The following is a 72,089-nucleotide window of genomic DNA, read 5'->3' as shown; positions in this document are numbered from 1 at the left end:
GGATGACATTTTGCCTATCCATTCATCTGTCGATGGACACTTGGGTCGTGACCAGCTTCTAGCCACTGGGAATAGTGCTGCTATGAATGTGGGTGTACTCAACCTGTCTGAACGGAAGGGTTCTGAGTAGGATACTGGTTGGACCAGAGTTTTCCTTTGGAAGGATCTCCCTGGTGGTGCAGAGACGACGATGATGATGACAGCAGTGACAATTAATGGGTGCTTTCTATGCGCCAGGTACCGTCCCAAGTACTGGACGTGTACTCACTCACGTACCCCCCGTTCCATCCTCACACCTGCTCCTGCGAGGAAGGTGTTCTGTCTCCACCGTACATGTGGGCAAATGGAGAGAAGTTGAAAACTCTGCCCAAAGTTATGCAGACAGCAAGAGACAGAGTCCGTAACCGCACCCGGGAAGCCTGCCTGCTCACACGGACCCCAGCGCCACTCAGGACGTGCGGGGAGGGGGGGCGCTGAAGGATGGTGGCCCTTTGCGGGGCATTTGGAATTATCCAGGCAGGGGCTGACAAGGGCTGTGGACTCAGGCAGCAGAGAAGGACGGTCGTGAGGGGAGAGGTTTCAGAGTCTCGGGGTGCGACGGACAAGCTCCCCGTGCATGAGTGACCATGGATGTGAGGAAGAGGAAGGGGGCTGAAGTGGTGGACAGCCTTTGAACTTGACTGCATACTGAAGAGAGGTGTCGTCACTAAGAGAACACGGGTAAACCTGAAGGGGGGGTAGGGCGGGGGCAATGGGCAATGATTCTATTCGGCACCTGCTGAATCTGAGATGTTATGGGCATTCAGACAGAGGCAGTTATATTAGAGACACACTCAAAGGACAGACCTCGCTGGGGGCACCTGTTAGCGTGGGAGGGTTAGAATCTTAGAAGCAGATGGGCTTGTTCATGGGTGTGTGTCTAGAATAAAAGGGAGAGACTGAAACCCAGGGACTGCGGAGCCTCAAAGCCGGGTAGAGGGCGCACTTGGGTTCGTAAATTTTAGAACCGACACGACAGCATGGAGAGAGGGGGTGAGGCCCCATTGCGTCGCCCCGTGAGCCATCTGTTCTATTCGGGGGACACCAAAGGTCAGGAGCTGGGTCAGCAAAGAGGAGAGAGAGGACACTTACAGAGAAGCGTCAGAGGGTAGGAGGAGGCGGGATACAAGGCGGTGAGAAAGCTTCCAGAGGGACAGGGTCCAGTGCCTCACAGAGACCAAAATGTAAGGGGCCTGAAAGATGGCCCTGACCTCTGCAGTTAACATTATTGGTGACCTTGGCGAGAGCTGATCGGTCAAGGTGGTGGATCCGCCCTGGGCTGGGCCTGGCGGAGTGGAGTGGATGTGGGGTATGGAAAGGTGTGGACAGGCGCCAGGATGAGGGGGAGAGGGCAGGGGCTGGTGAGGGGCCCTGGGGACGGCAGGCACATCCCCACCGAGGAAAGGAACTGTGCAGACATCCCAGGCCTGGGAAGCCGGAGGACAGGGTGACCAGACAAGACTCACCCCCAGCAGAGGGGGACACCTGATAACAGACAGGGGCAGTAGGAATGGCTGGGCGTCCACCGGGCAGAGACCCTGGAAAAGCTGGAGCTCTTGAAAAGGGAAATGCTCGGTGCTGATCTTGGCCGTGGGGCTGGCACACGCACCCCGGAAGTGGCAGAGGCTCTACGGAGTCACTGGCTACCGGTATAAAGTCAATTCGTGCCACTGACTTGATAAAGTTAGTTCTGGGAATTGACCCTAAGGACAAATGAAAGAAAAAGCAAATATGCTGGTGGTACATTATTTACGGTATTATTTTTTAAAAGCACGCATGGCTAACGGTATGGAAACTAGTTAAGTAAATTGGGAAACATATGCTTGATGGATGGAATATTCTGAAGTCATTAAAATGATGATTATGAAGCCCAAAGTGGTTATATGATAGTAAATGGAAATCAGTTTTAAAATGGTATGTATGTTCTAATTACCATGATGTAAAATATCCTTTCACGTGAAAATATACATGCTAGAATTCCTAAAAATGCTACTAGCTGTTGGTTGTGGATAATGGTAAGATTACGGGTGGGTTGTTCTTTTTCTGCATTTGGTAAACTCACTCTGAATGCTACAGCGCTAGTTAGAACAACAGAAAAGCAGCCTTGAATTTTCTTAGTTATCAGCCTATTGAAAAGAGAACACAGCTGAATATTTCCCCTCCATCCTCTGACAGTACGGAGGTCTATGAAGATGGAGTTGGGACGTCCCTGGTGGCGCAGTGGTTAAGAATCCACCTGCCAATGGAGGGGACACGGGTTTGATCTCTGGTCCAGGAAGATCCCACATGCCGCGGAGCAACTAAGCCCGTGAGCCACAACTACTGAGCCTGTGCTCTAGAGCCCGCGAGACACAACTACTGAAGCCCGCGCGCCTAGAGCCCGTGCTCCACAACAAGAGAAGCCACCGCAATCAGAAGCCCATGTACTGCAACTAGAGAGAGCCCGGCCACAGCAATGAAGACCCAATGCAGCCAAAAATAAATAAATAAAATAAATAAATTTATATGAAAAAAAAAGATGGAGTTTATGTGATACAGCGATTCCACTGGAACCCTTGCACTCCATGGCGTGGAGGCTGAGTGTTTACGACCAGGGTGGTCCCCCTGCCCCTGCGGCAGCCTGGGTCACCCCGCAGGCCACAGCGCACCTGGATGCTGTTGACAGAAACGTGCTGGCTAAACTCAGCCTGCATGTCCTGCCAGGGTGGGGAAGACGGGGAAGGGGAGAGAGGGCCGTCCTGGCCAAGTCCGTAGCCAGCACGTGGCCCACGCAGTGCCTGTGCCACCGGGCAGGTCCCTGGGGGCCACTCACACGCTCTCATCCGCTCCCACCCCCGGCACCTCAGTCTCAGGATGGTACGCCCCGTCCCAAACGCATTGGTTTTGCTTCTCAGTCTCTTAATAGTGGTCTTCCACTATTTTGAGTTAAATTCTCTCCACTTTTTTCCTTTTTTTGTAAACTAGCATTTAGAGAGTTTATTAATACTCAAAACACTGATGTAAATGTATGTTTTGAAATAGCAACTCGCAGTCAAAGGGGAGCCAGCCTATCCCAGGGGCAGCGGCTGGAGGAGGAAGCAGGGGTGTCCAGCCTACTGTCTGCAGGAATCTTCCTTCTCTCCCTGCAAGACACTGCTGCCAAGTCCTATGACTCGGCTTCTGGTCTTTTCCAGCAATCCACCTTTCATAAGAGGACTGAAGTTATCCTCATCACAAGAAAAATAATTTTTCTGGTAACTATGTACGGTGACAGGTGTGAACCAGACTTCTTATGGTGATCATTCTGCAATACACAGGCAGACCTCGGAGATACTGTGGGCTCGGTTCCAGACCACCGCAGTGCAGCGAATATTGCAATAAAGCGAGTCACTCAAAATTTTTGGTTTTCCAGTGCATATAAAAGTTATGTTTATGCTATACTTTACTAAGTGTAGCATTATGTCTAAAAAATGCACATACCTTAATTAGAAAATACTTTATTGCTAAAAATTGCTAACCATCACCTGAGCCTTCAGCGAGCCCGATCGTTTTGCTGCTGGAGGGTGTGGTCTCGGTGCTGATGGCTGCTTACTGGTCGGGGGGGGGGGGTGGCAGCAATAAGTCTGCCACATCGACTGATGACTCTTCCTTTCATGAACGATTTCTCTGCAGCCTTCAATGCTGTTTGATAGCATCTTCCCCCCAGTAGAACTTCTTTCAAAATTGGAGTCAATCCTCTCAAACCCTGCTGCTGTGTCATCAACTAAGTTTATGGAATATTCTAAATCCTTTGTTGTCACTTGAACAATCTTCATAGCATCTTCATCAGGAGTAGATTCCAACTCAGGAAACCACTTTCTCTGTTCATCCGTAAGCAGCAACTCCTCATCCGTTATTCTCATGAGATGGCAGCAATTCAGTCACATCTGCAGGCCCCACTTGTAATTCTAGCTCTCTTACTGTTTCCACCACATCTGCAGTTACTTTCTTCACTGAGGTCTCGAACTCCTCAAAGTCGTCCATGAGGGCTGGGATCAACTTCTTCCAAACTCCTGTTAATGTTGATATTTTCACCTCTTCCCATGAATCAGGAATGTTCTTAATGGCATCTGGAATGATGAATCCTTTCCAGAAGGCTTTCAGTTGACTTTGCCAGATCCATCAGAGGAATCCCTGTCTGTGGCATCTATAGGCTTATAAATGTATTTCTTAAATGATAAGACTCGAAAGTTAAAATTACTCCCTGAGTAATTTCATGGGCTGCAGAATGGATGCTGTGTTAGCAGCCTGAAGACAACATTAATCTCATTGTCCATCTCCATCAGAGCTCTGGGGTGACCAGGTGCATTGTCAACGAGCAGTAATATTTTGAAAGGAACCTTTTTTTTCTGAGCAGTAGTTCTCAACAGCGGGCTTAAAATATCCAGTAAAGCATGTTGTAAACAGATGTGTTGTCATACAGACTTTCTTGTTCCACTTATAGAGCACAGGCAGAGTAGATTTAGCATAATTCTTAAAGGCCCTAGGATTTTCAGAATGGTAAGTGAGCACTGGCTTCACCTGAAGGTCACCAGCTGCATTAGCCCCTAACAAGACAGTCGGCCTGCCCTTTGAAGCTTTGAATTCAGGAACTGAGTTCTCTTCTTTAGCTATGAAAGTCCTAGATGGCATCTTTTTCCAACAGAAGGCTGTTTCATCTACACTTAAAATCTGTTATTTACTGTAGCCACCTTTATTAGTTACTTAGCTAGATCTTCTGGATAACTTGCTGCAGCTTCTACATCAGCACTTGCTGCTTCACCTTGACCTTTTAATTTTTTATTATTTTTTAAGATCTTTTGGCCTCTCTGCGTGACATGTGGGATCTTATTTCCCCGACCAGGAATCAAACCGTGCCCCCTGAACTGGAAGCGTGGAGTCGTAACCACTGGACTGCCAGGGAAGTCCCCACCTTGTACTTTTATGTTATGGAGGCGGCTTCTTTCCTTAAACCTCATGAACTAATACCTGCTCGCTTCAAACTTCTCTTCTGCAGCTTCTTCACCTGTCCCAGCCTTCATAGAATTAAAGAGAGTTAGGGCCTTGCTCTGGAGTAGGCTTTGGCTTAAGGGACTGTTGTGACTGTTAAAATTTTCTAGCCAGACACTACAACTTTCTCCACATCAGCAACAGGGCTGCTTGCTTTCTTATGTCTGTGTGTGTTTACTGGGGCAGCACTTTTAATTTCCTTCAAGGACTTTTCCTCTGCATACACAACTTGGCTAACCATCTGGCACAAGAACCCTAGCTTTCAGCCTGCCTTGGCTTCAGACATGCCTTCTTCATTAAGCTTCATCATTTCAAGTTTTTGATTTAAAGTGAGAGATGCGTGAACCTCCTCTCACCTGAACACTAGAAGCCACTGTAGGGTATTAATCGGCTGAATTTCAATACTGTTGTGTGTCAGGGAGTAGGGAGGCCCGAGCAGAGGGAGAGAGACGGGGAACAGCTGGTCGGTGGACAGTCAGAACACACACACATTTATCGATTAAGCTCACCATCTTATATGGGTGTGACTCGTGGGCCGCCCAAACAATTACAATATAGTAACGTCAAAGATCACTGATCACAGATAACCCTAATGAATATAGTAATAATGAAAAAGTTTGAAATACTGCAACAATTACTAAAATGTGACAGAAATACACAGAGAACAAATGCTTTGGGAAAACGGCACCAACAGCCTTGCTCAATGCAGGGTTGCCACAAACCTTCAATTTGTATACATATATAAAAAATGCAATATCTGTGAAGCACAATAAAAGGAGGTATGCCTGGGTACAAATATCAAATCATTATGTTGTGCACCTGAAACTCATATAATAAAAGGGAATCAATTTAATAAGTGAGATCATTATAAACTCAAATGTAAGCATGTGAAAAATACATCAGAATTTAGAGATTCATCTGCAATAGATAGATTTAAAAATACAATTAATATGCCTGATGTTTCCAAGGGGCATTACAACGTACAGGAATCACCTGGATGAAGTTAGGGAAGAGGGCGGGAATCTCACCCCCTTCGCCTTTTCTGCATTGAGTAGCCTATTCGGTTGTAAACTACGCCACCTTGTGGTTAAACCAGGGTACTAATCGCTAGAAATCTGGACACTTCAAGGCGAAATTCACTATTTTCTGTTATAAAAGTTATGAATGAGCTTTAAAAAGTTCAAACCACACATGAAAGAAAGTAAAAAATAATAATTTCACTGCATAAAGATATCTAGACACAAACAGATTTTATAAGTCAAATACGGGCATAAAGATATCTAGACACAAATACATACTATAAGTCAAATACAGGCATGTAATACATGAATATTTCATAGAAGAGAAATAGTTACCTCTTGCTTTTTTCACTGCAAATGAATCAACGTCTCAACACAATTCAGGAATGAGAGCTAGTCCGTATCTGATCACGTTAGCAGGCTGGAATAAAAACTCGGAATCCTTTCACCCAGCAATTAGGGTAACCTCTATGGACCTCTGTTAGGGGGAGGGGTGTCAGAGGTTGCACACCAATGGGACACTGACCCCTGGGGCCCATGGTCTCTCACTGTCCAGCACGCGTGCGCGGCCTCCCTGTGGAAGCCTCTGGCTGGTGACAGCTGCGCGGAAAGAGCCCTAAGCTCCCCTCTGCTCGAGCCGCGTGATGATGCCGCCCCTTCCGGCGGACACTTCACACCTGGAGCAGGGCTTCCCTGTGTGTGGTCCCCGGACCGGCTGCAGCCGCATCGCCTGGAACTAGCTGGAAATGCAAACTCAGCTAGAAATGCCTGCTCTAGGCCTCCTGCAGAAACTTGGGGGGCGGGGGCGGGCCCGGATCGTGTCTTAAGTCCTCCAGACGACTCTGATGCCCGTCTGAGAACCATGGTCTAGAACACTGATGAAACATCCCATTCTTTCTTATTCACTTGTCTCTCACCTCATTATTAACCTTCGAAATGTTCCCTCCACACGGGATTGGGCTACTACAGTTCAACTGATCGCCACAGGGGTTACACTATTCACTGACCTGGTAGTTACGGGTCACCTTGACAAAGTAACGGGATGGGATGACATACAGTTTACATACATCACGAGTGACTTGATCTTGGACTTAAGCTTTCAAAACCCAGGGTCTGAGCCCTCTCCAGCTCTGCTGCTTGCACTCTGGTCCCAGCCATCAGCTACGGTCACCTGACTCGGTGCACCACCTCCTGCCTGAATCCCCTGCTTCACCCGAGGCCCCCTGAACACGAGGATGGTCGGGTGCACACACAGGGCGCGCCAGCCTCCGCTCAGAACGTGCGGTGATTCCTGTCTGCCGCCAGGGAAACCATGGCCTTCAAGCCCTCCCGGTCACCCCGCCCGGCTCTGCCCTGTCCTCTCACTACCCTCCTCCCTCTGCTCCGGCCACACCTGCCAGCTCCCGGGGTTTGGCTTTAGGCCAGCCCCTCGACCGGGGCCCTCTGGTGCCAAGTGTAAGATGCTTGCTCCTTGCTGCCTTCACGGCTCCCTGCAACAGCTGCCCCCCGCCCGCTGTGCCAGTCCCAACCCCCCTTCCCTGCTCCAGGGCACCCTCCACCACGCGCAAGGCCAGCCACGTAACACTTTATCGTCCCCCCAGCCGGTACGCAAGCTTTTGTTTCTGCTCCCTAAACCTCTTCAGCACTCACCGTGGGGCTGCATATATCAGCATCTGTTGGGAAAATGGAAGAGCGCAGGGGTCTGCGAGGGACCCCGCGCCTTCGCTCTGGAAGGCGTCAGCCCGCTTTGCACCTGGAAGCTAGGCTGGAAGTGCTACCAAGGCCCCAGGCAGGGCACATCCTGAAACCCAGCCGGCTCCAGGCAGCCACGCCCAGTCCAGCCGTCCAGGAGAGAGGCGCATAGAGTAACGTGTGTGGGAAAAGAAACTTTCATTTTTTGGTTTAAAATTCGCACATCCCAGAACACGTTTCCCAAAATAAGCAAGTCTTCCCTGGCAGAGCCATTAGACGGTGTAAAATTGCCCGCACAGGTCTTCCCTCCAGCACTGGCTACAGAAACGTCCTAAGAGAAGGCTGTCCCCTGAGCTCCATCGGGGATTCAGTGCACAGATCTCTTCCAGAAGCCCTGCCTCCCGTGACTCGCTCGGGGACCTCTGAGTTCCTGCGCCAGCCTCATCTCCGACAATAACCTATGCTCACACCTGTTCTTTCTTTCTTCCTTTTGGCCGTGCCACGCAGCACGTGGGATCTTAGTTCCCCAACCAACCAGGGATCCATGCCCCCTGCATTGCAAGTGCAGTCCTAACCACTGGACCGCCAGGGAAGTCCCCTATATTAGTTTTCTATGGCTGCTGTAACCAACCACAAGCATAATGGCTGAAAAACAGCACGAATTTACTGCCTTACGGTTCCGTGGGTTAGAGGTCCAACCCCGAGGGTTTACCTCACTGGGTTAAAACCAGGGTACGGGCAGGCAGCGCTCCTTTCTGGCGGCCCACAGCACCTTAACATTAAGGCTAGGGTTCACTCGCCTGATTAGATTAAAAGTATAGACTATTCAATGTTTAAATTTTTAAATTTCTCTAATTTAAAGGAAATAGATTTCCTAAGCCACAAGCAAGTTGTTACTCTGTTGAGCTCTGAAGTAAATCATTGAATATTCTGAAAGACTTGGTACTACGATGAAATGAGTAGTAACAGCCACACACTAGATGTCTTAGAAATACCCATCCATTCCCTCCGAGCCACTCCTGTCATCTCTCAAACCACCCTGTGTCATGCACTCTGCCCAGCAGGACATCTCACTTCTCATCCGCGTGACCCACGAGTGGGTTCCACTCTGTGGGGACAGCTAAGTTTGTAACTTAAAGATCCGCTTTGGAGTTTGGGTGGCTTATTGCAGGTCTCCAAATTCTCCCCACAAACCCTTTGAGATAAAAAAGATCCTTTGAGATCCAAAAAGATCTCTCCCAACATGACGGGGAGTCTCTGAGGCAGTATGTGGACATGAGGGCAAGATGACTGTGGTGAGCTGGCCCCTTGCCCTATGGACCCCGCAGATCCCAGTGCAGGGGGTGGACAGGGAGGGAGGAGGGGGAGGGCAGGAGGGTGGTCGGCAGGGGAGACCTCAGAGGGCGATGCCGCACAGGCAGTCAGAAACGCCCACCCCATCCCACACGATGATACTGGAGCTTATGTTTAGGAAGCCTATATATAAAGACCAAAACAAGCCCACTATGCTCTTTAAGCAAGTAATTTAAAGGTAGGAACAAGAAACACAGAAACTGAAATTAAGATGACCATAAAATTTTGAATTCATCCCATCACTGTCAGGAACTGAATGGGCATTCTCAACGAGGCGCTGTGGAGACCCTCAGGCCAGGAACGGACTTCCGGGGTTCCATGAACCCCTCAGTGTTACAGGATGGTACTCTTGTAAACGCTGCCTTCCAAGCTGAGGAGCCTTTGTTTTCATCTAATTCCACTGCTCCAACATGGATTCGAATTTTTATATAGTTTAAATTCACGTCATCTTGAAACAGAACCAGTGCTGATCATGTACGGGAGGCCCTCTAGCTTGAACAGTATTCGTGTGCAGAGATGTTTCTACAGAAAGCCTCCAGCACCCGGGTGTCAGGCTGCAGCTGGCTGATGCTCCTGTCACCACCTGTGGGCAGCCGGCTGGGGAGAAGCCAGATCCAGGAGGGCCCTCGGAAGAGGGAACGTCAACAGGAATTCCAGCCAGGCCGGCTGAGGCCAGCCCGTCTTAGAGATGCAGGGATGCCCACGGCGCAGCTCAGACAGTAACGCAGCTGGCACTGCCTTCCCGTTACTTCTTCCCTCAGTAAGACGAGGCCCCGGGGGATGTGCAGGGGGGCGGCTACCAAGAGTAACTGGGGCGCAATCTCTGAATGCTGCCCGCCGGGCAGGGCCCACGTCCTCCTCGAGGCAGTTTTGACGTTTTTGGTCGACGCTGGCAACGGAAAGTCACCAGGACCTGCTGCATCGGAAACTGCCAGGCGTCTCACCCCAGTTCTGAGTGGTTCGCGGAGCCCTGGAAAGCAGGGATCCTGCCCCCATCTTTCAGACCAGAGGGCTGAGGCTCGGTGTGGGCGGAGGGCGGTGGTCTCCGGAGCACGTGTCGCTCCAGGCCTCGCAGAAGCACCCGTCCTCAGCTCCGTGTCATTACTGCTCAGTCAACACTTCTCAGCGGGACCTAATTGCCCTTCTAATTGTTTTCTCTGTTTGTTGTTTTTCTAATTAGAGACGCCAATTCTAAGCTTTGAGGACACAAACTCTGTTGACTACTTTTTGTAACCCCCCTCCTGGGGGATCCAGAGGAGCCACCAGTGAAGACGCCATGGACTGATGATGGAAGAATCTGATGGAAGAATCCAGACGCGCAAGGCAGATGGGCAGGCAGACCCCACCTCCCGAGCTATCGGAACGTTTGAGCGAGGGGTCGGTAGTGGCGTCCTTGCCCCGGGGGGAGTGTTGACTCCCGAGCCTGGCGTGAGGGGGCGCTGGGCGCAGACAGCAGAATCCCCCCCCCGCTGCCTCTGTTGCGGGGGGGCGGGGGGGGGACGCGCACAGACCCGCACCGCCTGCGAGCTCGGGCGGGGGAGGAACAGACGGCAGGGGAGGAAAGGGTGCTGGGGACAGCGGCTGGGCACCAGGCAGCGGAGGGGCGGCGTGGCTGGGGGGGTCTGCAGGCAGGCCTGAGCCTGGGGAGGCGGGTGGAGGCCAGCGTTCCTTAGTGGTGAGGGGCCCCGACAGCTGCGGCGGCGACCACTCTGCACAGCCCTGCAGCGACCCAGGCCTGACCATGGGGGCACAAGTCCCACCTTCAGGGACGGGACCTGCTGTCTGCTAGGACTGCCCCTGCGCCCGCTCCACCACTGCTGCCGTGGGAGCTGCCCTTGGTCCGAAGTGGCCCCAGATCCCTAGTCTGTCGGAAGAACCCCGAGAAGTGAGAGGCCAGGTTGGGAGCCGAGCGCCCGGGAGACCTGGGGCATGGCCCCCGTCCTGCAGGATGTCCGCCCAGCCCCTCCCTCAAAGTAGGTCAGAAACCCTGAGAGCCTCCCAATAAGTCCCTGTTTTCAGTGCAAAGACAGCCCAAGTCTGGGGCCCTCGCCACCTGCCACCGACAGGTCCTCATACAGCCGAACACAACCACCTACCGACGTGCAGTGTCCGGCTCCCTTTCCTTTATCTGCGAATCGCCGTGAAACACGCCTCTCCTCTACCACCCTCCCCTTACTTCAAGGCAATATTCTGAAATGACAGAAGAAAAATTCAGTGTAATAGTGGGGGACCCCGAGCGGGAACAGTGACGACGGTGTCCTCTGCGGAGGAGTTTACAGGGTTCAAAACGCCATCAGGAGAGTTTGTGTGAATCTTGCATTCTCGACTTGGAGAGAAGAACCTCACACTGTGAGGCTGGCTCCCCCGCGGAGGTTTCAATCTTTTTTAGGAGAAGTACAATCAAGTCTTGGGAAAATGAAAAAGGAATAAATTTGGAGTTCTCGTGAACAGTTTTCATAGAAGATCCAAAAGTGGTCCTAACTTTTGTTAAAGCTAAAGTAGCAGTGATTTCATGAAAAGTGACAGGAATTTACCACTTTATTAAAGGGGTCTCCTCCCATCCTTTAAAGAAAAGTTCCTAGAAGGAACCTGTCCGGTTTGTATTTATAACTTGTTAAATAAATGCCTGATGAATAAAAACTGAGTAAGAAAAAGCACTAACACAGCAAGACTAGGACCCCGTATTCTGCTACTGCAGGAACAGTGCCTGAAAGGCTGAGGCCCTGTGTAAAACCCAGGTTTTATCAGGATCAGGTATGAGGAGGCCAACAGGCCAGCAAGTGACTGCCTGAAAGGCACGTGGCAGGCATGTGGCTTACTGTCGCCAGGACCCGCTAACCCTGGGAGGGGCCCTCCCTCCAGGCAGCAAGGCCCCAAGACGTCTGGCAACACATGGTTAAAGCAGGCCTTCACTCCAAAAATCATGGCCTTTAAGTACCTTCTGATTCTAATGAAATACCTAATTCTACGTTATGGTTCCTTTTTTGAAATATATATTATAAATGTTATTATTTAGTTTAGAAAGCTAATGGCCTGTGCTGAAGGAATACACTGATATGACTTGAATTGTTTTTTTCCCACATTTTGCACCTCTGTAGTAATTTATATTTTCCGAGAAATGACAGAAAAAAACTCTGACAATATTTTGCTCAGTATTGAAGCTCAGTAGTTTTTATAGCTTAGTGCTCAAAGATTACTTTCAATTTTCAGTAATGAGTTTATGGTGTCTTAACCAAAGGCTTACAATAAGAAGAAAATCTTCTGTAGCCCACAAAGTTGGTCACCAAAGAAGGTGGCAGTATTTCTGTGAGATGATGATGATTTTTATGGCTCCTTGACTGCTAATTTGGGGGAACGGGTCACAGGCTTCCTGGTAGAGGCGTTTGACATCAACGCCCGTGCAAACACAAGGTGCTGGCCCTCCCTGATAAACACTGAGAGCTCCTCGCCGGCTGCCACCTCCCGTGGTGTGTGAGGGCTGAGCATCTGTGTCTGTGGGGCTGCTGAATCGAGTGTAGCCTGGACGTCTTAACAGATACATGGAAACACTCGGTCTACAGCACTCAGCTGCCCCACGGACAGCATCGTGTTTGTTTCTTCTGAGGAGTCAAGGCAGTGAACTGTCATTCACTTTCAAGGAAACTGCCTGCTTACACCATGACCCCCACTCCTTCCCTCGTCCAACTGAGATCCTGTGCGCTTGGGTTTAACCAAATGACAGCGGTTAGGGAGGGGCTTCTTGAGGAAAATCACAACCAACACTGACAGAGGACCTGCTCTGGGCTCCGCAGCTCCTGTGGATTTTACTGAACCCTCTAACCCTGGGACAGGGGCTGCTGTGCTCCCCTCCTCACGAGCGACCCCCCAGCTGTAAGGAGGTCAGCTGTCCGAGGTCACACATAAGCCCCGGAGACTGTTCTCGAGCTCCTACATCCCGAATGGTCTTCCATTCACTTTTTTCATAAAATGGTTCATAATAAACATCACACATATCACATCTGAAAGGTATAGTAAAGCGGACACTCATGTAACCCTCCTCCCAGCCAGATAAAGATTCTGACCAGTACCCTTGACCCCTGCTCCCATCAGGTCAGGCCCGAGATCTCACCGTGGTGTCTGCTTCGCCTGCTGGATCTAGGGCCGCACACAAGGGGTGGACTTACTGCCCTTAAAACACCCCCCAAACCCTCCTCAAGCCCGTGGTTCTCAGCATCATAGGGAGGGGCCCCTCTGGGCATCTTGGGAGAGCAATGGGACTACGCAGCCCAGAAAAAGTGACGCGTGTATAGAACTCTGGAACTACTTCAAGGTTTCACAGACACGCTAAGGCCAGATCCTCAGAACTAGTTCATACTGTAACTGCAAGTCTGTACCCAGCTTGGAAGGTACTATGCTAAGTCAAATAAGCCAGAAAGAGAAAGGCAAACTCGGGTGCGGTATCACTTATACGTAGAATCTTTAAAAAAAAAAAAGGAGTCACACTCAGAAACAGAGAGTGGAATGGTGGTTGCCATGGGTTGGGGGGGTGGGGGGACTGGCCTGTTGTCTTCCGCAGAGACTCGGCTGGGCTCCTGACAAAGACGCCCCGTGGGCTTCACTCTTCTCAACAAGCACCCTCATCCCTCAGTTTTGAAAGATATGTTGTAACAACTGCTCTCTGGGAAAACGACAGAGTTAGGGGGAGTGAGTCCAAGTCTGTCCTGTCATTAAGTTAGCAGTGCGGCTCTGCTGGGTCAGATCTGTGGGGCTGGGCCTTTCCGTCCCGCAAAAGGCGGTCTCTTGATTGGATTTTGCTGAATGCTCCTTTCAGGTCGAATATGCCAAGATTCTGAGTTACGCTTCTAAAGCTCTCTTCTGAAAAAGTTTTAAAAGTGAAGCAGCAGAACAAAGCTAAACAGTTTTAAATAATGATTTTTAGAAGGTAACCTTTACGACATTGCATTGTAGAATAAATCAGCTCACAGCTCCAACGTCCGATGGTGCCTCTTCACCCTGGCCAGCACCTGTGTCCTGTGCGTGCGCCGCGTGCCAGGTGCACAGCGCCCCTCCTTTCCCGCCCAGACGCTCAGCGCTTCTTCCAGGTGAACTTCCTGCGGGCTCCCTCCTGGCCCGGCTTCTTCCGCTCTCTGACACGGGGATCAGCAGTAAGCAGTCCCGCTGCAGCATAAAAAGAGACGCCTTTATGAACCATGGAAAGCGCAGGAAAGCAGGAGAACTGCATGAACTGGCAGCTCGGCCCACAAGCAACTCCCAGCCTCATATACAACTCATGACAGCAGTCCGCTTTCACTCTCCTAAGCTATTTTCCCAATTTCTGAGACAAACACTAGGTACATGACTTGAGTCTGCTTTTCTTCTCCTATGAGAGACATGACTCCCTTCTGGTTTTTAAACTTGTTCAACTTAAGACAAAGCTGCTCTGGTGTGCCAGTCACTACTCACTGCCAGGGAACTTGCCCGGCACACTTACTATTACAGATGTGAAAGTTTCAAGAGGGAGAAAAGAAGAACTTCCTGGGTGGCGAAGTGTATGGAAGTATACAGACACCATACAGTAACAGTGCCGTGAATATACCGACACATAATATATGACTTATCAAACATATCTGAGAAAAGAAACTTATTTTTCTAATTTGTGTGATAATAATATTTCTTGGTACTTTGTTTCAGAATCTAAAAAAGGTTTTAGAGTTGTGTTCTCAGCACAAGGCGTTGGTTCCAGAAGAGTACAGTCAGTTTAGACTGGAAGCTCCCGGTCTCCCACCATGAGTAATTACAACTTCTGAGCAATAAACGAGCCACTCTCAGCATATGACTCCGATGGGTGTGCCTAGTGGTGGTCCAGACGTGGGACGTTGGTAACTACCACAGAACACCAGCGACGAGAAAACTCTTTAGCTGTGTTTATAAATATGTAAACAGACCGGAGTTTCTCACTGTCTTTTTCACCTTTCCAACACCAGCACTTCTCTTCACTGTATGTGAGGCTTCTGTATTTTATTAAGGTACTTTCAATGGCCACACAGCAAAGGCAAAATTCACATTTTACGCTTGTCATATACCCATAGCTCTTGCATTTATTTGTACTTAGGGGGCACAGAATAACACAACGTTTTGTGCGGAATGCAAACAAGACCTGTCTAAATTCTACTTTAAATGATAAGTAATGATGCTTTATTACTTTTCAATATGCACAGAAACTCAAACTAGCGGAATTGTTAAGTGAGGTCCTATCAAATGATCTTAATGACTAGATATGAATCCTACAAAATGGTGAACTGTTTATAAGCAAATGGATTTTTAGAGGTTTAAAAAAATTAACTTGCCTAAGCTACGGGTGGCCCTATCTGCAGCGTGGGATCAGAACCCCAGCGGCGCAGTGGGAGGGCAGGGGCAGGGCCCACGTCACTTGCCCAGAGGGGCTCCTGGACCCAGAGGCGCCGGGGGCCTTGCTGAGGCCACACAGCTGGTCGGCAGTGCCCGCAGTGCTTTCCTCCTTCACAAATGGTGGGAAGACACTCCTCAGCTAGAGCTGCCCCGACTGACTGTGAAATACGGACGCAGGGCCCCAACGAGCATATTGACTGACTGTAGAACCCTTCTCCCCCTGTGCAGAGACTCCGGAATTCACAGCTAGGTGACAGGGTCACACAGAGTGAGTAAGGGAACTAAAATTCGAACTAATATATCACAGTGGAAAAGGAATCTCCAATAACTTTGGAGAGAAACACCTTAGGGGTCCCGTCATTAAATCGAATAACGATTACAAATTTCTGTGATAAAACAAAAGCCACCGCTCACGTGCCCAACACAAAACGGAGTCGGATGAAGACTCAAGGGTGACCCGCCCCCCCCACCACCTGAACTCGCACCTTGGCGCATCCACTCGACCTCATCCTCGGTGACAAAGCTGCACAAGGCTCTCGCCGTCGCCAAGCGGATGGCTCCCGCCTGCGCCGCCCGCCCGCCCCCTGACACCGTGCAGGTCACGTCGTGTTCTCCAAGCCGGTCGAGGAAGTGGAAAGGGAACATCAGCTGTTCTCTAAGGCACAGCACGAGAGGTGGAGTTAAGTTCAGTGCGAAGATACACAATTTTACAGGCTGCTCACATTCTGGACGTCTGTGAGACCCACACTAGACGCAGAAACACTAGCGCCTCCGACACTCAGGTGCTCTGTGAGAGCAGGCTCAGGCCTCTTTTTCTCGGGCACAACAGCACACTCCAGCTGTTTGCTGATCCTGCTTGTCTCACGAGAATTTTGCAAGGCTTGAACATAACCTCATAAAGAAGTCTGAAAGCTGGGAGAACTCCTTTAATCCACTGAATCCAACCTCTCTGGATGCAATGATCAGATGTAATATTAACAGGTCTTCCCAAGCAACTATCCAGTGGCATTTGGGTTCACTAAGTAAAGTGTACTATGCTGTATCAGTATAAGGTTTGTGCTCGTCCTGACACTGTGAGTTTTAAAGTCACTGAAACCACACTCGACATTTTCCCACTGAGACACGCACTCTGCCTGCAGTTCCCTCGGCTGCAGGGTCCTGCCAGGTGACACCCCACAGACCAGTCAGGCCCGCTTCCCTCCACAGCCAGTGAGCACCCATGCGGTCCAGGCAGGGCCAGAACCAGAGGCTGGAGCAGTCAGACTCCCCTGGACCTTCTTCTCACTCACAAACAAGGGATTGCTTTTGCCTTGGTAGCTCTTATGAATTTTACTTAGAAAAGCTGATGAATATTGAATATCGCATTTGCTTGTTTGGTCCGACACTGTAGCTTTCTGGGCCCCCCAAGTAAAGGTTACCATCACACAGTGATGCCGAGAGGTGGATGTTCCCCCTTGGACTACACTAGCGGGGCAAGCCCAGGCTGGTGTGGATGGACACAGCAAGAGCTCGGAAGGGCAGAGTTAACTGGAATCTGTAACAATACTGCTTCAACAGGGATGCGGTTCCAACAGGAATGAAACAAGCCCTACAGTAGAAAACAGGCATGAAACGACCTAAATCTAATATTGTTTTCTTTGAACAAATGTTCCAAAGCAACCAAATAAAAAACAGGGATGTTACAAAAGGAGTACTACAGTTGACCTTTGAACAACATGGGTTTGCACTGTGCAGGCCCGCTGACACGTGGATTTTTTTCAGCAGTAAATACTACAGACCTACACCATCCACAGCGGTCGAATCCCTCGATGAGGAAACTTTTTTTTTTTTTTTTTTTTTTTTTTTTTTGTGGTACGCGGACCTCTCACTGCTGCGGCCTCTCCCGTTGCGGAGCACAGGCTCCGGACGCGCAGGCTCAGCGGCCATGGCTCACGGGCCCAGCCGCTCCGCGGCATGTGGGATCTTCCCCAACCGGGGCACGAACCCGTGTCCCCTGCATCGGCAGGCGGACTCTCAACCACTGCGCCACCAGGGAAGCCCTCGATGAGGAAACTTGATGCAAAGAGCCAACGGTAAGGTTCTACTCAGGTTCTCCACGTGCTGGGAACATCCCAACCTCCACACTGTTCACGGGTCAACGACATGATAAATAATAGCTATATTATAAGAGCTAAAGAAAATTTAGAGGCTGATAATCTAACCCCGCCATTTCCAGCAAGGACACCGAGGTCAGTATGGAACCTAAGAAACTGTCTTTGGCACATCACAGGCCCACGCTGCCTGACACGACTGTGCAGGTGACTGACGTGAGTGGTGATGTTACTAAGTGAAGCCCTGCTCACGTACTCGTTCGGGAGCTTCAACATTTATCTGTTTTAATTCCTAAAACTTTAAGATTCCCTAACAAATGCTTATATAGATTAAAAATCTGAGACTAAAATTTGGGGAAAAAATTCAGGCTCTATGAGAGCACTTGAGTCAGGGTGGTCAAGGCGAGCAAGGACCTGAGGAAGAAGAGTCTGCACAGTCAGGAAGCTGGTGCCCACTGAGCACGACACTAAGTCTATAAAGAGAGAAAGCAACACCCAAAGGGTACAGTTGAAAACGATTACAAAGCTATCGGTTTTAATTAATCTGGACTCACACTAGTACATGCAAAAACAGTTACACGGCATGAAAATATTTCACAAATCTCTCCTCTCAGCGATTTCAGATGAAATCCTGAGCTAAAAGAATCAATTTTATTTTGCTCTTTGTTACACAATCAAAGTTATTTTGAAAAAAAAAATTCCTCCTTTCCATCTTCTCTGAATGCCACTCCTACGGCACCAATTGTACAGCACGTAACCTGGTACATATATAAAATCACGTACTCTTATTTTCCCGTGACTGCTTAAGATGCTAACTTGTCTCCTCTATTACACGGTTAGTGCCATGTGAGGAATGTACTCCCTTTGTACAGCTGATCAGTTAAGAGTTGCTGCACTGGCTGAGTGACAGAGCCAAGGCCTTTCCAAATCAGAAAGCACTGCTCTGTGTACCCCACTCAGCACCAGGCGCATCGCGGTAAATGTCTGCTAAGTGAACGAAAAAGCACAAAAATTTCTGACAACGCGAGGAAGGAACACAGCCGACACTCCCAGTGACCTGTCTGCTATGTCTGTGTAAAAACAGCCTAAAGAAAGGGCCCGGGAAAGAAAAGCAAGCAGTTCAAACTGACCTTCAGGCAAGCCCCTCAGAGATCATCAAGTCCAACTCCCTCCTACCATTTAGGGAGGTGACCTTTAAGCATCTTGGCTGAGTTCACACAGCTGGAAAACAGACCCAGAATCAAGATCACCCCTTCCTGGCTCGGCCGTCTTCCTACTACTGGTCAGTGGTCACCTCCCTGCTCACCTGTAAGCTCGTGAGCCACTCGTGCAGGAGGAAAGGCCGGTCCCCGAGCAGCACGGCTGCCGTTAAATCCCGACAACTACTGAAAGACAGTGAGGCGGTCTGGGCGCCTATCCCACCAAGACTAGCCTCAGGCCTCCCAATCAGATAGGGAGTTTCTTGACAACAGAAACCGTATCTCACAGAGCTCTGGTATCTTCCCAATGCCGAGAACAAGACTGGGCACACAGACAACCCTTAGCGAACGCCCGCTGAATCAGACTGAAGAGTAAGTTCTAAGGGGGCAATTTAATTGTGAGATAAAGCCAAAATTGAGACTTGCTATTAAATCATCAGGAGTTATATCTGAAAACAAATTAACAGACGGTTATTGATCAAATGCCATTCCTTACAGCAGTCGTAATGCTGAAGTTACGGGTCTCTCTGGCTTTTGGTAAGACAAATAAGAGCTTCCTTCATCAGCTTCCCTGAGAGGATGATGGCAGAATTAGTTTAATACCTACTAAACAGACTTAGGAGTGACACACACACACACAAATAAAATAAACATACATTTCCTGAAGTAATTATTCCGTCCAGAAGCTTACACTGCACTGGCACGGTCCTCTTTCCTGACATAAGCATTGGGATCATAAGAGCCTTAACCCTTCTGACCCTAAACACCACTACAGGAACCAGGAGAAGATTAGGAAGAGAGGAACTAACCATGCAGAACTGCTGTGACTTGTGGATAATGACAGTGACGACTGGGAAAATCATAACCATCTCAAGAAGAGGCCTTGTACAGTGACTCAGGAACATATCTCAGACGGGCTTATTTAGTGGAGTTGGGCCGTAACACCTATTTATAATTAATGTCTGTAATCATGCAGACCAATATAATCAGAAAATCATAAGCTTTAGTTGATTGTGACATATTATAAAGTACATTTTTCAAAAACCAAAACCAAAACAAAGACCTCACCTGTCCTGAGTCACCGGAAAGTAGAGCAGGTAGTCGACCCCATTTACTTCCATCCTCCCACTTCCACGGTCATAAACAGCCACTTCTGCCTTTGCAGTCTTTCTGTTGCCTTTAAAAATATAAGACATCTATTAGTGAACATCTTGAGGACCAGTGCTTTGACAGAGGCAAAACTACATTAAATTTTTTCCCCCAGAATAACAATATGTAACACTCTATATAGGAAAATTCTATAATTATTACAAGTCAAACAAAAATAGAACAGGCAAACTACACCATAATTGACGTAATAAAGCTTACTATGGGGTGATTTTGTTCCTTAGTCCCATTTTAGAAACACTACAATGATTTTAGTTTCAACAAAGTAATTCATATTTATTTATATTATTTAAAAAATCAATTTACATAGTGTTCTTTTTAAATTAATAAGAATATATCTCAATTGTATAATTTTTAAAATATATGAATAGTATAATAAAGTATAATTGGTAGAAATAAAAGGAATCCTTAGGAAAGGTCACACTTCTTTGAAAACATTAACTGAAAATGATAAAGGAACGATGTAAAACTTTTTAAAGTTGCAGATATATCATTAAATAACTCAATTCTTTGAAGTTACATCATGTCAAATGTCTCTGTACACCTACAGGAAGATGTGAGTCGAGGAACTAACGTTTTTAACGTTTTGTAGTTTCAGCATCTGACCTGCAGATTCACCGAAAATTTTCATTTAATATAAGAAACCTTTATTTAGAAACCTAAACCTTTATAAGGAACCTATATTTTGTTGTTTCTACCAGTTGAAAATATGAAAATACAAAGTGTTAATATGATTGTGTAGGTATGTGTCCACATTTTCTTGCAACATTATAAAGTTGTTTTTAAAAACGCCAACAGAACCTTAATATTCGGAAATCCAGCATAGCAGCAGCAAAAATAAACAAACAAAATGAACACCAAAGGGCAAGGGCAAGTAAACATCCAGCTACTTCCCAATCCTCGGCAGGGGGGGTGTTCTCTCTCCACGGGCACGTTACCTTGGCCTGTGCTGAAGGCCATACCCTTCTCGTCATACTGCAAAGGCTCAATCAGCTGTTTTTTCGATTGAATGGTTACACTCCTGCGGAACCTGCCCACAAATTCTTCTTCAGCCGCGTCACACGGCAACGCCGATAACCTTTCCAGCAGCCGAATGAACTGTGCGTACTGTAGACAATAAAAATTCATTAGGAGATGCAAGTGTAATTGCACGTGCTAAATTTTTTCTATTTTTATATACTTGATCTTTCCAATGTTGCTTTTCTTGATGAATTTTGACAGGATGACACTTCCGCAACTTCATGCTGCTTTTAAAACAGCCTGCAGATGCACTTCCCCTGTGTACCTTTAGTGCTCAATCTTTTCTTTCGAGAAACAAAGAGATTTATCATTCAAAGAAAAATCCATTTCTCTGTATCAGGATTACATGAAGGTGAAATTTAAATTCATTTTCAAAAAAATACTTAGATGATCTTTAAGTATAATTTCTACTCTTTTATTAGAACTGTATCAAGAGGCGCTTCATAAATAATTTCCAGCAAGTTTCGTACAGTAAAATGGGAAGAGTCTGATTTTGAGAAAACGTACCTCTTAAACTACATTTCATAATACATTTGGCAAATGTATCTTTAGCTGTTCAAGCTGTGTTACTTTAATGTTTATGATTTCCTTTAAAACTGAACAATCAAGCTATTTAAAAATTCAAGAGATACTTGACTTAAAGGGCAACCTCTTGAAATAAATTACCCTTGCTACTCAGTGCATTTTTTTAAATAGTTCTTGAACATGTGATTAGAAAGTAAACAACTTGGTATTAACCCCTTAAAATTAGAAACCAGAGTAATCACTCTAAAGTGTTTATGCAGAAGGAAACAACTGATACTTGAGATCCTTAGCATGGAGTGTGAAACCCAGTTTTTGATAACCTTATTTATGTTTTGCCAACCCTAAAAATCATACTCATCTTTGTTACCACTGCCTTTACAGTGAAAATCTGCCATTAATAATTTGAAATATATAAAAATCTCACAAGTAAGATTAAAAGGGCCGCTTCAATTATTGCTTCCTGTGATGTTACAATACTAGAGAAGGCAATTGTCTGAGGAAGAGTGAACTACTAGCCACCTGCAGTACCCAGCCTGGTAAAGCTCCATCACCTTCATTCACAGGCCTGTCCTTCCTCAGCTGTTCTCAGTTCCTCTGCACCGGCTGTAATACCCTCAAACACACAAGGAGGCAACTACAGGTATGACACAGCCTTGCTTATGAACTGGGATCGGTACAAGACATCACTGACTACCCCTGCCTTCCTCATCTTGACACCAGCCATCAGCTTCAGGATTTCTTCGAACATCCAGCTGCCCAAGGTACAAAGATACCTATATATTTGGTTGTTTTGTTTTCATAGCTGCACACCTACAACAAAGTCCTTGGGATGTTTTCAAAATGAAAACAAACCAACCTGTATTATAAAAATAAAAGCAGCCAGAAAACAGGAAACATTGAAATGATTCATTCAATGAAGAAGCAAAGAGAGGTTTTTCAGTTGGATCCAAGTGCAGTGATACTGACTTGGCAGTTAGGATATTAGAAATTAATTTCAGATCTTCAACTCACCAAATGCCTGACATCTTAGTTAAGCAAATTGCAACTTTTCCAAAACATTAATTTCTTCAATATGTTAAATGAAGAAAAGAGCAATTTAAGCATATGACTTGAAATCTACACGGCAGCAAGGTACTAACAATGTTACCCACTGCCATGGAAGGAAAAAACCTTTCTTGGAATATTTGTGAAATTTTTCTATACTCCAATCTTCCAGAGATAATCTAAATTCAGAACATCAACACATTTAAAACATCAAATTTCCTGTGATAATACTGGCATATATTAGAACATTGAGCAAAAAAAGCATCAGACTAAGACCTAAAGCAGGGGTCACCACCTTCATAGGCTGTAACATCCACTGGGGGAGCCTCTGCTGAAACTGTGGATTCCTGGGTGACACCCATGGAAATTCTGCGTGAGGTCGGAACCTGGGGAACTGCATTTTGTAACCAGCATTCCTGGTGATTCTGATACAGGTGGTTTTGCCGATTCCAAGATGAAACATACTGGCCATGTGGATACTGCATTTGGTAAGCCAGGAAGGTAACCATGCGCTTCATTTCTCTTCTACTTAACCTGTCACAGCCCCTTACACTTATCATTAGCCTGTAAAATTAGCACCCGCTTTACTGAAGGAGGTGAAAAATGACACCTGCCATGCGCCCCTGAACAAGGGGCAGAGGATGCAAGCGCACTTGTGGAGGAGGGTCTGGGGACCAGGCACCTTCCTGACCCTCCCAGGGCAGAAATCAGCTCCACATGTTTTAAAAGGAAAACCGTCTTATGAACACCTGCCTCTGAGGAACGTTACTATTAGGATCCTAAACACAGCAAATGTCTACAATCTTACGGCACAGGTCCCCTTAAATTAAAAAGATTAGTTACTCACATCTTGATCTGACAGTTTTTCCACTAACATTTCTTCCAGTTCCTCCTTAATCATCCATCTGCTGCCAATCGGGTCTCTGTTAAAATATCACATTATATTCTCTTTTAAATTAACCATACAATGAGTTATATCACAAAAGATCCCACAAGTAGTAGCGATTCTTGATTGGGAAACACATTTTTGTATTATACAGCTGTAGAATTTCATCCAAGTAAATGATTTTTGAGACACATTATTTCATTTCCTCAATCTACTTTAGAAAAGATACCCAGTCTAGCAAATGTTCCATTCGCCGAGTTAGACATGGCACTGGGGAACCCATTTGATGATATTTAAGTCACTAGATGTCTCAAAAATTAAAACTGTGCTTGCTTTTCATAATTTACTTTGAAGGGTATGTTAACGGACACAGAGTTAATCTGTCAATGGACTAAAGTAGTAATGAAATCCAAATAAAAGGCTAGGGGTGGTATTTACAACTAAAACTAGGTATATTCAAAAACTTGTGCCTTTTGCATAGGAAGAAATACGTGAATAACCAGCCCCAAATTTAAAACTGGTTGGTCAGGTCGATGGATCTAATCTATCTGTGTTTGCTAAATGGAAGCACAAACCTTCAAATACAAAATACACACACATACACACACACACATATGTATATATACGGGCATATAAAGGCAGTTACATACACAAAAATTCTAAAGAAATAATATTCAAATACAGTAAGTGCCACTTAACATACAAATCTAGAATGAATATAAAAATAACAACCTTAATACTTACACCCTCCCAAACAAAAAGAAAACCACCTATTATTTGGAATTTTAATGATTAATGCTGAAATAATGAACAAATTTTTAGGCTTTAGGTATGCCTAAAATACACCAATGATAAGTGGTATGTTTTTAGTTAATTTTCTCATATACTTTAATGCAAAAAAGAACTTACTTGGCTTTTGTTTCTTCTGAAAACAGACCTTTGGCTCGCAGCTGGTCCTGACGGTTTTCTACATCTAGTAGCTTTCCGTATGCTTCCTGTGGCAAAGAACACACACATACACTGAACCAAGAGAGACGGCGAACCATTTCCTCCCTTTATGTCTCCCCTGAGCACCTCATCTCAGAAGCGCCCTCCTCAAGTCACAGCTGCACAGCAAGGATTACTGAAAATGTTTTTTAACAATGCTACTTCTCATTCAAACTAAAGAATGGTGGAGTAATTTCAATGAGAATTTAGTATCATACATAGTAACACACTTAACTTCAAATGATTTTTAAAAAACTCTATAGGTTTACAACTCAGTGAGGTTAGTAAAAATGAAATAAAGTTACAAGCTATTTATTTTCCTTAAGAGTTCCACAGAGAACCAAAACTTTTCCTTAGAAAAATCATACTTTATATAGCAATATGCATTTAAACTTAGAGAATTACCAGTAAAAAATTTTAACATTTATATAAGATTTGTCTTTACCATGTAGTTTGTATCTTTAAAAGTTTTCTATTAATATTTATTTTTCATTATTTCATTTCTATTGATTTACTTGCTAACAAAGTCTGTGAATGTATGTCACCTGTTAAATCATAATGCAAGTAGGAGAAAATTTACCATTTTGTAAGCACTAACCTGGCAATAAAGGTTATCAATGAAATACGATTTCCAGGAACTGAGTTTACAATAAGCAGAATAATGCAACTGTCTCCCAGTTTTTTTGACTGAGCAAACTTGAGGACTCAAATCCAATCTGTGTGTATTCATTTATAATGTACACATAACCTACCACACTAATACCTAAGAAACAGACGTTTTCAAAGGATGAGCTAGAGACGATATAAACATTTTTTCTTGCTTAATCATGACACCGTCCAATACCATCAGCTCATCTCAGAAGACACAACTTGTTACTCATAGAGATGTCTATCCATATTTAAAACAGTCTTCATAATTTCCAGTTTTGGGGACAACCTCTTGTGGGTGCTGATTAGAGCCTCATATTATATCAAAATGTTGCTGATAAAGAGTCTGCTCTGAGAACACACGTGCCCCTCTGCTACTCCCTTTGTATTTACCGGTGCTTGCATTTTATTATCTTCTTTCTGCAACCTCTTTTCAAGAATCCATTTCTCTCGAGGGGAAAAAGAATGTAGGAAGGAAGGGAGGGAGGGAGGGAGGGAGGAAAAAGGATGTAAAGACCGAGCCTTTGAGTTTCATAAATATAGATGAGAAAAGCTGAGATTATGCTCCATGGGCCAGGACTTCTTGGTGAGAAAAGGAAAAGTTCATTTCCTGTAGTTGGGAGACTCGTAAGAGTGTGTTTTGTTTTGTTTTGTTTGTTTTCAGTAAGGGGTAGTAGGATTGATTAACTTAGAAAAGAATAAGAAACGGTAAAACTGGGCAGAGCATCTCCGACAGAACGAAACTATCACTATCAATAGTTCAGTGATTCTAAAGCTAAGTTCCCAGCAGAAGCAGACAGCAGCAGCATCTAGGCCAAGCACTAGGTTAGAAATGTAAATTCTCAGGCCCCAATCCAGACTTTCCCCAGAGGAACCCCTTGGGAGGGGGGCCCAGTGATCTGTTTGAACAATGCCCGCAAGTAACGCACCCTGAAGTTTGGATCTGAACACTGGAACTCTGGGGACAAATGAGGTTAATTCAATTTTAGGGTACAGATTAACTATCTCTACAACTATACTCAAAGAATAAATCCATCACCTGTAGCAGCAGAAAAATGTATCTGACAATTCAAAACAAACTGTCCACTCTAAAGAAAGCAAGAACTAACAGAAGCCATCCACATACAGAACGTGTCCCTGCCATGCAACTTAAAACCATACAATTTGTCTCCCGAGAATTGGTAAGCCGCATTTGACTGTAGTTCGGGTACCTGAAATTCATATTTAAAGGCTAAGATAGTGAGTTGTAAGCCCAACTGAATAGTGTATCAGAAAAATTTCTATGTACCTATTTCTGGAAAGCAATTCTGAAGTGCTCTGAACAGGTAAAATAGAGGGAAAATTAAAAAACCCACAAAATGAATCCTCCCCGCCTTGTACGAAGGGGACAGACGTGTGCAAGCAGCATCTCGCTGTGCACCTGCACCGCCCGCCCTGCCCCCGCCCCCGCCCCCGGAAGCCTGCTCCAGCTGGCGGTCTGTGGGAGCAGGATGGCACCAGTCTCCACGTCTCCACGCTGGGCTGCTCCAGAACCCTGAGATTCTGAGAGTCCTGAGTCAGAGATATTGTATCTTTCAAATCTACCTTAAAAATATGAATCCAAGAGAATACCAACAACAGTAGTAAGACACCCTACCTGGTTATAAGGGTCTATTTAATTTTCTGGAATAACCAAGGCAACTAAAACAAAAATAATTGATCTGCTTCATAGGTTAAGTTTCAAGTCAAAATTTGGGGTGCTAAATGTGTCATCATTTTCCAGTGATTCTGAGCAATTTTTAAGTCCGTATTTTTCTTAAAACTTTCTTGCACTCTGCTACTACCTTCCAGTGTTATATTTAGCTCCATAATAATGTATAAATATTGTAAGTAAAATCACCAGAAAAAATGTGGAATATGAGATGGTTTACCCATGAAGAGGGCACGTCAAATTTCGAACATGGTAAGTTCTATTCATTTATGGCACATGCTTTGATGGTTGTAATTCATCAAGTTATATAATGCTCTTTAAGCTCCCTCAGTACTTAGCATACTGCCTGGCCTACAGTAGTGGTCAAGAAATGATACAGGGGTGAGGTATGGCATTCAGGAGTCAAACAATCGAAAAAGTTTTACTGGTGCACTATTTCTATTTTTCTTTCTTTTCTAGATAATAAAACCACTCCTGAGACTCTAAAGATTCTATCTTGGTTAGTCAGAGACAACAGTCCTCTGGGAAGTACATTCTATAGCTTCAACTCCCTGAAGAGAGATGCACTAATTTACATCAAAAAATCCTTGGGGGTATAAAATATGCCAGGAACTGTCAATATCACAGATTATCAGTGCTAGCTTCTGGTATATTGTTAAATTTCCACTTAATTTTTAAGGGACCCTAGAGAATTCGCATGACCGCACCTACACTAAGTTTATATACTGTATTTAACAGTATAATTTTCAAATATGACAGGAATAACCCAGATGTGAAATGCTGAATCATTAATCACAGCTATGATTAATATTTCATAAAATCAAAGCAAGCCTATCCACCCCTCATGTCATCAGATTTCCATAATGTATGAATCGAATTTAGAAGGTGCCTAATTTGGAAATACCAGATGCTCAGGGTACAGAAAAGAAATGCTTTAACTAAACTCTTCCAAGAGCATGAGCAATATCATTTTTAGTCTACCAAATTCTGTTTTGGTTGTATTAACCATGTTGAAATTCCAATTTTAGGAAGGGTAAACAAACAACATTTCTTAGGAGGGTGGTATAGAAAAAGTCAACTGTATTTTGATATACAAAATATATAATAACTAACAGTAATTATCATCTTAGATACTAGTTCAATACAGAAAAGTAAGCGACTTAAAATATGTGCTTGTTGAAAAAAAAATCACAGAAAATAAATTTCCTAAATAACAATCTTCTCAATTTTTTGGCTACTGGCATATACAAAACCAACTGGAATAAATATACATATAATTCATTTATCATGTTTTTTTTTTTTTTTTTTTTTTTTTTTGCAGTACGTGGGCCTCTCACTGTTGGGGCCTCTCCCGTTGCAGAGCACAGGCTCCGGACGCGCAGGCTCAGCAGCCATGGCTCACGGGCCTAGCTACTCCGTGGCATGTGGGATCTTCCCGGACCGGGGCATGAACCCGTGTCCCCTGCATCGGCAGGCGGACTCTCAACCACTGCGCCACCAGGGATGCCCTATCATGGTTTTTATCATGCTATTTATCTGAAGTTCCAAGTGACATACTTCTATGGTAGACCCTAGCTATCACTTTGTAAATACATTATGCTATACAGCGTATACTTTGTGTAATGCTACTCAACATAAAAAAAAGGAAATAATCTCACATATAGGTCATGTTAGACAAGTACTCTGGGAAAGTACGCACCCAGGAGTAATTAAATAGAAGTGCTTGTGACTCAGATACCATGTATTTTTACTACTGAAAGCTCCATCATATATTATAAAAACAATTTTACCATTATAAAAGAAGTAATCTGATTAAAATCAACAGAGGCAATAAGTTGAATCAGTTTTTTAAAATTAATTTTCCCAATTGTTACACTTAGAACATACAAGATACACAATGGTAATTATTCATATATCAATATGAAGAAAATGTATATTAAAGATACTTCTAGAACAGCAGTTTGTTGCTGAATTAGTTACTGAATGAACTCCTGCTGTCAAGAAAGAACTTAAAACAGCACACAGACACATGTCAGCACTGGTCTGCAGCTTTCTAAGAAGAAGCACTTTACACAGTCATAAAGTAGTTATTTCGTAATACCTCACTGTGAGAAGGGTCACTACTTTAATTCCATTTTAAAGAGCACTGCTTCAAAAGTTTTCAATATTCACCACCCAGTGACAAGGAGGATGCATAGAATTCTGTGATACTAAAAAGTCTCCAGAACTTTTGCTTGTTGACTCTGCAACCTCCATATACTGAGGCCTCAGACCCCTCCCTGGGCTACTGTGTGAACACAGAAGGTTTAAGTCGCTTAAAATAAACTGGAGAATTTCTAAATAAGCCAGGCAAATGAATCCTGTTTATACACACATTATTAGGATTAGAATTACTTCGTACTTTTTCATATTTTAAACTTTTCCCCCCAATTCAGCAGAATAGTTTAAGTACATAATGATCTACTTACTCCTTAATTTTATACTTTTTAGGGTAAAAATTTCATCTGTGGCCATATAATTCCTTCAATTTATAGAAACACTCTGAAAATACTCCAATGTTTACTGTACAACTAGCCCTAAAATATAAATGAGGTTTCTGTAAGATGCTCAATTCCCAGTATAGCTTTCAGACATGCAGAACCTCATCTTAAACGTTGGGGTAGGTGAGCTGATGTAAAATGTCAATAGATGCTGAATGTTTCTGACAACTTACAGTGTTTCCAATGTTTTATACAGCTTTTCCCAAGCTCTGGTTTCACGGGATGTTAAAAGGTGTTTTGGGTAGAAACAGTTCCGTGATGCAACACATTTGAGCAGCAGTGTTTCTCTACTGAAGGGCGCCACGGAGCTTTTATCACGCTAAGTGTCTCCTTATTAGTTTCCTAGTGCTGTATACAATATGCAGCATTCCCAAACAAGCTTAATTTCAGAGACCCTTTCTTGAAGCTTTTATAACCAGGGTTCCTCAGAAAGCACTTTGGGAAAGGCTATATTACAGCCATACCCTGTCTTAATGAATCATGTTTTACAAAAGGATTCCCACTTCAGAGTCAAATTATCACCTCCCACGACGAGTTTAAAACAATTTTCAACTCACTTTTAGTGAGTTTCAAGATATTCAGAAACCTAGGTGTTGATAGGAGGAGTGAACGGGAATTAACATTTGTCTTAGGATTAAAGGACCTGCACAACTGCCCAGGTTGCGACCGCCCCGTTCATGAACGCAGCCCCTCTGCCGGCCCTCCCCGCCCGGTCGCCTGGGCAGCTCCAGCTGTGGCGGGCAGGGGTGCCTGGGGCAGCTGCCCAAGGGCACAGCCATCGGCCTATCCCTTAGCTGCGCAGGCAGGCTTCCTCCTCCACCCCCAGACATGCAGCTCAGCTCTTCTCTGGTGCAGTACCCGCTCCACTTCAGACGCACACATCCTCTAAAAAGTCTTCCCTCTCCTTTACATTTCGGTTCAGTTGTTTCTGGAAACTCCTTTTACTCTCTCTTTCTTCTTTCTGCTCCTGAAACGCTACGCTGAAACTCTAAATCATGTCTGAGAAGTACACTAGTTCCACTGGTTACGTGGCTATTAAGGAGATGGAAAGTCATCCATTTGGGGTAAAAAAGACGGATGAGCAGGGCCATCCAGCTCGGAGCCCCCTCAGTCCTCAACGATCCTTTGAAAAACTCCGTACAGCCCTTATTTCTTCTTAAACTACCTTCCACTGTTTAAGAATTTACTTGTTAGTACTGTTTCATACTTCATTCATTACATATGTACACCCTATTCGCTATTTTGTAAAATAAATGGTTTTTATTGACCTTCCCAGGAACCTGAAGACAGGTGTATGGTTGTGGCCACAGGAAGGTGGGAATTCCAGCCAACCTGATGACGAGCCCTTAGAACGTAACACACTCACAAAGTCTGCGACCCCAGCCCCCGTGGATCGGCAAGTTTCCCTTCACCTTGTGCTTTCCCAGCAGCTTCACTTCTGGGCGGGAACAACGAACCGCTTCCTTCTTCTCATCCTCCTCTTCCCTCAAAATCCTCCCTACGTCTCCACAAAAAAAACCTGGATGGACCAACTACGGGTTAACTGGAAACAGTGTTCACTTAAGCATTACACATTACCCTTAACTGGAAGCTGCAACAGGCCCATCTTTTATTCGCTGCTATAATGTAATATACAACTTTAACATGCAAGCAGTGACGAAATACTAAAAAGCAGCTTTGATGTTAACACCGAAGATAAAAAAGGTTAAGGGACATCACAAAGACCTCTGGGCAGAACTGCAAGCATGCTTAGAGCTGTGCTTTTCTGACAAAAAGCACGGCCGTGACGGCCACAGCTCACACAATCACAGCCGGTCCAGGACACGGAAAACAGTTTGCCTTAGTGTCTTTCACCCTGTCACATGGGAAGAAACTGCATCAACAAAACGAAACAGTAGCAATAATGATTCACACTTCCTGCCCACCTGCCAGTCTTTGCAGGGCTGGTTCCCTTGCTGCAGTGGGATGGCGGTGGGGGGGATCACCCTCCCACAGAATGGAACGGACCCCTCCCCGCACCAAGAGAGGGCAGAACAAAGGAGGGAGCCAACATGTGGAGCAGTTTCAAGTTTTACCGTCTTATTTTATATGCGATCCCTGATTCACTACGAAACCACTCTTGTGAGCTGAACAGTGAATATTTAGTCACATACTATTTCAGAGTAACAAACGGCACCTAGCATGATGCTGACCTGCATCATCCAGGCAATGACCACAGCTGTGAGTAATAACATCTGCTGTACATGAGGCTCAAGTGATTGGTATATATTTAGGAAAACATTTATCCTTTTTCCATATGTGTAATTACTTTAAAGTTCCGTAAGATGCATTTTTGAAAATACAAGGGTTTATTAATTACCTGAATTAACATGCTCAAGTTAAACCAAAATATCTGTAATTTACATGTGTCAACTGTTCTGATGAACAATAAAACGAATACCAAACCCACAGTGTTTGGGGGTCAAACTACGCAACAAATGGACAGACCTAAACTAGTAAATTTAACTAACACACAGAAACCCGAAGAACTCTCCTATATGCAAAGCAACTATATGACGCAAAAAGAAAGACTTTATAAACTGGATGTAATTTGACATTCTAGTCGAGAGTGAGGTAGTATTTTATCCACCGAGAAACCGACCAATTTCTTGAGCAATCCCTTTTAAAACTCATAAAGTTAGGCCTCTTATACAATGTGTAATTTCTTCATTATGATGGAATGCAACAAAATATCTTGCCCTTGGGTTGCTCAGTTTCAGCCAAAACAAATGCAAATGCCTTGTCAGATGACAGCTGTTTGATAAGGCTCCTCTACAAGACCCGCATGCTTTACTTTTTTCCGTGAAACTTGGGATGAAAGGCAGAAGGCAGGAAGAGAATTAATGTAGCATACAGTCTAAAGGCAATGCTACAACCGTGATTAAGTAGAAAAGTTAAAAGGCACAGATTTTCCACAGCTTCGCTGCGTGCAACCCATCCGTGTAACAAGTTGACAGGCCTAGCGTGCCAGCTCCATCATCCCCTCCGACAGCTAAAACGCAGCGCTGCATCCCTTTTCAGGGGAAATTTGCGTCTGCACCATGAAGCGTTGTACATTATTTCTCAGCACTGCAGGGGGCTCGAGTCCATATGGAACCTTCACAAATATTACCACAGATCAAACCAGCGGCGTCGTGAGGCAGATTTGACATACCTATTTAAATGAGCAGCAGGGGTCCCTGGGCAGCCCCCGGCTGTGCGCAGAGCCTGGGCGGAGAGCAGAGGCCCAGCTCCATTACTCAGCAAAGACACTCTCCGCATCCATCACTCATTTCATTTCTGCCAGGGCAAGAAGCTCATTTGCCCAAGGTCAACAAAAAGTGAAAAGAAGGTTTTCCTTTTTCCCCCCAAGAAATAAATGTACCTGACAAGTAGGGATTTTGTCCTTTGGGTTTGCGGAGCACAAATAAACACCAGTCAGCTCGACAGAGTACGTGTGTGCACGCAAGCCAAGCCACCCGAGAGCTGACTGTGGATGGGAAGGCCCAGGGACAACGTCTGTAACTTGTAAAACTCACATATGAATAAAATAAAACTTGACACCATGTTCTAAAAATAAAGTGGGTTCTGTTGTTTAAAACCAGGCAACAGCATCCAGCCTCTTGTCACAGTGACTGCAGGGAACTCCCCAGCGTGCGCATCATCAACCAACTTACAGCTCGGAAAGAAAGTAAGACCTGTTCCCAGTACACGCAAACGCAGTTGGAAGGCAACAAGTAATAAAATCACTTCCTTTTGAGCCCAAATTCTAGACTCATACACTACACTGACCTATGAAAAGCAAAAATCGTATAGAATAACTAAACGGTAGAGAGAAGGACTTGCCTCTCCCCCAAGGTGAGCACCCCATCGCCCCGACAGCCCCTTTCCTGATTCAGGTCCCGCCTTGATGCACACCCATGCATTGATACTGAGCTGAGCATCTATCTCCCAATATGACCTCAGTTTGCAAGTAAAAGCATTTTAAGGATAAACCATTCTGACATAAATTCTCTAATGCTTACCTTTAGCAAAGATGAATTAATAAAATATAAAGCCTTTCAACATACTGCCTTGTCTCTGGAAGTCTTATTTTTTGTCCATTATGAAACACACTAGGTAAATTCTGAAGCTGAGGAAAATCTCTGCTATCATTAGTTACTTAGCTTACAGTTCATATTATTTACCATAAATGTAATATACTTACATGCATTAATGAATAATATGACTGCTTGCCAGTATAAAAGAGAAAATGAAATGGGCGGCCATCTTCTCCCCACTGGATTGCTAATAAAAACCAAATGAAAACAAATAAACAAAAATAAAAATATACAGAGACCAAATAGCTTGTATTTAATTGCAATTCATAATTCTGCAATAAGACACAATTTTAATTCTGATTAACTTTTAAATAACAAAATGCATTAATATTTAGAATTTAGTTTGGCAGGTTTAACATGTAAATATTTAGGATATTTAATATTTCATACCCATTAATACAAAGCAACGTTTGTATCTGAAAAAACACTCCTAAATATTTCACCATGAGAATTTCTGTAATATGTTTTAGATAAACACACAAAATACCAAAGACATCTTGCTAGAACAAAAAAATTTATGTTTGGCTGTAAATACAATGCATTCCCATATTCTTAAAAAGGAAAACTGATAAAGTCAATTATGTAATAGTTAGGAAATTAGAGACAGGAATACTATAAGAAAGAAAAAAACAAAATGGATTTTTCCGTGCCCAGTTATGTTTCAACTCTGTGGTGAGACACCTCCGAGAGTTTGAAACGTTTAAAACAGAAGGGGCCCCACAAAGATGCTTTGTGTAATTCCTTTTGAAATACAGATGGTCGTTCACATCTAATAACCACCCAACAAACCGGGAAACGGAGCTGCTGCAGTAAATAAAGCAAACACCAACTCCATGTCCTCTTCCCGTATCTGTACTGAGCTGTTTCTCTGTTAACAATGTGTGAGAACTCCAAACACGAAGGCTACACTCCTCTATTACATGAGTTGTAAACTCTTTTCTCCCAGTCTGTCACTTGCCTTTAAATTTTGTTTGTGGCGTCTTTCATAATCAAGATGTTTAAAGTGTATGTGTACAGTAGACTCTGTCACGTTTCCTCTATGGCAGTGCTTCTCAACTGTTTTTTCATTATCATTCCTACTAAGGCACCTTTTCAGACACTGTTCTCCCTAATTGCCTGCCTCCCCATGAAATCTTAATACCGCAGATACACTGCATATACATTGTAATAGCTAAGATTTTTTCACCTCCTGTGAACCAATTTACACCCCCTTGGGGGCAATATCACCCCCATTGAAAAAACGTGCTTTAAGACTTTGGGCTTTCTAAAAACTATTTTCCCATATTTGCTTCTGGAATTTTCGTATGTTTTCATGATCAGAAATTTAATCAATCTGAAATTTATGTCTGTGAGGCAGAAATCCAAACACACATTATTTTGTCCAACAAAGAGAGTCATTACTCCATTACAGTTTTTTGAATAATACACTCTTTTCTTTTAAAACATCACCTGTACAATATGTAGGGTATCTTCCTCTTCTGGGGCAACTGGATTACACACAGAACACTTTAAGTGCATACATTTAAAATGAAGACCAAAATTTCATAACAAATGGTGAAAAATGTCTAGATACAGTGCTTGGCTTGAAAAATAAAAACGCATTTTTATTCGCCAATGGCTTACTGATGAATTAAATGGTTCTCCAACACCACTTTCAAAGATTTCATGAAATCTTGTATATTTTCCAGTATTTATAACTCTACTATGCAATTTTCAGTATTTTGTGAAAGTAGAGAGTGATCAAGAAAGACAAATATCATGGTTGCAGATAAGACTCTACTGAAAAGCTTGGAGGGATTTTGGAGTTGGGTCTCATTCCATGTGTGTGAATATGTGTGTACATGATTTTATAACATGCATTTACGTGTGTGTGTGTATATACGTGTGTATATATAATTTCATTCAATCTAAGATGTCATGGATTTTAAGATACTCCATCACATATCTTATACAAAGAAAGAAAGAAAAAAGCAAATGGTATGCAATATAGTTTATATCAGTTGTAAAATGAATCCTGTTTGATAAAGGTGTTAAAATTTGAAAAACTGTGTCTTAGAATTCACAAAATATGGCAAAAACAAACATATGCTGATTGTGAATAATCTGGTCCACTAGTCTGTCTGTTTGCACCATTACCACCATTTAATTAAAATCAGTTTTTTGCTGCATTTTGATACTTGGTAGGGTAACTTCCTTCATTACTCTTATTTCTTTTAAAAATTTCTCGCTGCTTCTTGCACATTTACTCTTTCAAAATAAACTTTGAAAGTTTTTTCCAAAAGTCCTTCCTATGAGGACTTTGAAATTATATTAAATTTATTAATAATTTTTAAAGTAGCAACTCTGCAATACTATCTTTCCTTACATGAAAGTGAAATCTTTTTTCCAGCTATTCAGATTAACACTTATGATCTTTAAGTTTTACAATTTTCTATATAAATCCCTTACATACTTTGGGAGTTTCATTTGCATTTTAGCTTCTGTTGCTCTTGATACTGTCCCCTCAGTTATGTGTTTTCTGTAAAATCAACTTTAATTACACAATACACTTTTTAAAAAAAAAATATATTTTTTTTAGAGCAGTTTTAGGTTCACAGCAAAATTGAGAGGAAGGCGCAGAGATTTCCCACATACCTCTACCACCCCCATTATCAACATCCCCACCCGATGAACCTACACCGACACATCATAATCACCCGAAGTCCCTAGTTTACATTAGGGCTCACTCCTGTGGGCACTGTGTTTGTACAGATGTATAATAACATTTATCCACTGCTCTAAAAAGCCTGAGCCCTGCCTATTCCTTCCTCCCTCCCCCACGACCCCTGGCAACCACTGACCTTTTCACTGGTTCCATAGTTCTGCCTTTTCCAGAATGTCACAGAATTGGGATCATGCAGTGTGTAGCCTTTTCAGGTTGGCTTCCTTCACTTAGTAATATGCATTTAAGTTTCCTCCATGCCTTTTCAGGGTGTGATAGCACCCTTCTTTTTAGTGCTCAACAATACTCCATTATCTGGATGGACCACAGTTTAATTATCCATTCACCAACTGAAGGACATCTTGGTTACTTTCATTTTGGCAATTCTGAATAAAGCTGCTATACACAACTGCATACAGGTTTTTGCGTGGACATAAGTTTTCAACTTACCTGGGTAAATGCCAAGAAGCAAATACCAAACTGCTGGATCACACGGAAAGAGTAGGTTTCGTTTTGTAAGAAATCACCAAACCATCCCCCCGAGTGGCTGTACCATATTCCCCTGTACCCCCATCGGTAAGGAACAGGAGCTCCTGTTGCTCCACATCCCCACCAGCATTTGCTATTGTCAGAGTTCTGGATTCTGGCCATTCTAATGGGTGTGTAGTGGTATCTCATTGTTGCTTTAATTTGTATTTCCATGGAGCGTCTTTTCAAATGCTTATTTTTCATCTGCGTATGTTCTTTGGTGATGTGTCTGTTAAAGTCTTTGGCTCATTTTTAAATCGGGTGGTTGTTTTCTTATTGTTGACTTCTAAGAGTTCTTTGTATATTTTGGATAACAGTCCTTTATCAGATATGTCTTTTCCAAGTATTTTTCTACCATCCTGTGGCTTGTCTTTTCATTTTCTTGAGCACGTCTTTCACAGAGCAGAAAATTTTAATTTTAATGAAATCCAGCTTATCAACTCTTTCTTTCATGGATCATGACTTTGGTGTTTTATCTAAAAAGCTATGGTGAAACCCAAGTCTTCTAGGTTATTAATTATTGATTCAGTTTCTTTAATAGGTATAGGCCTATTCACAATGTCTACTTCTTGTATAAGTATCATACTATTCCATAGTATGATTCTCCAACAGTTCATCTAGCTACCCTACTGATGAACATTTAAATTGTTTCTAATTTTTTGCTGACACAGGCTATTCGCAATTTCCAGTCTGATGAGTGATTATGATCTCTTATCCTTAATTGACAGACATTATTTCTGATCTGATATTTTCCAATGTTTACTGGCTACTTTTATTTTCTTCATTTATGAATTACCTTCTTTCCCTTTTGCCCATTTTTCTATGAGGCTGTTTTCCTTGTTAATTTTAACAATAATTTATTCCAGACATTAGACCTCTATTGTGTTTCAAATTTTCTCCAGTCTGTTGCTTGTTTTTTAAATTTACTGTATCTTTTTTTTTCAGGGAGAAGTTTTACATTTTGAAATAGAAAATTTATTGATCTTTGTCTTCTTTGTTTGTGACTTAAGGGCATAATATTTGTTATTTAAAAATATTGATAGTTGTATGATTATCTCTCAACTGGCTACTTTATCTGATTCTATTCTAGAGTTTCAATCTCTTAATTCCAAAATCATAACGTACTTTTAAGTCATGACCCAACTCTGTCATCTTCTGGATACAATCTATTTTTTAATATTCCATTAAGTGGATTAAGAAATAGGAGATTTCTGTCCACAGAAATGCAGAAGCATGTTTCCACCAATTTTTCTTTAAGGTTGCCACAAATTTAAAACAGAAAATGAGAATAATCCAACTGTACCGCTGATGAAAATTCATCCTCACCAAAACCAGTGGCAGAACAGAAGAAACTGAAATACAACATTCCAAACTGAATTAAATACCCTCAAACAACCATTTGGAGTTTTTGGAGAACACTCTGAATCAAAAGTTCAAAACTGAGAACAAATGGACAAAAAGCTCAAAGAAATGAAACAACTTGATTAAATTCAGGGGAGAAACAAAAAAGTTGAAAGAATGTGAAATGTAGACTAACTTATAAGTAACCCAAAAAAGAACAGCCTAAAAACATAATAAAGGACATTTAAAAAAAAAGTAGGGAAACAACCAAAAAAAATGAAAATGACATAAAGAAGTTAAGAGTCAGAGAGATGGTGACTGACTTGGAAGACAATCAAGGAAGGAATAACATTTATATAATTGGAGTCCCAAGGAACAAAAACAAAAAGTGGAACAGAACTAATATTCATAACTTAAAACTATTTCTGGATGTAAAGACTTGAACCTACCTATTTAAAGAGCTCATTGTCACCACTGTAATCTAACCCTCAATAATCAACTTGATGCCATATTTTCATAAAGCTACTAGATAGCTTTAGATTAAGAATCCTTAGGATCACCAGGGGGAAAGATAACTAGACTAGCACGAAACTTCTCAAAAACTACAGACAAGGCAAGGCAACAATGGAGCAGCATTTTCAAGAAACTCAAGAAAAGAAAGTATGAACCAAAGATTTTCCCCTTCCAGACAAGCTGTCCTTCAAGGATCAAGGCTATAAAAAAACAATTTTAAAAATATAAGAACTCAGGGAATTTATATCTATGAGCCCTTTCTGAAGAATCTACTAGAAAATGAACTCCATTCAATCAAGAGATGACCAGGGAGACCTTAGCAAAGGAGTTATGGACAGCATTTAATAAGCTAATTGTAGACTTAAAACTAAAACAAAGACGAGCAAGAAGTGCACAGAAGAAAATGTTAAAAAACCACAAGTATGTATGCGTGTATGTAGGTATATATTTGTAGAGTTGAAATTCAATGTTTTTAAAATGGTTCTTGTCCACCAAAATACATAAAGGTGGAGAAAGATCACAATTTGTTTGTAACCGAGGAGACCATCACGTTACTTAGGTCATCATTACACTCCATGCCACACTGATTTCTTTGTGTGGATTTGGCCACTATGCTGTCATCAGCTGGCAGGAGGCTCACAGGATCTCTGCATGACTAGCATTTCAGCTTCACGTATACTCTGGCATGTTTTTATAAGAGTATCATTTTAACAAATTTCAGAACAATTCAGTTTGAGTGTTTCCTGTATTCAGATATCTAAATAATGATATTCTACTGTAATGCTCATATAGTTTTTAGTTTATAGTTTTGTATTTTCTAAGTGGGCACTCATAACACCTGTGCATATTAAGTGATTTATTCCTAATTTCTTGCCTTTTTTAATCATACTGGTTAAGACTTTCAAAATAAAAATGAGTACTAGAGGCAAGTGTAGGCACACTTGTCCTTTCCTGAACTTAATGCAAAGGAATCCAATGATATGTTTTTTAATCTGATGTGTTTCTGTTTCTCATGATAGTCTTTCTCAAACTAAGAAAATTTCTTTCTATTTCTAGTTTAAGAGTTTTTACCAAAAAATAAATGCTGAATTTTGTTAAATAACTTTTTATTCATCTTCGGAAATATTTTTTCCCTGACTCAGTTAACACAGAGGACTACATTAATAAATTCCTAATGTTAAACCATCCTTATATTCCTGGGGTGTGGGGGGCAGAGATCCTATTCTCTATAATGCTGTATTTGGTTTGCTATCATTTAATTTAGTAAGAATAGAGTGTAGGTTTCTTTAAGGTGAGCTTAGAAGTTTATGTTATCCTTTTTCTGCTCTGCAGAAGTTCACATAATATAAAAGTTAGAAACTTTTTCAAGGTATAGCAGACCTCACCGACAAAACTTTCCGGGCTGTGTGCCTCTTTGGTTAGGTCTTTGATTACCTTTGACTTCTTCTCCAGCTTTTAGTCTAACCAGCATCTCCTAATTAAGACAATTTTGGGAACTCTGTTTTCCTCTAAACTGTGTGAGTGGGGTTTGAGCAACACTCTGGATCCACGACTGCCTGGGCCCACCTACGTCCTCTGCCTCGGCCACTTCCCAGCTATGTGCCCTGGGTAAGCTTGCCCCACACATCTGAAAAATGGGGAAAACGTTATCTACTTACGAAAACTGCTGTGAAGATTATGAGTTAATGCATGCAAAGCACTGAGAACTGTGCCTGGCCTGCTCTAAGTTTTAATAAATACTAGTTACTATATTATTTAGGATATTTTTCAGATTAATAAGAATCAAGTTACCCATAACAATCTTACACTTTTAAATATCCTCTGAATATTATTATGTAAAATTATTTACGTTGTCCTCTTATGTTTTCTCTCTTTTTCCATTAACCAGACTTGCTAGAATTTGATCAATTCCACTGGCTTTTTCAAAGAGTTAGTTGGTTTTATTGTCCTACCCCTTCTTTTAAAGATCTTTACTTCATTCATCCATTTCATTCTTTTTCTGCTTTTTTTTTTTTTTTTTTTGCGGTACGCGGGCCTCTCGCTGTTGTAGCCTCTCCCGTTGCGGAGCGCAGGCTCAGCGGCCATGGCTCACAGGCCCAGCCGCTCCGCGGCATGTGGGATCCTCCCAGACCGGGGCACAAACCCGCATCCCCTGCATCGGCAGGCAGACTCTCAACCACTGCGCCACCAGAGAAGCCCTTTTCTGCCTTCTTGAACTGAATACTGAACAGTTCATTTATTTCTAGTCTTTCTTAATAACTAATAAATATATGTTTGCCTCTGCATAAAACACTGTCCGTATCCCATAGGGTCTAATATGAACTGTCATACACTTCTAAATAGTCTAAAATCCCAATTTTGATTCCTCTTTAACCCAAAAGTTTTATGGTTCTATCAATTTTAATTCAGAATATCTCATCTACAAAATTTTTATTTTTATAATTTGTTAGGTTTTCTCTACAACCTATTACATCATGTTCTATTAATATTCCACTGGCATCCGCATAGAAAATGTATTCTTTGTACTTGTATCTGTAACTATAAAATCATGCTGTGTTATTCAAATTCTTTACAGCCTTAGTTAACAGCTTTTGCCTTAAACATTTCAACACTAAATGCTTGGTGCAAAAAGGTTCATGGTCGTCAAATCCACTTAACGGATATTAGGTTTTATCAATATAGATTAACATTCTTGTCTCACTGAACCATTCCCGAACCTCCCTGAATTCCATTCTGTCTGGCATTAGGTGCTACTCCTTGCTTCTGTCATCAACTGGGTACATATCTTTGTTTTTCTCAATATTTTTATCACTTACTTTAAAAAGTAGAGCAGCTTTTTTATGTTAACTCAATCTGGAAGCTTCCATCTTTTAATAAGGGAAGCGGTAGCACATTACAAGTGCCATAATCTATTCAAATCTAAAGTTCACTGATTTTTTTAACATAAAAAATCAATTTGTCCTATTTACAAAGTACAGCAAAATTGGTAGGTAGATGGCAAAAAGTACTCTGCTGATTCTAAAGGCATACTGTTTAAACACAGTTAAATATACTTAACTGAAATGTAAGAAAATCCTATCAACACTGACATATTTCCAAAATAACACACAGGCATTTTGCAGGGACACACGGACATTTCAGTTTTTACATTCCAGCTGATAGTAGTAACAACTTTCTAATATTCAGAAGCTGGTATGATCTGAAACAAAGAACCAGTCTCAGAGGGGCAGATATACAAGAAGAGATGCAACTAGTAGAGATATACAGAACAAAGAGAGGAAGAGACATAAGTGAGGAGACTGAGAGGTTGAAAAATGGGGGGAAAAAAGTAATTTTTTTTTCCCACTAAAAAAGGGGAAAAAATCACTATCATTACAAACATTTCCAGAAAAGCCACTAAGTGTAAGTTACTGTGCCTTGGGCATAGTTTTATTTCTAGAAAACTGAACTGCATCTTTAAATTTGATGTGTACTTTTAATATAGCCTTCATCTATTATCTTCCCAGAAGCTATTAATTGAATTGATGTCATAGTTTACTATCAACCACATCTAAGAATTCAGAAAATATAAAAGACAATATTTATTAAAAGATTCAAAATACTTATAACAAGATTCAAAATAAAAACTATCATGTAAAGAGAAGTAGAGAAAAATGACAGAACGCCTAGCTTTGAACAAAGCTGACTCAGCAAAAACATCAATGCAAAACAAATACATTTTTAATAAAAATATCTGCTCTCTCACCAATCTCTATTTATCAGCTCTGAAACACCCTAATGCTGCCTGTAAACCGAGCATCTGTGGCCAGCAGGTGACCCTCTAATGTATCCACACATTTTCACTGTTGAGTTACACACCTACTAAGAGTCAACTGTGTTTATTTCCAAACCTGTTTATTAGAATTGCACTTATTTCTTTAATTACATGAATCAAGTATTCCATAAACAGATGAAACATGGGTAGAAACAGAAAAGACAGTTGATGCTTCTATCAAAACTAAGTTGAATGCTTTAGAAAGATTCAAAGGCAAGTTACTAAAAAAAAAAAAGTCTGTTCAACTTCTGTGTAAGTCGGTAGAAATATAAAAATATTCTGCACTCAGATTCCTTAGGAAGTTTAAGTTCTTCACTCCACTGTAAGGAAATCAAAACTAAAAACCTCTGATGATGTATCTCAGGGGCAGAGGCACGCAAAAGAAGCGAGGAGGAACAGATACCAAAGAAAAACCCTCTAGGGCTATAGCAAAAGACTGATCAATATAAATTCATATTTGAGTGTTTTAAAGAAATGATTTCTGGCTTTAATACTTTTTAAAGTAACTGACAATGCCCCCCCACCCCAGCTTATCCAAGAAGCTTCTAATATAAATTAGAAAATAGTAAATATGTTATTTTCTGGTGACCTTAAAGCTTGTCCTACGTTTTCAAGATTTTAGTTTACACATTTAAAAGGTAAAGAGAAAAATCTTAAAAGAAACCAGAGAAAACAGGGGGCCAGCTAAGAATGTTGGCTAACTGCTCATCAGGAACAACGCAAGGCAAGAAACAACAGAATCACATCAATAAAGTAATAAAAGTCAAAAAAGGGGGGAGGGAATCTATATTCAGTGAAAATATGCTTACAAATTGAAGAAAATTTTTAAATTTTCAAATTAAAAAAAGTTGAATTTGTCTCCAGCAGATCTGTACCCAGCTCTTCTTCAAAAAGGCATATTAGAATGCAAATAAACTGACATTAGTATAGGCATAAACTCTAACCTGATCTAATTTTAATATTATTTAATTAAAAAGAAACAGTTTGTAAACTCCATTCATTATTAGTTATAAAGTACCCCTGACTTATTTCACGACTGCCATGACATAGGAGGGCATCTCCATAACACCTGAGTGACTGCTGATATATAACATAGCACTGTAGGAAAGAAAGAACTACCTGTTTTATTCTTGAACAAACTTACCTCTTTGTTTTGGAAAAATCTCTTCAGGATGCTGTAAAATAAATTAAAAATGCATTAGGTAATGCTGTAACATATAAACCTAAGTGAAATTTGTAAAAATATTAATGAAGATAACTACCTTCATTATTGGCCGGGCTCGCTTCTCAAACAAACCACTGGGAAAAAGGTAAGCAATCGCTCTCTGAAAATACACACAAAGGTTAATTAACAATTGTTATAAATCAAGTTCACGTTATGACTAATAGTAACTGAGTGCTTACCATGTGCCAGATATTGAACCAAGAGTTCCACATACACTATCTCACCTTGTAATCTTCTAAATGGGATAACAAAATTACCACATATACATTCCCCAAAAGAAAAAAATTTGTAACTGTCAAACTAGTTATTAACAATTTTCAAGTGTCCGCTTCAAACATGAGTGTGCTGCCACAAATAACCCTTCTCTCTCCTTTTTAAAGGGAACTGGAGGAGCCCCTGTACGAGTGCTGGGCGAGGGCCCAGGAGCATCCTCCCAGCCCCAGGTGGTAGGTAGATGTCCACATACAGAAGACTGAAAAGGGCTGGCCCTACATCCCACCCACTGTGATACCTGGATGTTTTCAGCAGCTCTTTTGAACGTTTCCTAGAACTTGGGAGAGGTTTTTAAACTACGTTTCCAAACGTGTTCTCTTCATGTCTGTTTTGCAGTGGGGACGCTCTTGACATTCTGAATGTGATGCTCCCCTGTAGGCAACTTCCCCTATTCGGCGGGTCATTCAATATCCCTGGCCCTTTCCCCAAAGTCCGTGCCAGGAACAACCCCAGTGCTTGTGACAAATCTCACTCCCACACGTGTCCCAAAGGCGCTTCACCTACTGGGAGCAGGACTGCCCCCAACTTGCGTAGGCCCCTACAGCCTCCTCCTACACCCACCCACCCACCATCCCACCCACAATTAAAAGGAAAAAAAAAGGAAAAACAAACACAGAGGCCATGGGTTTTCATCTCTGTGGGACGCAGGCAGGCGAAAAGTCAATGGCCTTGGACCCTAGCCCCGCTCTGAACTCTAAATGACCCAGCAGCTCCTGCAGACCCAATGCTGCTCTTTTAGGGCCTGTTCTCTCCACGCAGCAAACGTGCTGGACCAGGTTCTGCTCCTGGAAGTAGGGGCCTATAATTTGGGGGTATATTCAATTATATTAGGGAGCCCAGCTGTGTCTCTGGGTCAAGCGTCATTCCTTCAGCCATTTGGCAATAAAATTGACACTAAAAACAAAAACAACCACAAAAAACTTGGCTCACGCATCAGAATGCTAACTTTGTGAACTTTCTTTTCGTTTTGAAAAACTAGGGACTCCTCTCCCTTCCTTCTCTGAAGAAGAAAAAGTGGACTTTTTATTTAATAAGTGATGTTGAGACAACTGATTGCCATTTGAAAAAAGATAAAACTTGATCTAAACCTCACACCATACACCAGAGTAACTCCAAATGAGCCAAACTTGGAAAATGAAACCAAACAAGTACCAGAAGACACGTATGAATTCCTTTATAACCTAGACGTGGGAAAGTCCTTAACTACCATCCAAAATTCAGAAGGAAAGAAAAAAAAATTGACCAATTAAACTACAGAAAAAAAAAGAGAAAAATATGGCTCAAATATATTCAGAATAAAAAAGGAGCAATTAAAACTATTGAGATAACACTTTTCATCTAACAGGACTAACAAAAATTCGAAAGCTTCACAGCATACTGCTGGCAAGGTTACAGAAACACCCTGATGCCTTGCTGGTGGGAGTGTACAACCTCCAGGGTTGGCAGTTTGCTAATATCTAACAAGACTACATATACGTTTCCCGCAGCAATTCCACTTCTACAAATTTACCCTGAAGATACACCCCCATGAATATAAAACAACACAGAACAGGCTGTTAATTGATTTATAAGAACACAATACTAGAAACAACCAAATTATCATACACAAGAGGTTAGTTGAATAAATGAAGGTACATCTATGCCATCAAGTACTCTATAGCTGTAGCAGAAGACTGAGAAAAGCAAGATGCAAAAGAAATATACTTAGAATGTGGTCACTGGTGTAAGAAAGAGAAACAGAAGTAAGAAAATACATACTGGAGTAGGAAAAAAATATACATAGGTTTCTTTTTGCAAACATAAACACAGTCTTTTTTAAAGCAGTTTTCTGATATGTTATTCAGAAATATCTATATTAGAATGATAAAAAAATGCAGAATTTAAATGTTTCGCTAAGTGAAGTTAAGTCAACCAGAAAACCACTGGAGGAAGGTGGTGAATGCAATACCTGACTCTGCTAGCGTTAACCTCCCTGTCAACTGTTAGGTTCTAGGATTCCTGGTGTGTGTATGGCACTTACCAGGCACCAGAGAACATGTACGAGCAGGAAATGGCCTATATCCTCTCGAGCATCTTAAAATTGGAGGAAAATTGGCATTCACGTCTGAATTGTGGTTTGGCCCACTTGGACCAAGTTTATCAACCATGACGGATTAACAGAAATGTCACAATTAACTGAAATAAGTACTTTTCCACTTCTGAACAATCTACATGAAAAACTATTATTTACACTAAGAAACACCCAGGCGCAGTGGTTAAGAGTCCGCCTGCCAATGCAGGGGACACGGGTTCGATCCCTGGTCCAGGAAGATCCCACATGCCGTGGAGCAACTAAGCCCGAGAGCCGCAACTACTGAGCCCATGTGCCACAACTACTGAAGCCTTCATGCCTAGAGCCTGCGCTCGGCCACAAGAGAAGCCACTGCAATGAGAAGCCCACACACCACAACAAAGAGTAGCCCCCGCTCACCACAACTAGAGAAAGCCCGTGCATAGCAACGAAGACCCAATGCAGCCAAAAATAAATAATTAATCAAAAATAATAATAAACTATGAAACACCCAACCTTTCATGAAAACAAAAACCAAAAATACATGTATCAGTTGGGACTCAATTAATGATTCTTCAAGAAGCTTTAAAACAGTATTACTAGCCTAACATTTTTATTTGTTTCAGGCTTAGCATTTGTTTCAAGAGATCTATTCTCAGTTGAGGAACCAGACTTTGGATGTGGCCTGTAAGTAAACACACTGGTATTCAAACATCATCAATATCCATGAACATATACCTGAAATAGACACTAAACCTTGCCTTACTCTGATTTAAGGTTGTTGCTGCCTTAATCTTTCAGTTTTACATTCACTCAGAAGAAAATCTGAGCCACAGGAATAGAAAACAAAGGGCATTTTCCTACAGTAAGCTCTAGCTTAATATTTCCTATATTAAGTTCTGGAATCTGTATGGAATTCAACTTGGCAAAGTTCTCAAGTGTTTTAAAGTAATGTCACATTTGAAAAAATTGTTAGACATATGTATGGCTTAGGTTCAATGGTTGGTTGTCACAAAAACAAAAAAACATAACACAAAAAACCTTGCTTCTCCCAGGGAGGAAAAAAGAAGTGGAGTATACATTTAGTGACAAGTATAGAACCCTTTAGAAATTTATTAGACTACGGCATGGTTTACCTGAATCCAAAACAAAAAAAGTACTGATTAAAAAAAAGAATGTAAACTAAAGAAAAAAAGTAATCCAAGTAAGTCACAGAATAAAGTAATTCTCATTTGTAAACATGTTGTTTACACCTTTGGATTTTCACTAGAATACTGGTAATTCAAGTGTTCCCTAAAATGAGGGCAAAGTATTTAACTATATTCTTAGGCTTATGTCAAAGTGTAAAAGGACTGCAAACTCAATCCAGGAGAAGGAAGCACTGGGTCAGGAATGCAATCTCTATTAATTAGGTATCCCAGCTGGGCAGTGGGTTTGCAGCTGTTAACTTGATCAATGACTTACCTAAATGTCATCTCTACTGATTCGCTTATAAATTACCAGCAAGTGAGACTAATGTACAGGTGCTAATTTATTTAAACTGTTCTCTACAGTTCTACACAGCTTTATAAACTGCATCTGGCACCTAATGTTAGCTGTCAGTTGTACTTAGACATGCCTGTCCTAACGACTCTGTTCATTAGAAGTGAGCACAAATTATGAAATATTGTGAAAAATGATACATCAAATGGAATGGGCACGGCAAATCAATTAGAGAAACTTCACACAGCATATTCACACTTTGGAGAACAAAACATTCAGGTTTCGGAAGGAGGTCTATAATACCAATTAAAAAGTAATTGGTAGACTTCAGCAGTATTATGTATCAATTTGCTGGCTTTCTTCCTGAAATTCTAGAGTAACGCAGAACTTAACTTTTTTTTTTTTTTTTTTTTTTTTTTTGCTGTACGCGGGCCTCTCACTGCTGTGGCCTCTCCCGTTGCGGAGCACAGGCTCCGGACACACAGGCTCCGCGGCCATGGCTCGCGGGCCCAGCCGCTCCGCGGCATGTGGGATCTTCCGGGATCGGGGCACGAACCCGTGTCCCCTGCATCGGCAGGCGGACTCTCAACCACTGCGCCACCAGGGAAGCCCAGAACTTAACTTTTAATTCCCAAATAAAGACATTAGTAAATGCAAGTGCAATTCTGTATCCATAATATTTAATATAACCAAAATGTCTCCAACTTAAAATTTATAAGCTTAATTCAAAAAGGAAAATGCAAATATCAGTGGTCCTCAACCTTTCTGTGTTTACAGCATGATTCTGAGAAAAAGAATTTTGATGGTACATGTGAAAGGATGAAAAGGGTGAGCAACACTACACAGATTTGTCTACTCCAGCACAGCGGTGTGTGACAATGTCTATGGAATTCCAGGGCCCTGACCACTGGCCAGCCTTGAGCCTTGGGTCAAGATTTGAGGAAAACATTTCTGCCCACCTCTGTTACACACTATGGGGCTATTTCTTACAGTTTCCATACGCACAGACTCTTCTTTTGACCAAACTATAATTGCTTTACACTGAATTACAAACTCCATTCAGCTCAATGTTCATCGGACAGACTCCTCCATGGAGTAACATACACTGTCTCAGACAACAGTACTTTTCACACACTGATCAACATCTGGAAATCACCTGGGAAAGATTTATGGCACGGGAGTTGAGAAACACGGCATTAAGATCTATTTTCAAAATATTTAGCGTGCATCTGAGTACTTTCAGCAAGACAGCAAACACACATACACTACACTGCTTGTCAGAGGGACCTGTCTGTCCTCCTATCAGATCTTCTGGGGGTTACCAGCAGCACCAGTGATTCACAGGGAAAGAGCAGCAGGCAGTTCCTTTCTTTTCAACATAACTTAAGAAATTAGGCAAAAATTAAACTATTTTGAAATGGTGAAAATCTATACCTAATTTCTTTTTAGTTAATTTGCTATTTCACCAACTAAAAAGGATATTTTTTCATATAAATTTCATGCCATGATTGAGCATTAAACATTTTGCAAAAAAAAATTTCTAGCAGATACACAACGCTGTAGCTTTAATAATTAAAAAAAACCTTCGAAATAATGTACCTTTAAATATCAACAGTGACAAGCAGAATTATTTTTATTCGTAAACTTTACCTGTCATATTTCTTTTTCTTTCACTAATCCACTCCAGTACTCTTTTTTAAAGGCTTATTAAATTAAGGGAGCACTAGCATAAAAGATTACCTGGGTGTAATTTTCATACATAAGTTGTATACACTTCACTCAGTGAGGCCAGAGGCCAGATTTCCATTCAAGCTCAACCTTCTGGAATAAAGTTGTAAACCTAGAAATCAATGAGAAAGGCCTATGAAGAACTGAAGTAGCTACTGTAAACTCATGATTTCCTCCTGCTGAGTCCAGTGGCTCCTAGTTTTAATCCACACGCCTAACAACCTTAGCTATGCCAGAAGGCCGGCAGGCAAAGGGAGAGGCAAGAGGCAAAGACAGACACCTTGATAGGAGAGGAGACAGGGCAGAGCCAGGCCCCTCAGTACACGGACAAACACACACCACGGGGCACCACAGTTTAACAACCACTCTAAACAGGGACATCCCGAGGCTCTCAAAGGTTAAATTATACTCTCTATATTCTACTAAGTAAGGCTGGGGAGACCGCAATTTATCTTAGAAAATGTTACCAAAAAATTTAATCTTTGAAAGTGTGGAAAAAACAGACTTTGGATACAGAAACACCGTGTACAGCTTTGATTTCCTGAACAATAAATACCTACTCTGTAGGTTTTTATGAAGATTAAATGTGCGAATGTATATCAGGGTCCCAGACAGCATCTTGCACAGACATATGAGGTTTTCAGTAAGTGGTGGTATTTTTCTTTTCAAATAATAATTAAAAATAAGTTTCTCTCATCTAGGAAATTCCCTTTTGTAGAATATCTAATTTCCTGATATTATTAAGAGACAAATTACAATACCTAGTTTTAATTTATATATTAAAAGTCAACATATTATAAAAAGCATTCACCATATCTAAATACATAACAGCAACCATAATGTTCTTCTGAAGATTATCTGGAAGCTTAAAATATTTTCCTGATTTTGGATATCAAATTATTTATTTTTGTCTTTAGAAATAACCAAGCATTCTGTCAGTATGGAAATGTTAAATAGGACTTAGCTATACTGTCTCTCTTTCAGATTATATACACAGCCAAACCTGTTACAAAAATAATAGTTTCAAAAACATAAATGAAAACAGGAACTATAAAATGATAAATTCCCATATATTTTCAGTGCTTTGGTAACAGTTAGCTGTCACTGTCCTCTTTTGCTTTTACATCTACTCAGATGTCAAAGAAGGTCCCCTTAATTTAATAAAATGCCAGAAGAGGTAATTGACATAAAATGTGAGACTGAGTGAAGCACATCAATCATTTGCAGGAAAGTCGAGCACAGCAGAACCAAGTCGCCCACGTCAAGGAAAAGGGATCACACTTCCACACGGGCTTTCCGACATGAGCGAGGTGAGACAACACACCACCCTACAGTACAATACAAACTCTGGCTGAAGTGGCTCCTGATAAATCAATGTTCCCAAGAGGACTGCAGATTCTCCTCCCCAACATTCTGTCTCATGAAAGCCTCGTATGTCCAAGGCAATTAGAAAACTAGTGACTGATTCAAGTCATGGTAGAGTTTATTTATTACAATAAAATCTGCCATAAGAACAATGACATAACGCATTAATCTCATGCTCCTTAGTTATATTCTGAGGTAGGCGAGCAGGTATTATTATTTTAGAGATGAGGACACCTAGTGACCACGCTGTGACCTGTCAGACATTACCATGCGAGTTAGTGATGCTGCAAGGACTCTCCTAGTGCCAGGTTCTGCATCTTTCTACAACGTCACTTCAACTACAACAAATTTAGCTTTTAAAAGAAGACTAATTTAACCACAAAGTTCTACATGTTCTGCATCTATATTCCTCACAAGAAATCCAGCTTCATTTTAAAACATTTTACATATTTTAAAGAAGTGATTGGATTTTTTTCATAACAATTCATGATTTCATTACTTTATTGTCTAAATCTAAGGAAGATTTTTATTATGTTCTATTAGCACAATGACACAAAATAATATCAACTTACTTTCACTACACACACACACACACACATATAGAGTTTTACAGAAAAGCTGCCACCCCTCACATTTACTGTGTGATGTTAAACACATCTTCTCTGGAAAACAACTCAATATTTTAAGGAGCACAACTAAAAATATTGTTTCTACCTGACTGAATGACAGAATCTTTTAGATTTCTCTAAATAATACAAAAAGGATCCTTTAGATGAAGACACCAATGTCTGTCTGTCTTAAACCCCTTAAAGAAAAAAAATTTTAAGTATTTTAATATACGAAAAAAACTGTTTTAGATCTTCAGTATTTTTGCCTAAATGCATTCCACAGATGACTGCAGCAATCATTATTTTAGAAATCGGTTAGTGGCAAGGAAAAACCAGTTTCTAAAATTCATAAAATAACGAATGGTTTAATCTGAATACAATGGCACTTAATTTACCTACGTGAAAATTATACAGCAAGCCTAGACTTTTAACTAGGTAATTGAATTAAATTATAGGTCATGTCTACTCTGTAAAAATTAAAACTATTTTCATGAGGATTTAACATCTTAAACTAGCATTCTGATTAAACAGCCAAACAATGAACTCACACCGCTCTAAACAACATAATTCATATGTAATACTTATGTTGTGAAAATGTTCATCCCTTCAGATAGATTTACAAAACTACTGAATGATTCTGTTTCTCTCAGTGAGCTAAATATATTCCATGTACACCTAAAAAGGTAGTAAAGAGATGCTCAAAAATGCCTTAGTGGTAAAGTCAGTTAGGTAGTGGGATCCTCTTCCTGAGAACAGTTACTCAGGGACACACAGGTCACAAGGAGAGAGGGGAGGACCATTTTTAAAAGCAGACAGTAATTATCAAAAATCAAAAACAGAAATACACACAGAAATCCCAGGCCCAGAGGCCTTCACTGATGAATTCAACCAAACATTTAAAGAAGAATTAATACCAATTCTTCACGAACAATTCCAAAAATAAAAGAGAATTTCCCAACTCATTCTGTGAGACCAGTATTACCCTGATATCAAAATCACAGACATTACAAGAAAAGAAAAATACAGATAAGTATTAATTAGATGCAAAAATCCTCAGCAGAACACTAGCAAAGCAATTCCAGAAACACATAAAAAAGATGACCCACCCTGACAAAGTGGGATTTATTACAGGAACACAAGGTTGGTTTAACATCTAAGCAAATTAATGCAAAAAATAATAAATAAATAACCCATATCCTTTCAAATGTAGTTAAAATCTCTGATTCTTGTGAGTCTTAACTGACATCTAACACTGTTTAAAAGGGTTGGCTGTTAAGAAGTAATGCTTCATTGAATAATGTTAAAAAAAAAAAAACAAACAAAAATCTTCATTTGCTTCCATGATTCCCAGAACAAATTACAGGTAAAACAAGTTTGTCCTTTATGATTGACTTTGTGATTTGTTATGTCATAAACTTTTTTTGGGGTTTGTATTTGTCTCCTTAGTCCTAAGAACAACATGGAGATAGTCATCCCTATTTTAATTTAGTAAATAAATAAAGAAAAAAAAGATAAAGAAGATAAAGAAAACGAAAAAAAAAATCAAGTAATGTGATATACCACACCAATAAAAGATATCATCTCAGTAAAAGCAAAAAAAAAAAAACAAAACAAAAAACAAAAAAAAAGTTGACAATATCCAAAACCCCTTTATGATAATAATGCTCAGCAAACTAGGTATGGAAAGGAATCTCCAGTCCCTGATAAAGAGCATCTATAAAAACCCATAGCTAACATCATTCCCGATGGTGAAAGACGAAGTTTTCCCTAAGATCAGGAACAAGGTGAGAATGTCCACTCACTATTTCTGTTCAGCTTTCCTGGAGGTCCTAGCCAGGGAAATTAGGCAAGAAAAAGAAATAAAAGGCATTCAGATTGGAAAGAAAGAACTAAAACTATTTCTATTTGTCAGTGGCAACATTTTATATGTAGAAAATACTAAGAAATCCACCAATAAAACTACAAAACAATTCTATTTACAATAGAATAACTTTAAAAAGCAATTAATGATCCGAAATAAACTTAAAAGAAATGCCAAACAAACTCTGAAAACTGGAAAACATCACAATAAGAAATTAAAGAAGATCTAAATAAACCGAAAGACATCCCATGATCACAGATCAGAAGACTTAAGATGGCAATACTCCCAAAATAGATCTAGAGATCCAATATAATCCCTATCAAAATCCTAGCTGGCTTGCTGAAGAAACTGATAACCTCATTCTAAAATTCATATGGAAATTCAAAGGGCAGAGAATAGACAAAATGACCTTGAAAAAGAAGAACAAAGTAAGAGTACTAGCACTAGGTGGAAGAGGAATAGAATTTTAACCCTACTCTCAAATCACTTAGAACATGCCCTCACTTTGAAAATTCAAATATGTAGTTAAGTTGATAAAAACTCTGGGCTAGGGGCTTCCCTAGTGGCGCAGTGGTTGAGAGTCCGCCTGCCGATGCAGGGGACACGGGTTCGTGCCCCAGTCCGGGAAGATCCCACATGCTGCGGAGCGGCTGGGCCCGTGAGCCATGGCTGCTGAGCCTACGCGTCCGGAGCCTGTGCTCCGCAACGGGAGAGGCCAAGACAGTGAGAGACCCGCGTATCAGAAAAAAAAACCAAAAAACAACAACAAAAAAAACACACCTCTGGGCTTGGGTTTACTTATGGGATTTTCCCTATAAACTTACCATTTGTTTTATCATTTTGTAAGAAAGCTGAGTTTAAGACTACATCACAGGATAAATGTTTCTAAATCGTGTATAAACATTCACAGTGGCTCCTGTGACCTGGAATCAAGGAAAAGTATCCATTTCTGGTTAAAATCTAAACCTCACTATACCTTATAATGCTTCAAATACAGAGTAGCATCTCTCTGAAACCACAGTTCCAACTTGCAAAAGAGTAAGTGGCATTTTTCCTTATTCTGACAGTCTGACAGCTTTCGGTATTTAAAACTCTACAACAATTACTTTTCCAACAGAGTAACTGTACTTACATCAATATCCTCTTGGGTAAAAGTTTCTGGATCTTCTCCCATCATGTTGGCTAAGTGTCTCTTTCCTATGTTGAATTCTTCAATATGCTTTTTAATAAAATCCACTGTGTAAGTTTCACGTCTTAAGGCTGCAACATTTTTCCTTGTTGTCACAGCTGTGGTGTGCCTTAACCTTAATATCTAGGAGAAAATACAAATGGAAAGAAAAGATTTTAAATTAAACAATGATCTTACAGGCCACTGTCTCTAAATAAAACAAGACATTCAAACAACTCTCTTTTTATTATGGTACTCAATTGGCAGGAGTCTGGAGACAAGGTAAAGGCTTGTTAAGACAAGTGTTCCCTGCTAGAAAGCTTGCTTTTAAAAGCTTCTGTTTACAAAGTAGCTGAAACTACTAGCATTTCAACACATTAAAAATAATAATAATAAAAATAACTGTGAGTGATATGCTACCTCCGTGTCTGCTACAAACGTCCACGTTTGATACCGACTGGTCAATGTCGGCTGCTGTGATATTTGACACACAACAAATGAAGAGTAAAACGCCACTCCCTTAAAAAGAGGCACGTGTACATGCAGACAGAAACTAGCAAACAGAAGACACGGACCTAGTGACTTGCTTCTAAAGAACAGAATACCACTAACATGGTAGAACGTCACTTCTTAGATCAGGTTAAAAAAAGACTGTCTTCCCCCTTTTTCATCCTCTCTTGACCAACCTGAGGGAAGCAAGATGTGGTAAGCTGCCCTCCAGAGCTCCACAGGGCAAGAACTGAGGGAGGCCCCGGCCAAGAGCCAGCCCATTAGCCGGCAAGGATGTGAATCCTGCTGACACCCACACTGAGTGTGCAGGCAGCGGACTCCCACCTCCGGCCCCGAGATGACCGTAGCCACCGCCAACACCTGGGCTGCTGCCTTATGGGAGACCCTGAGCAGAAGGCCCAGTGTAACCGTGCCTGGAATCCTGACCCACAGAAACCGTGAGATAAATATCTGTGGTTGCAAGCTGCTAAATTTGAGGGTAATTTGTTATTCAGCACTAAATAACGCATCATTCAGCACCCCAATTACAACAAGAAAGCAGGGTACCAGAGAGTTCGCTTACCCAGTTTCACAAGCAAGGAGAGGTGGGAACAATGGGCGTAGCTATTATCAAGCTTTCTTTAAATAAGAACTTTTTAAACTACATAAGGAAAATACAGATTTTAATATCCCAGTATTTTCCATAATTAAAGCAACGAGGGACACACTAAATCTAACCTTAAAAGGACAGGATGAGATCTCAAAGGGTGTTATGCTACCAAAGGGATTTTCTTTTCCACTGCTAATAAACTGCAATTTCTAAAAGTCAAAAATTATCTGGGGGAAAACACAACTAATTTACAGACCTGTATAGTATCTGATACAAACCCCAGTCAATTTTTAAATTTGCTTTTCAAAGAGTTTTAGCAATTGCCAGTAGTTTATTAAGACTCTACTGTAAAACCAATTGGATTCTGTGATAAATATAGAACATTATAATCTCCAGGAGCCCACAAGATGAGAGATGAAAAGAACAGATCCTTAAGACAGAGACAGCAATGTTTTTACAATAAAAGCAAAATAAACAAGGGCTAGGGCATCAAATGTTATCCATCATCCTTCTCCGGCAGACAGTGCAATTCAACAAAGGCATATTGGCTCAGTAAAAACTGAACGTTTAAGCACTAAGAAAGTGCTTAGTAGAAAATAAAGAGGACATATTGATGTTTGTAATAATAGTTTTCAAAACAGAAATTGGTCTACTGCTTTTTCTTACTATGAAAGTCATAAATATTACAGAAAGTAAATTGGCATTCCTACATAAAATTATATTGACAGGCATTAAGAATTCATGGGTAACCTTTGTATCACACCACGACTGTCAAACTGCTTTCATTTGTGACGGTTAAAAAAAAAAATTCAAGTATCTTCACATAGCCATACACTTTCTAATCCTGTCCCACCACTCTCTCACCAATTATTATACCAATTATAATTGCTATAACCAATTATTTGTTGTTGCCAGAATCCACTAACTCTGTACATCTCTGTCCCTTGTGGACCCATTACATGTTCCTAGAACAGAATACCTCTCTTTCCTCACGTAACTCCTGACTCTCCCAACACCTCCTCTGAGAAGCTGACCACCACTCTACCCATCACAACTCATTTGTATTAGGCACTGCACTTCTGTGCTTTTCTGTATTTACCTTTGTAAATCTCACAGTACACTGTGTGTAGTTCCTTGATATTCACGGGTTTAAAACCAGAAAAATTTGGCCATTCCCAAGTAATATTCCCTCCTCCACCCCAAATTTGGGACACTCAGCTATCTGCACTTGTACTGAGGCATTAACATGAAACATGTATGCCACAATTCTGGCATGCAGGAGAAAACCTGCTGGAGGGCTTCCCAACTGAGTAGCCAGGAGCCACAGCTTAACAGAACTTGTTTCTTCTTCCTTTTGCATCAGTGTCTCTCAAACATTTCTGACTGTAACCCACAGTAACAGCTACTGCTTATATCACCCCCTAGGACACACACACACACACATATATACATAAACAAAAGGCAAAAATACCCTGTATAAGATGCACTTTGATTATTATTATAATTATTCTATTCTCTCCACTCCCTTCTTTAACCTCTTATGAGATTTCGTAACTAATGGGTTATGACCCAAACTAAACAAGAAACAGGTGTAGTGTTTCAGCAACTCATAAAGTGATTAAAAACTTTATTGTTTTACGAAAGATGGCCCCTAAAAGAAATATAATGACTAATATTGGAGATGCAAGTGAAGAAATGCTAATATTTAAGACAGATAAGCTCTGTGCCAGGAAAAAAGCTTTATAAATGTCTTTAGCCATGTAGAAGGAACCACTAAGGGTCTGATGGGGTCAGTTAAGCCTTTCATTTGTATCTGAGCTGTACTGCATGTGTTAACACAGTGCTGTGGGAGTATTCAGGAATGTGGGGATTCAGCATCTCAGGACCACCCCGAGAGCGCTAAGGGTGGATACCATCTAGTAATCGTTTGACTTCAATGACTGGTTTACTTCGCAGTGCCTGGCTCAAGTGAAGTGCTCAGTAAACATCCGCCATATGGGTGAAAAAAAAGAAAAGCTTTATTTATTTCAGGAGTGGTCAGGGAGGGGAAATTAAAGTAACAAAGAAAAATCATTTTTCACCCGCCTTACTGAAAAAAATAATAATACCTAACGCAGGTGGAAAGAAGTGCATGCTTTTACATCAACGATGGACTGTGAATCGCTACAGCCTTTCTGGAGAACTATGTGGAAACATCTATTAAATGCCTACTGAGAAGTCCACATCCTTTGCAGCCATCACCTCACAACTGGAACTCTCTCCTACAGAAATGAAAGCATCACATAGAAGATATCTGATGTAGTGAGAATTACACCAGGATGTTTACTGAACATTTTATTAGTGGGAAGAAAAAGGAAACAAAGCAAATGCCCATCAACTGTTAAATTAACTTTGATACATTCATACCACAGAATATTATGCAGCAGTTACACACGTAATAGGTGACTTGGAGAGATTTGTGCTATACATGTAAGTTAAAGAAGCAAAAAGTAGAACGGGATCCATTGTTTGAAAGTATGCATATGCATGCATGTCTATGATTAAATGAACATCGAGAAAGACACAGAAGGATACATACGTTCAAAGGTTTCGGAGTTCCAGGGATGGCGCAGAAGTTAACAACTCTCTGTCACCTCCCCCACTTTGCGTCAACAATAAGAACATTCTGTATGCTACAGCCCCTTTTATAGGAAATTGTGCGTACACAGAAAGGATACACTCAAAAGAGAGGCATGAAAAAAATAAAAACTTCCAACCTATTTTCCAGCTAAAAAATAATAAAAACAAATGTTTGATGGATAAGTGGATGGATGGATTGGTTGATCTGAGTTAAAACATAAAAGAAAGAAGATTTTTTAAAAAGATGGCACTCCTTTTTCAACAGTTTTTGATCACAGTACTTGACTTCTTCACAGTATTTGGTAGTGTCAGTCACTCTCCCTCCTTGGAACACTCTTCGGTTTTCTATGCCTCCACACTGCCTGGGTTTTCCCCTACTTCTCTGGCAGGTCATTCTCAATCTCTTTGGGTGGCTCTTCTTCCTCTGCTGTTTGTCCTTCAGGGTCCGATCGCTCTGCTTAGTCCTCATTCACTACAACCCTAGATGATCTAATTCATTTCCAAGACCTCACTTACCATCTACAAGGTAACAGAGGACTTGTAAATCAGCTTTCTTCTTTAACTTGCGTATCTGTGGGTTTACTGAAAATCTCCACTTGGACATCCCAGATATAACTATTTAATAAACACAATTATATCCAAAACTAAGCTCGTTTCCTTCCCTCTCAAATCTCGTTCCTCCTACTCAGATCCCATGTCAGTAAATCGCGTCATCATCCAATCAGCTGTGAAGCTAGAATCCTGGCTTCCCACTGCCCTCAGGATTAAATTTAATTTAGAAGTTGTGATCTCCATCTCTCAGAGACAAAGTACCGGGAAAATTAAGAAAACGGAAACTGCACAGATGCAAGACACTTTAAAACTGTCACTCCCTCTCCTCTCCACTGTGCGACTTTCTGCATTAAGTCTTCGGGTCCCTGCAGGGATCCAGTTCTCATCCACCTCCGCCCTCTGGACCGCGGGGCTCACGGGCAGGGCGGGACCCATCACCCACCCGGCCGGCGGGTCAAGGCAGGGGTCGCTCTAGTTCCGTCTCAGATAACTTCCCCCTCACTGCACCCTGAGAAAACCAGCAACAACTTCCAGGGTGGGCACCAGAAGACGATCCCACTCCTCTCTCTATCTCAGATCGCTGCTAAGCACCTAAGACCCGAGGGGCCCCGTCTGAGGGCGCGGAGACGCCAGGGGACCGCCGCCGGCTCCACATCCGCGTGCTCCAGGGACCAGCACTCCCACCTCTCTCAGGCCTTACCTGGCATCCGGGACTTCTCTGCAGCTTAGAAGCCGCGGCTTTCCAGAGGCCCTGTCCCCGAGCAAAGCTAACCCGACCCTCAAGAAAGAGCCGGTACGAAGCAGCTGCGGCGCAGGACACACAGAGAGCCGCCATGTCGGCTGCGGGAGGCACAGGCAGTAGGACGAAAAGGCGGGGCTTGCGGACTGCGCAGGCGCTGATGGGCTCCGGGTCCTCGAGGCTGCCGGGAAGAGGCGCTGGAGCAGGGGGCGTGTCCCGCGGCCAGAGGCGGCTCGTCGCTGATTGGGTGCGGGAGCCCGCGGGGCGTGTCCGACCCTGGCCCGGGGCCGGTGTTGACCGTGCGAAAGGTAGTGGGTCCGCATCCTGGCCTCGCGCCTCTTCTGCGCGTCTTGTAGTCGGTCGCTCACCGAGTCTCCCTGGAACGACTGCCATGGGGCTGTCTCGCCAGCCCTTCCGCCCCACGTCCAGCCTGCCCTAGCGCCGGCTTCCCTGCGCAGCCCTGTCTTCACGTTCCATCATCACCCAGCTCCTCTCCCCCGCTCAGTAGGACCGAGCTCCGTGCCTCTGCTCCTAGCAGACCCCTTCCTGGCATGGGTTTTACCTCCTCCTCCCTTCCCACGTGGATCGGGGTCCAGTGTCTCCACCCTCCTCCGGAAACTGGTTGTTTCCTAAGTGTATGAAGCGCGGGCTAACCCTTAAACCTGCGAGGACAGACACTTGCCTTTGCTTGTCACCCCGTTACTGTTAGTACTAAGCCTCCCTGGAAACTCAATCAGAACGAAATAAATGGGTATGAATATAGATGAGCATGGCTTGCCTTCTGGGGCTTTTTTACTGTTTGCTCCAGACAGTAACTCCCAGGGCGCTTTCTACGAAATACATATTATAGGATGTAGTAAGCCGCTCTTAAAGGGTTTCCAAACAATTAGATTCGAAGGATCAGTAAAATTAATAGGCAAATACACACATGCATATGAAAAATCTGAGGTCAAGTCAAGCAAATAAATGTCATCTACTATCATCACTATTTCATAAAACACAGAACATGTTAATATTAAGAAGGTAGAAGTGACATAATCTTGGAATGAAGTGTGGTCCTTCAAATGGAGTGTATTTATGTGTACGCAAAGCTTGCTCTCGTTCTTTTTGTTGTTACCTTTTAGGCTAGCGAGACTTTCATCAAAAGTTGGCAGAGACCCATGAGCTAGTATTCGGGAACCAAGACTTTATAACTTATTAAAATAGATGTCTTTAAACAGCAGTTCCTACACATTGTAAAAAAAAGTTTTTTAACTTAGTTGTGGAAATTTCACCAAGACAATCAAATAAGTATGTAGAAGCAGAATTTATATAATTTTTAAAAAATGACATGTTGGAGCATATGAAAAATACATTAAGTACTGAAATTAAGATTAAGAATTGTGGAAGTTTTTTTCTCTTTTTTTTTTTTCTCCAAGATTCGTGTTATGATCTTTTACTAGATTACAGTAAAGCAAATGTAATACATCTCCCACCTCTAGGGGCAACCCTTGGACTGCTGCTTTGAATTTCCTGTGTAGCCTTTGAGTTTGGGAAGAAATATGTAACTGTAGGTTGACACTGGCTGCATAATTTGGAGAGAGAAGGAAAGATTGGAATCAGGACTGTACTGATAAACCTTTAAAATATGAAAAAAATGTAATTTTACCTAACAGCTACAGCTTAGATTCATTTAATTTTTCTCTCGTTTACTGAGCACCTGTTATGTCAGAGGCAACAGGCAGCCTCGGTCCCATATCAGGATCATAAAATCCCAACAGTCCAACATGGTGGAGTCATGTAAATGTGAGGAGTTGGTTCCAAGAGCAGCTTCTAAGGTAAATATCAGGAGAGTCAAAATGTTGGACAAACAGCACCAAGTGTTGTCGAGTTGTGAGAATGCAGGAAGTGTTAGATGCTGGTGGTGAGGGTGTAAATTGATGTAGTTTTCCTGAAATCAATGAATCAATGATCTAAAGTTAAGATGAGCACACCCTACAATCTATTGATTACATTCCTAGGTATATATACCCTGCAGAAATTCTTGAACAGCATATCAGGATACATGTATAAAAATGTTCATAGAATCAAATTCTTTTGTAACAACACAAAAAACCTACACACATTTTTAAAGGATTCCTAGAAAGCGTCCCTGGAACTGCAGAGCTTTGTCGATCAATATGGAAAACTTCAGTCTAGAAAAAACACGAAGGCTTGATAGGTCCACAGACAACTGAGATCTTCAGAGAGCTTTGAATCAAAGATGACCAAAGAACGAAATAATGCCATTTGCAGCAACATGGATGGAATTAGAGATGATCCTACTCAGTGAAGTAAGTCAGAAGGAGAAAGACAAATACCACATGATATCACTTATACGTGGAATCTAAAGTATAACGCAGATGAACTTACCTACCAAACAGAAACGGACTCACAGACATAGAGAACAGACTTGTGGTTGCCAAATGTGGGTGGGGACAGGATGGAGTGGGAGTTTGGGGTTAACAGATGCAAACGATTATATACAGAATGTATAACAACAAGGTCCACTGTACAGCACAGGAAAAAAAAGATGACCAAACACCGTATGCTTCAGGGAAAGTGCATAAAATGTGGATCAAGAAATCAGAGTTCCCCTCTGAGCCCTGCCACGGACTCACTCTTGACACTTGGTGGTCATTTCGCTTACAGAAAACCTGCATTTCTCATCAGTGTAACAAGGGTGTATTAGTGTCAAGGGACACTTGAGTTGTTTTTGCCTTTGGGCTTGTGAATAATGGTGCTATGAACATGAGTATACAGTATCTGTTCAGGTCACTGCTTTTAATTCTTTGGGGTATATACCTAGAAATGGCATTGCAAGATTCTTGGTTTTTTTGTTTTGTTTTGCGGGACGTGGGCCTCTCACTGTTGTGGCCTCTCCCGTTGCAGAGCACAGGCTCCGGACGCGCAGGCTTAGCGGCCATGGCCCACGGGCCCAGCTGCTCCGCGGCACGTGGGATCTTCCCGGACCAGGGCACGAACCCGTGTCCCCTGCATCGGCAGGCGGACTCTCAACCACTGTGCCACCAGGGAAGCCCAGGATTCTTGTTTTTAATGTGGCCAGATTTTTAACTTAATCTACACAGGTGGTTGCCCACAAAAGATAACTTGATAATTTAAATCTACAACATAAAAAGGCTCTAGTTATATAGACCGCTCCCAGCTAAACAAACAGCATACTTGGGGTATGAAAATGAGTAATGTAAATTCCACTGGCGTTTAAAAATATTTATATGAGGTAATTTTAGTACATAATTACTATGTATCAAGCTTCTCTAACAGTTTAAGAACTGAATCTGTCTCAGCCCGCAAGTAAATCTATTCTCCCAAAGTTCATATATTTTATCATATTGATTGAATTTTAATAAATAAGAAATAGAACAAATATCTTCTTTGGCTTTTTACCCCACTGTGTTCAGTGTGAACCCCATCCATTTACATATGCTCTTTACCTACCAGCTGTCATTTATGTCTGCTATAAGAGAGACAGCACTTAGGGAGCTGTCAGTCAATGCTGTTATGATGCTTCAGGAATCATTCCTCCAGGCTTCATTATCAAAAATAAAACAAATTTACATGGAACATAAATGTGGATTAATCGCACGATTTGCTGTGCATTGAAAATGACTTCAAAAGCACACAAGTTCATGCAGCAGTATGTTTGAGCCAGTGTCTCCTTGACCATGTTTGCAATTACTTTGCATAGATTAAGTCATTTTTAAAGTGAATTTAGACAGTAAAGGTAGTTATCCGGGTAGGGTGGTAGAATTATAAGTGGTTTCCCTGCTTGAAATAATAGTGTGTAGCAAATGTTCTGTGACATTATGGGTGTCTCTTTCACCCATGTCCGAGGCATGGATTTGGGCTCAATCCAGGACTCCTTTGACGGATGCTGAGTGAAGGTATAGCAGATCTAGAAAAAAGGAACTAAATGAACAAGATTTTAGCCTGGATATAGTCAAGGGTCTAGGACTTGCAGAATGAAATAAAATTGGAATCAATAAAATCACTAAGGGCATGGTTAAAAGGAACAGGCTTAATAATCAAATTCCAGAAAACTAGAACTAAAGTGAACTTCTTGAGGCATAAAAGAGACTATTTTAGGCCCGACAGAAGAAGTGCAGAAGAAGTACCACTTTACACAGCAGGGAGGCAACTTAAAAAGCGCATTGCTCCTCAGAGGTTGATGTAAATAAGTAGCAGATTGTGATCCAGACCTGAAAAATGCGAGTGTTCTCATTCAAAAACGTACTGAAGTGTGATCTTACCCTTTTGCGGAAGTAAAGCTAAGAACAAATCTCTAGAGTCTGTGTCAGAGAAAGTGTATCGATTTAGGCAGACTGTGGAGTATGATTCTAAGAAATATAAAAAGAATTGTATAAATTATACACGCGTGTACACATGCACACACACATGCACATGTAAGACATTACAAAGTGTAAAGAGAATTACATAACATGGCATGAGTTGAGCTCTGTTCTAAGTTTTTTCTCATGTAATCATAACACCCCTATGAGGGAGACGCTGTTATTACCCTCTGGTGAGACATAAGGAAGGTGCCTTTTGGACGTGTTAGATGCCTTGATCCGGTCCCACAACCGGGAAGGGAGGGAGCCGGACACAACGTGCACTGGAGCACATGCTTCTCTGTATTATGCCCAGTCCTGGGCAGGACTGGCGTCTTTACCAAGGGTGTCTTGAGAAGCTCATTCTCGCCTTTCTCCATTGTACCTGCTCCCTGGTACCATTCTCTTCCGGGACCCAGTCCACTTGTCCGCCTGCTTTAGCACCAACCCACTTAACTCCGTCTGCTGCTCTCATGGTCCTCACCCATCCCACCATCTATGTAAGGACACAAGGCTACATCTGCTAGGTTGCTCTTCACTGGTCAAAAACTGGCTGCCACACTCGCTGCCGACGGCCTGTCTCGTCGCTCTCTAGCTGTGCCGCTGCCCCAGAAATGCTTCGATTGCCCGCAGTCCTTTGCCAGATTAGGAGCCAGTGTCCAGGGCACTGGCTCCTCATCTCACTCGGGCTTATGCCAAAGATGTAAAATTTGGTGCAGATGCCCGAGGCTTAATGCTTCAAGGTGTAGACCTTTTAGCTGATGCTGTAGCCGTTACTGTGGGGCCAAAGGGAAGGACGGTGATTATTGAACAGAGTTGGAGAAGTCCCAAAGTGACAAAAGATGGTGTGACTGTTGCAAAGTCCATTGACTTAAAAGATAAATATAAAAATATTGGTGCGAAACTCGTTCAAGATGTTGCCAATAACACAAACGACGAGGCTGGGGATGGCAGCACTACTGCTACTGTCCTGGCACGCTCTGTCGCCGAGGAAGGCTTCGAGAAGGTCAGCAAAGGTGCTAACCCAGTGGAATCAGGAGAGGTGTGGTGTTAGCTGTTGATGCTGTAACTGCTGAACTTAAGAAGCCGTCTACACCTGTGACAACCCCGGAAGAGATCGCCCAGGTTGCTACGATTTGTGCAAATGGAGACAAAGAAATCGGCAGCATCATTTCTGACGCGATGAAAAAGGTTGGAAGAAAGGGCGTTATCACAGTAAAGGATGGAAAAACACTGAATGATGAATTAGAAATTATTGAAGGCATGAAGTTTGATAGAGGGTGTATCTCTCCATACTTTATTAATACCTCAAAAGGTCAGAAACGTGAATTCCAAGATGCCTATGTTCTGTTACGTGAAAAGAAAATTTCTAGTGTCCAGTCCATTGTTCCTGCTCTTGAAATTTCCAATGCTCACTGTAAGCCCTTGGTCATAATTGCTGAAGATGTGGATGGAGAAGCTCTAAGTACACTCGTTTTGAATAGGCTGAACGTTGGTCTTCAGGTTGTAGCAGTCAAAGTTCCAGGTTTTGGTGACAATAGAAAGAACCAGCTTAAAGACATGGCTATTGCTACTGGTGGTACAGTATTTGGAGAAGAAGGACTAACTCTAAATCTTGAAGATGTTCAGCCTCGTGACTTAGGAAAAGTTGGAGAGGTCATTGTGACCAAAGATGATGCCATGCTCTTGAAAGGAAAAGGTGATAAGGCTCAAATTGAAAAGCGTATTCAAGAACTCATCGAGCAGTTAGATATTACAACTAGTGAAAATGAAAAGGAAAAATTGAATGAACGTCTGGCAAAACTCTCAGATGGTGTTGCTGTGCTAAAGGTTGGTGGGACAAGTGATGTTGAAGTGAATGAAAAGAAAGACAGAGTTACAGATGCCCTTAATGCTACATGAGCTGCTGTTGAAGAAGGCATTGTTTTGGGAGGGGGCTGTGCCCTGCTTTGGTGCCTTCCAGCCTTGGATTCAATAACTCCAGCTAATGAAGATCAAAAAATTGGTATAGAAATTATTTAAAAAACACTCAAAATTCCTGCAATGACCATTGCTAAGAATGCAGGTGTTGAAGGATCATTGATAGTTGAGAAAATTTTGCAAAGTTCTTCAGAAGTTGGTTATGATGCTATGCTTGGAGAATTTGTGAATATGGTGGAAAAAGGAATCATTGATCCAACTAAGGTTGTAAGAACTGCATTACTGGATGCTGCCGGAGTGGCCTCTCTGTTAACTACAGCAGAAGTTGTAGTCACAGAAATTCCTAAAGAAGAGAAGGATCCTGGAATGGGCGGAATGGGTGGGATGGGAAGTGGGATGGGAGGTGGCATGTTCTAATTCCTAGAATAGGGCTTTACCATCATTCATGAGCTGTGAGAGGAAGCGCGAGGCGGCATTCCTCACCAATAATTTTGAGAGGTCAGTTGAAGGAGGTGACTGAAGAAGAGGCTGGCTGATGTTTAAGAAAATCACTATAACCATCAGTTACTGGTTTCAGTTGACAACATGGAATGGTTTACTGCTGTCATTGTCCATGCCTACAGATAATTTATTTTGTATTTTTGAATAAAGACATTTGTACATTCCTGGTAAATGAGTATAAGAGCCATGCACCTATGTACTGCTTTCAACTTAAATCACTGAGGCATTTTTACTACTATTCTGTTAAAATCAGGATTTTAGTGATTGCCATCAACAGATGAGAAGTTAAGAAGCAGCCTTTCTGTGGAGAGGAAGAATAATTGTGTACAGAGTAGAGCAATATCCAATTATGTGACAACCTATGTGTAATAAAAATTGTTTAAAGTTAAAAAAAAAAAACAAAACCTGGCTACCCTTCAGACATGTTTCCTTTGGCCTGCACAGTGATGTGTGCGTGTGTATGTCTGTGTGTGTGACATTTAAATGTGGATGCCTTAGGTTGATACACACCCTCCTTCATGTCCCCACCACTCTCGGTGGCCTGCTTCGGGCTGTTCCCGTGTTCACGTTACAACCCTGCCTCCTACGGAGTGCACTCACTGTGAGTGCTACACACACGCCCTGATAAATGCTTCCCCATATAAACATGAACCCCCAAACTATTCAGATTTTGTCTACTCAAAGATAGCTAGGAATGTTCAGGCTCTAGGACCCAAAGGATTTTTCCAGAAAGGCCAACCTTTCTGGACACTGAATACTTTATGATTTGGAGACATTGGATAAACCTGCCCAGCATCTCTGCTGACTCTGCCGTCCAGCTGGAAAGTGGAGTCTTGGTACTTTAGGAATTAAAGTACGAAATTAATCTACACAAAGACTATTCTATCTTTAACACCCATTATTTAGTGATACATACTTTGCAAGGCTCTGTGATAGAACTATCTGGGTATTAAGATGATACCTGTCTTTCAGGAGCTTATAAACGTACAGGGAGAAAAAGATATTTACACAAATCTGATCATTCTAAAGAGGCTGTGATATAGTCATGAAAGAATCGCAAAGTAATTTGGGAGTCTGAGAAAGAAAACATTACTTCCTGTCAAATGGATCAAGATGGTTCTATTTCCTAAATGTTTTATGGAGCTGCAAATCAAAATAAGGAAACCATCAAACTCATTTCTTTACCATTATGCAGAACCACTTCTAAGACTCTCTCTGAAAGCAATTAAACTACCCCTTTTATAAATCCGACAAAGTGGAATTTTCTTTCTCAATTTATCAGATCAGGTGATTAAAAATTATTCTTCAAAATCCCTAAATGACTCTCAAGCATTTGCATGCCCCCTTTCTTATTTCCACTGAAGAAACATTCCTGGCCCATTTTCCAAGTGTTTTCCGAAATAAGTATCACATCTGAAACCTGAAATTGTGTCCAATTTCACTGAGCAGATCACAGCCTAGTGAATGACTAAACTATCACATCTCTTTATGAATAAAGTTTGCTGTGATTAGATTGTAAACACCTGCATGTTGTTATTTTAACTTTAGACTCAAAAGAACATTTTATCCTGGGAAATGTAGCTACCTGAAATAAGCATGTCAATTTTCAAACGAAGCTATTAGAGTTCCATTCTTAATAACCCTGAAGCTTAGAAATAGCTCTGCTTATACGGTAAATCCATGATTTCTTGTTGTTTAATTTATGTGCCTGACACTCTTTAGATATAGGTTGCTGACCTCAGGGTACACACATGTCAAATATTCATGTTCTTTATGACTTCGTATCTAATCACAGAAATGTATTTCTTTATGCAGTCAGAACTCAAGAGTTCAATTTAATAATTCAACCACTTGTGATGTTTATAACAGGGAAGATAAAATTGACAGTACGAGTCTGCGTGACTTCCAGATTTTATTTGTTATACATTTGATCTATTGTTGGAAAGAGAAAGCAGAAGGAAAGAAATAGGATTTTGGTTTTCATCTTCTGTTTTTTGTACCTGCACAATCAGTATTGTAGAATCACACTGGGAACAGCAGTGGAGAGGGATTCCTGCTAAACCACAGGCACAAGCATTGCGTTATTAACATTGTATCAGTCTGTGCTCAGCTGTGGCTGGGATTTATTACCTGGTATTCACTAACTTACAAAATTGTGGAAGCACCATCTCCCCCGGAACTACACGGATGATGCTGATGCTACGTTGTGCACCAGCCAAGTGGACGCCTCATGCCCTGCCAATCTAGAGCCACTGAATCCAGTTACAAATCTAAGCCTCACATGGGGGCCTCTGATTGGCAGAAGCTAAATCATATCTGGAATTCTAGATGCAAGGAGTCTTTAAATTTCCAGCTGGAGCAGTACAGGAGGGATGTAATTTGTTTAACAGTTTTGCTTGCTGCTCTATTCCTAACAGTTTTCCAAACAGTACCCAGTACCTAGAACCTGGAACATAAATGTCTGTTGAGGAAGGAAATTGGAAGTTAAGTCATGGTTTTCGACACAACCACTCAATGGGCATGTTGCAAAGGCAGCTTAAGCATCTACAGATACCTAGACGAGATGAATTTCAAGTCTTTTTCAAATCCCTTGAGGACAGAGTCCATGTCTGTTTTGTTCACATTGTACCCCAGCTCCACTGTGCCTGGTACAATACTAGGCAATCAATAAACTCTTGTTGGTTGAATGACTGATGATGTAAAATATAAGCTGTCACTTTCTCCTATCTCCATTATTCTTCAGGGGTCAAGATCCACATATTGACTATTCTCCAGTTTTTGTTTGCTATCATGTAGATATTATATTTGATAATGTTTTCATTTGATTTCCTTTGTATATTATTTGTTGCTTTTCCCTTTCTGCTTTTAATATTTCTTCTTTGTATTTAAATTTTGATAGTTTTTTTTTTTTTTTTTTTTTTTTTTTTTGTGGTATGCAGGCCTCTCACTGTTGTGGCCTCTCCCATTGTAGAGCACAGGCTCCGGACGCTCAGGCTCAGCGGCCATGGCTCATGGGCCCAGCCGCTCCGCGGCATGTGGGATCTTCCCGGACCGGGACACGAACCCACGTCCCCCGCGTCGGCAGGCAGACTCCCAACCACTGCACCACCAGGGAAGCCCCTAAATTTTGATAGTTTCATTAATATGTCTCTTGGCTTGTTTCTCCTTGGATTTATCCTGTATGGGACTCTCTGTCCTTCCTGGACTTGGGTGACTATTTCCTTTCCCATGTTAGGGAAGTTTTCGACTATAATCTCTTCAAATATTTTCTCAGACCCTTTCTTTTTCTCTTCTTTTTCTGGGACCCCTATAATTCGAATGTTGGTGCATTTAATGTTGTCCCAGAGGTCTCTGAGACTGTCCTCAATTCTTTTCATTCTTTTTTCTTTATTCTGCTCTGCAGCAGTTATTTCTACTATTTTATCTTCCAGGTCACTTATCTGTTCTCCTGCCTCAGTTATTCTGCTATTGATTCCTTCTAGAGTATTTTTAATTTCATTTATTGTATTGTTCATCATTGTTTGTTTGCTCTTTAGTTCTTCTAGGTCCTTGTTAAACTTTTCTTGTATTTTCTCCATTCTATTTCCGAGATTTTGGATCACCTTTGCTATCATCACTCGGAATTCTTTTTCAGGTAGACTGTCTATTTCCTCTTCATTTGTTTGGTCTGGTGGGGTTTTTTTTTTTGTTTTTTTTTGTTTTTGCGGTACGCGGGCCTCTCACTGTTGTGGCCTCTCCCGTTGCGGAGCACAGGCTCCGGACGCGCGGGCTCAGTGGCCATGGCTCACGGGCCCAGCCACTCTGTGGCATGTGGGATCTTCCCGGACCGGGGCACAAACCCGTGTCCCCTGCATCGGCAGGTGGACTCTCAACCACTGCACCACCAGGGAAGTCCCTTTCCTTTATTTTTATGAGAGAAAAACTAAATTTCCTAGTATTTCTTGAAGTAATCCTCTTTTGTTTTAAAAATAAATTTGCTTATTTTAAAATTTATGGCTGCATTTGGTCTTTGTTGCTGTGTGTGGGCTTTCTCTAGTTGTGGCGAGTGGGGACTACTCTTCATTGCGGTGCGTGGGCTTCTCATTGCAGTGGCTTCTCTTATTGCCGAGCACAGGGTCTAGGTGTGCAGGCTTCAGTAGTTGCAGCTCACGAGCTCAGTAGTTGTGGCTTGCAGGCTCTAGAACGCAGGCTCAGTAGTTGTGGCGCACTGGCTTAGTTGCTCCGCGGCACGTGGGATCTTCCCAGACCAGGGCTCGAACCCGTGTCCCCTGCATTGGCAGGTGGATTCTCAAGCACTGTGCCACCAGGGAAGCCCTGTTTTGTATTTTTAAAACAATAGAAATTTCCCTGTCGATTTCTGCAAAACTGTTAATAGCTTGCACCTGTTAAAAAAGGTTTAAATAAATACCAAATAGTATATTAAGGGGAAAAAGGCTGATGTTTTTGCCAAAAGCAAGGCATTTTCCCAGTAACATGTTGTCGTATTGAGGTACAGAATGTTTTGTTTTACAGATTACAAACAAAAACCACTTTAAGAAAGGCAACTACAGGGACTTCCCTGGCACTCCAGTGGTTAAGAGTCCATGCTTCCACTGCAGGGGGTGCGGGCTTGATCCTTGGTTGGGGAAGTAAGATCCTGCATGCTGTACCACACAGCCAAAAGAAAAACAAGAAAGAAAGAAAAAGGCAACTACATTCTTTGCAAGTGCCATCAACACTGAGATCATGCTCTATCCCAAAGGTTCTTAACATTGGCTGGATGTTGAAAAAGCACTGATGCCTAGTCCCAGGCCCAGAGATTCTGATTGAATGGTCTGGGGTATGACCTGGACTTTGAGATTTGTAAAAGCCCCCCAGGTGATTCTCACGAGCATGGGAATCTCTGCTCTATGCCTTTGTCCTCTCATGGCAATGAACGTGCTACTCAAAATATGACTGCTGAGACACTTTAATATTCTTCAAAGGTCAGCTCACGATTTTGGAATGAGCATTTACCCTCACTTTACAATCCCAGGCATATTGTCTAACATGCCTACCTGTATTGTACCTGTTGGGGCTTGGCCAGGTTCACTGGATCTCTTTTATTTTTCTGCCCCCATCCCCTGGCTTCTATATGCTTTTGCTTCCACCTGTTCACATCTGTGCCTTTCTTTGGAGGTCTGCCACAGGGCTGGGGAAGCCACTGTGGCCACAAGTACAGAAAGCAGGAGAAGCCTGGGAGTTCACTCCTCCTCAGGGGAGACTTAGCCAACGGCTAACTGGTGGGACAAATGAAAGCCCAGCTCTCTTGCCTCCATTTGGGATAAACTGAAGTAAAACTTACAGTCCAGTTCTCCTGCTAGGTCAGGCTGGCTCTTCTCTCCAGCAAACTTAGCCTGAGATCACACTCTTGCTTCCTTTCGCCCTTTCTGTCTTGCTCCCCACCCCTACCTCATCCCTGGTTGGTTCCCCCTGGGAGCACTTCCCGAAAAAATCATTCACACATACATTCTCGTCTCAGGATCTGCTTCTGGGAACCCAGTGAGGTCACAGCTCCTTGGTGGCCCCATAGAGTAACTATCGGTACAAGAACGTGAGTTAAGAAATGAAAGAGAAAATAACACAGTGAAACATTAATTGGAAGAAAACGAATAAACGTATTCAGCAATGCTCGAAGAAGGCACAGGGTCACCAAAGAGGACTTTCTATTTTTAATCTTCATTTGAAAGTTAAAAGATTATTCTGTGTGTTTTTAAAAACTACCCAGAGATATCATGCCATGAGTGATATTTCCATCTCTTAAGGGACAGCACCAACAGCAAACTAGTTTCATATATTTGATCATCAGTATCAAATTTGCAGAGATGGGTGGGTATATGTGTTCTGCCAGGATGGCTTAACCAGGCAGACTTGTGCAAACGGACACACCCTGATTAGATCCTTTGGCTACTGGCATGGAACAAATTATGACATGCCCATGCAGGAACGTGGTTCCGTGAAAATTCAGAGCAGACAGGGTTTTTCTTCCATTCTTGGAAAGAAAATACTGGGTTACTTTTAAGTAAGTCATGGTGGTTCAAGAATCATTTTTGGACCACTTGAGAATGGAAAGACAGAGTGGATTCAATCCAATTTCAGACACGTGAGGCTCCAGAAAGCACTGCTATAACAGACACTCATTTTTGCTCTTAAGGCTGCAACCTTGGCAAAGAAGCAAATGCTAGATCAAGGTCAAAAGTGACCCG

General features: G+C 41.9%; 1 protein-coding gene and 1 pseudogene across 2 annotated transcripts; one reads left to right on the top strand and one right to left on the bottom strand.

The window, feature by feature from the left end:
- Window positions 1-13,573: 13,573 nt before the first annotated feature.
- Window positions 13,574-59,195, bottom strand: MRPS9 (mitochondrial ribosomal protein S9). The gene is made up of 11 exons (XM_082643040.1): window positions 59,039-59,195; window positions 54,033-54,212; window positions 43,571-43,633; window positions 43,453-43,483; window positions 33,519-33,598; window positions 24,338-24,423; window positions 23,390-23,465; window positions 20,892-21,060; window positions 19,855-19,963; window positions 15,983-16,152; window positions 13,574-14,267 (listed from the first exon to the last, which is right to left on the bottom strand). Exons 1-11 carry the CDS (start codon window positions 59,171-59,173, stop codon window positions 14,176-14,178), a joined length of 1,191 nt encoding a protein of 396 aa, XP_082499166.1. The 5' UTR covers window positions 59,174-59,195; the 3' UTR covers window positions 13,574-14,175.
- A 4,619-nt stretch (window positions 59,196-63,814) lies between these two features.
- Window positions 63,815-65,834, top strand: LOC309815687 (60 kDa heat shock protein, mitochondrial-like; annotated as a pseudogene). Its single transcript has one exon. The product of its transcript is annotated as a 60 kDa heat shock protein, mitochondrial-like (transcript).
- The last annotated feature ends 6,255 nt before the right edge of the window (window positions 65,835-72,089 follow it).

This window comes from Mesoplodon mirus (assembly GCF_964341445.2).
Source record: "Mesoplodon mirus genome assembly, chromosome: 14".
NCBI classification, from domain to species: Eukaryota; Metazoa; Chordata; class Mammalia; order Artiodactyla; family Ziphiidae; genus Mesoplodon; species Mesoplodon mirus.
The sequence above is the reverse complement of the archived record's forward strand: the minus strand, read 5'-3'. Positions and strand labels throughout refer to the sequence as shown.

Coding starts and splice junctions, on each gene's coding strand:
- MRPS9 (XM_082643040.1), bottom strand. CDS start 59,173: ATGGCGGCTCTCTGTGTGTCCTGCGCCGCAGCTGCTTCGTACCGGCTC. Junction 19,964..20,891: donor GGCCTTCAGCACAGGCCAAG/GTAACGTGCCCG, acceptor ATATTTTTAAAG/GCAACAGAAAGACTGCAAAG. Junction 16,153..19,854: donor TTTCCGGTGACTCAGGACAG/GTGAGGTCTTTG, acceptor GCTGTGCCTTAG/AGAACAGCTGATGTTCCCTT.